Source organism: Elaeis guineensis, chromosome 13, assembly GCF_000442705.2.
Source record: "Elaeis guineensis isolate ETL-2024a chromosome 13, EG11, whole genome shotgun sequence".
Classification (NCBI taxonomy): Eukaryota; Viridiplantae; Streptophyta; class Magnoliopsida; order Arecales; family Arecaceae; genus Elaeis; species Elaeis guineensis.
Window position 1 is genome coordinate 2429892 of NC_026005.2, and position 72089 is coordinate 2501980.

Sequence of the window (72089 nt, forward strand, 5' to 3'; positions counted from 1 at the left end):
AATATAATATTATTTTGTATGTTATAATATATAACATGATATCATATATATTCATAAATGTAGTTAATATATGCTATATATAGTATAATAAATTATATTATATAATAAAATAAAGTATATATTATAATATAATATATAATGTTTATATATATATAAAATAATGCATTATTACATTATATTATATTATATTATAATAACATAAGATATTAATATTATATTATAATAATAAAATAAGATATTATACTATAATATTATATTATTATAATATATTATTATATTAAAACAATAAATTATTGTTGCCTGGTAATAATATTATAGTATATATAAGATGGTATTATATTATATTATTATTATTATAGGGTTAGGGTATATTAAGAATGAAATAAAAAGGTTATTCATGGAAAAATAATTTACCCATCTAGAGAAGCATGAGAACATGGGTAAGTTGGTTAATGGGAAAGTTAACTAACTTCACTATGATGTTTACCCACCAAAGAATGGGCCCTTGAGGATGGCAAAGACAAAGGAAAAACCATGAGAAAAGAAACATATGAAAAATCTACAAAAACAAAGGTAAGACCTTTTTTGACATATGTTGATCAATTTTTTTTCTTTGTGCTTCATTTTCTTTTCATGTCATTCTCTTTTCTGGAGATCTGGGGAAGGAGAGCACTTGAGGGAGATCGGAGGGGTTTCTTAGGTTCCAGTTGGGTTTGTTTCTCGAGCATATGGGATTCTGTGCGAGTTGTGGTGGTGTGAGTTGGTCCCTTGAGGTTTTGAGAGCTTAATCTTCTCTCACCCTTGATATGTATTCATGTCTTCCTCTGCGATCGTGAGCATGGAGAACTCTGGATGATCTGCTGTAAGGCAGAGTTCAAGCTTTTGTTCCATGTTTTTTTTCTTTTCCCTCTCCGTCCTATTTCTGTCTCTTCTGGAATAATGCTTTTCATACAGAGGATCAGCAGCAGTGATCTATTTATAAAGAGGCTATGATGATTGCCAGTGTCAGATGCACCTAAAGAGGCTTTTTCGTTTACTCTCTGTGTGTGTGAGGGGGGGAGAGAGAGAGAGAGCATTTCTGTTCTTGTTGTAGTGGCAAGGCAAGCTTGGACGGTCTGCTGCACTGCAGGCAACCGCTTGCGGCCACCTTATGGTTAAGGTGCAGAGGAACTTGCAATGCCTTATTTTCCAATGGCAGATCTGAGCTTCTTCTTTTCCTTTTTCCCTTGTTTACTTTGTTTGGTCTCTGATTTAATACTGTTTTTAAGTTTTTAGTTAGTTTTCTAAACTTTTCTACATATAGAGATCGTTGAAAGATTTGATTTCTTCCTGAAGTCCCTCCTTAACCAAAATGATATGGTGATGAATGTGGGATTGGAGAAATATTGACTTATGAGCAGCTAGGTTTCTGGAATCCCTAATACATACTTTCAGATCCACCAAGCTGACAGACCTTATCAACTGAAGCATGAAGCTATGGTGTCCATTAAGCATTGGCTTAGCATCAGCTGAAGGACCATCCAGAATTAAAGGCAAAAGAACTTGAATGATAGCATCAGAAGGTATTTCACATTCTGAGAGTCAGGTATGGGAATTGGGCCTTACCTTTGTCCTCAATGTATCTATTGCAGATGATGATTTCTTGCTTTCCTTCCGCTTCACTCAGTCTTGTCATTTATGAACACATGGGTGGGTCTGGAAAAAATACATGCATGAGCTGTGGTTCATCCTTTTTCTCCCCCCCTCCATTCCCCACCAAATAATGGAATTTGCAAAACATAGTGGCTGTCTTCTTAAATGGAAGTTTCCTTTTGGACAGCAGCATTACTTGTGGGAAGGTTTTTGGTTGGAAATATATGATAAAGATTGGTTAATTATATTTGCCATTTAAAGTTGCGCCCTTATTATTCAATAGGTTGGAGCTTTCTCTAAACAAAAGTCTACAACAAAGAGGTACGAAAACAACTGTCTTTTAAAAATCTGCACTTTTCTACTTTGTATCCTTTTGAGAACCAACTTTAAATATGAAAAATGGTCTGGATGCCTATTAGCTGCATGTGAATAGTTTTATATCTATGAAGTGGCTGTGATGACTGCTATAGTTACGGTATTCTCCGTATTATTGAAAAATTCTTGTATATTTTTTCTTTGAATTGTTCTTCAAAAACAAATTAATTCCAGAACTTTTCATTTATTTTTGTATTACACACAAATTTTGTGATTTATTTGCGAGATATTCATGATTAATTTAATATTTTTTTGTCTTGCAAATTAATGATACCATTTGTTATTGCTAATGATGTTTGCTCGCTATTATTTGTTATTGTTGCCACTCTTATGCCTATTTTTGAGTAAATAAGTTCACAAGTATATTAGAAATTATTTTTTTAGTTTTACTATTTGTTTTTGTTTTTTGGTTATCTGAAATCATTCCAAACTTTTGACAAATTTGCCAGATGTTTTGAAAGTTTTGAAATGTATAAGTTTCGAAAACTACCTTTTAAAAATGTCCCTCTCTCTCTCTCTCTCTCTCTTCTTTTTGTTCTAGTTGTTCTTATGGTGGTAGTGGTGGTGCTTTAGCCAAAGAGTAATGCTCACGCACCGATGATGGTACAATAGCAGTTCTATTCCATATGAAAAATTGATATCTATAGCAGGACAATGGGCTGATTTTGCAAGAGATTATGTTAAATGATTGATAATACTTAAGGGATTTGTTCTCAGATTTGTTGCTCCGTTATGGGGGGCATTTCATAATGTAAATTCAAAGAGAACAATTTTAAGAATACGACATGCCTGCTGAGTGATTTCTTGAGTTACATTTTTGGGTTACTGAAGTATTTTTATTTTGGTATTTATGGTTCTGGTGAGCTTTTGGGGTGCACATAACTGGAACCCCTAAGCATTTCCCTTTGCCAAATCCCCTGTTTGGCTAGGGTCCAAATCATGGATCCATGCCAGTTTATGTGACATTGGAAAGGAGTCTGTGATGACTTGTGCGAGATGTGCCTAAAAAGCACTTTTCTTTGAGAGAGAGAGAGAGAGAGAGATGGACTTGAAGCATTTCTATTCTTCTTCTTGTTGTAACAGCAATACTCATTTAGCCGACCCCAACTAGTTTGGGATCAAGGCTTTGTTGAGTTGAGTTGAGCTCTTGTTTTCATGGCAAGGCAAACTTGAATGGTCTGCTACTCTGCAGGCAACTACTTGCAGCCGCCTTGTGGTTAAGACACACAGAAGCTTGCAATTCCTTATTTTAAAACAGATCTGAGCCTTTGTTTCCTCCCCTTGTTTACCATGTTGAATGTCTGAATTAAGTACTGCTTTTCAGTTCTGAAATTATGTTTTCATTTTTGTCACTTTATTGTATGTGAAAGACTTGGTTTGTTCCTGAAGTCCCTTGATAACCAAAATGATATGGTGATGGATGAAGGATTGGGGAAATATATTTTGCATTATGAGCAACTAAGGTTCTGGATTCTCTAATACTTGATATCTGGTCCACAAAGCTGAGAGACTCTATCAATCTAAAACTCCTGAGGCTACATGTTCGTTTAACTCTTGGCTTAGCATCAAATGGAGTACCATTGAGAATTGAATGAATAAAAGCTTGAATAATGTCAGAAGGCATTTCACAGTGCCAGATTCAGGTATGTGACTTGGGCCATGCTTCTCTTCCAACATATATCTGTTGCACAGGTTGCTTTCTTGCTCTCGCTGGGCTTCACTCAGCCTTGTCGTTTATGAATGTGCAATGCTATGGTAACTCAGAAAAATCACTCAAGAATGTCTAACTAAATTATCTTGCATCATCATATTGCTTCATTATGTGGCACAATTCACAATGCAAATTCAAAGTGAACAAAAATAATAGAACAGACCAGCTGAGTGACCTTTTATGTTATATTTTGAGTTAATAAAGCATTTTTATTTGTTTCATTTTTCCCTTCTTGTTCTTGTGATGGTGGTGGTGGCCGCGGCGGCGGCGGTGGCGGTGGTGATGGCGGCGTTACTGGGGATGATGATAATGCAACAACCTTTTGGTGTCACTCGTTGGCCTTCATATTTGTTTAGCACATGATTGATGCTATGAAATAGGACTAAAAGTGGATTGGATATGGATCATATATCAGTATTATCCATGTTCTTATTTGTTTATATTTGGAAGATATGGAGTCGGATGCAAAAATTCATATCTGTATTTGTTTTAAAACAGATGCAAATACTTATTGGATGTAAATTAGTTTAACCTTGTGACTGTAAAATCAAATATATCACTCAATATATGGTAAATTAATTCAATAACATGTTAATAGGGTCATTTATTTCTCTTAAAAGTCCATGAGATTTATATAAGATTAAATATGATTACAAATAGGATTGGATATTCTTATACATATCAGATAGTTATTTATTCACATCCATATCTCTATCCATTTGCTTTTTCTTTCGATGGACATTGATATAGATATGGATATTAGTGGATGTTCAAATTTATATCCATATCCGGATAGATTTGGATACAAAAATAGATTTGGATGGATATTATCTGATCCACTTTTATCTCTATTATGGAATTCTACCACAGTACCCAAAAAACTCCTTGCCATGCGAAACAAAACGGGTTGTTTTGGTAGCAATATTCTGTTTGTAAAGAGGCTGTGATGACTGCCAGTGCAAGATGCATCTGAAAGGCACTTTTCTTTGACATGTTGGGAGAGAGGACTTCTGTGATGTTAAACATTTCTATTCTTATTGTTGTAGCAACAGGACAAGTCTGGATGGTCTGCCACTCCAAAGGCAACCGCTTGTGGCCGCCTGGTGGATGAGGCACAGTTGACCTTACAATGCCTCATTATAAATTGGCAGATCCGAGCCTCTTCTTCCTCTCTTTCTTGACTTTGTTAAAGCTTTACTTTAAATGCCATTTTTCCGTTCTTAAAATTATTTTGTTCTATTTATTTTTCATTTTGTTGCCTGTGAAAGACTTGGTTTGCTCCTGAAGTCACATAGGAATCCAAGTGATATGGTGACGGGTGAAAGGTTGGTTCGGAAAATATTTTGCATTATAAGAAACTACGGTTCTGAAAGCCCTACTTGAAGAAAAAATAGTGCTAAAGGTTACTGGTATTGTCACCGCTCAGTTCTTGCACTCCTTTGTGGTGGTCAGGACTGTTGCGATGCCCAGTGTTACGTGTTGCCAGGAAGGGTAGGAATGCAATTTCAGTATTCAGGATCGTTGCCCATGAAAGACTTGGTTTCTTCGCTAGGACCCTCATGGTCTCATATGATGTAGTGGTGGATAAACAATTAGCATATATATGTTGTATCATAAGCAGCTAATTATCTGGAAACCATACTAATTTGTCCCATTTGGATTGACAGGCATTTGGGGATTTGCATTCTTGATGGTGGGGATATATGGCATTCTTGTTTGCAGTATTAAAATAGTTTTCATTTAGAGTTGTTTATGTAGCTTTAAGACCTTTGTGCAATTATGATTGCAAGTCATTTCAAAGAGGTGCGCCGAGGCTTGAACAAGGCTGGTGAATGGGCGTGTGAAACTATCATGTTGGTACTTAGTATTGTTGCTTGCTAACTTCTATTCTGCGAATGATACGAATGCACACGGTAGTTGTATCCTCTCTCTCTCTTTTTTTTGTTTTTCATCGGATTCTATTTCTTTCATAGTAACATGTTCTACAAATTTCCGGAGGAATACTGAATTAAGAATTGTCTTCGTTTTCATTGGCCTACAGATCGTCTGAAGAAGAATATGCACAGAAGTTACCCTCAGCGTTCAGTTTTCTGCCTTAGGGCTAGTCTTTTATTTCTTTTTGCGGGAAAAGATCAAGGGACAAATTTATGATCGTAACCATAACCATCCAGCCTTTTGCCAAGTAACTGAGATCTGTTTTATGGATCCACGTTTGACAAGTATCCCTATTTTGGACCCTTGATGTTAGTCCAAGCTTCTCCATGCTTTTCCTTGCAAGCTCCATCTATGTTTCTTGTAGTGGTGCCGCCATCACAAAGGAAGGTACTTCTTACTGGAGCCTCTCAAATCAGGTCCAGGGATAAACCAATTGACCATGTCACCTCTGCATATGTGTCACCTCCATGGTCCGCAAATTTGCATGAAAGAGGTTTAATATTTTTATTTTTTTAATTATTGTGTGAGTAGTTCAAATTGGACTATACTATAACTTCATGCCCTAACTCTTCAATGAACAAAAAAAAAAAAAAAGGGTGAACTTGACGAACTGCTACAAAATGAAAATAAAGTATATTTTCATGCAAAACAAGTTCTCTTGCATGAGTTGTTCTAATGATCAGAAGCGATGATGGCTCAGCTCCTCATCTTTCTTTACATGTCTTCTCTAATGTTTTGTTGGGGACTTTGGATGGTCTGCAAGCCGGCTTCACCTGTGTTAACTCTAAGGGCCTGCCAAATTCCCAACCTTTGGGCTGCAGGAAGTCCTTTTTTCCCTCCTACAGAACTTGCAGGATTGGCTGATAGACCTATGCTCAAATGGTTGGCCTAATTGACAAATCTTGTAGGATTTTCAGCCTAATTCTATAGGGATATCCAAAGAGGCCCCAATACTTATCTAACCCACTAAGGTGGTAGATCTTTGAGGACATGTTACCTCCTTATTTCTGGTCATATCAATGTTTTCTTTTATGGTTGGTTATAAAACATTTTTTTTCTTCTTCAAAGATTTTGACATTTAGGAGGTTCATGGTTGCAGCTCATTTTGAAGGGGTGCAGGGAGCCTTCACTGGGTCCGGTGGATGAGTGTAAGAATTGTTGCCTCTGCCTTTTACCCTTCCTGGTTTGCAAGGCCAACTTTACACTTTCATGCCATCATTCCTTTTCTTCTGCTGTCATTCGGTGTGTTTCTATTTTCTTCATGGTAACAGTATTGTCTTAATATTTTTTACTTATATGATTTTTTCATTTGCCAAGTGATTATATATATATATATATATGTGTGTGTGTGTACACACGTATATATATGTGTCTACACACACATATGTATGTATGTATGTATGTATGTATGTATGTATGTATGTATGAATGAATGAATGAATGAATGAATGAATGAACTCAGGGATGGGTACCCATATGAAGAAGTTTGTGGTCTTGGTTCTGATGAGTGTTTCCTTCTCCTTTTTACCCTCCCAAGTTGGTGATGCCTGCACTTTCTTTTCTCTGCTATCATTTTGTCCATTTTTATTTGTGGTCACAAGTTTAGCATTTATGAACAAGGTATTTGGAACCATGAAAAAATCTGGTAATTTTGTCAAAAAGTTTAGAAATAGTTCAAATAACCAAAAATCAGGATTTTTTTTTTTTGACGAAAAAAAATCAGGAATATTATAACAAAACTAAAAATATAAGTTTGTTGTCTCTGTGTTTGTTCCTTTTGTCAATAAATTAGTGAAATACCAGATGGAGGTTTTATTTGAAGATAGAATTTTTAATGACAGGCACCTTTCTTTGGTTCAGTGATCGCCATCTTCTCTTCTCTGCATGTCCTTTCTAATGATAGGCACAGTGACTCCAGATGGTCTGCTGTTCTTCAGGCAACTGCGTTGCAACTATTGTTAGATGGAAAATGCTGTGCAACCCCAATTTGGTCTATAAACTGAGGGGGACCCATACGTTCCTCAAATCTTTGACCAGATGATAAGGCATTTCTTTTGCATTTGTTTGTTGATGGCACCAATCCTCTCTTGCGGGAGAAAGATTCTAAAATGCCTAACCTTATCTCCAAAACTTTTCTGTTTTAATGTTCCTGTGAGGTCCTGCTTGTCTTACATTGGGTATGCACTGGGAGGTCTTAAAAGCAGGGTCAAGAACCTTCTGTCTAGCCCAATTTTTGTGAGCTCTTGGGTCATTATAAATGATATTAGAGCTAACCTGGGGTTGTGATATTTGTGATTTTGAGGTCTTAAGCAAGGGCAATGACTCCAATTGCCAATGCAAGATGTATCCGAAGATCATTTGTTCCTTTGTTGCAGGGGGTATCTATTTTTTCTTGTTCTAGTGGCAGAGCAAGCTTTGATGGTCTGCTTTTCCATGGGCAACCGCTTGCAGCTGCTGGCTAGTTGAGGCACAAAAGAACTTGCAATGCCTTATTTTGTAGAGGCATATCTGAGCCTCCTCTTCCCTTGTTTACTTTGTTAAATCTGTGCTTTAAGTATTGTTTTTCAGTTTTTAATTTACCTTTGTTTCACTCTTGTTCCTGTAAAACACTTGGTTTGTTCTTGAAGTCCCTCAAGAACCTAAATTTTATCGTGATGGATGAAGGCATGGGGACATATATATTGCATTGCTAGAAGCCAGGTTCTAGAATCCCTAATGTGTACTATTAGCTCCACCAGGCTGGGAGACTATATCAAGAAAACTACACAGTCCATTTAAATGTTACCTTGGCATCAAGTGAAACGCTGGATACTCCCTTGGTTAGACATTTTCTGTGAATCCATCCAAAATTTAATGGCATGCGAACTTGAATGATAACATCAAAAGGTATTTCCCATGGTTAGAGTCAGTTTTTGATCTAGGCTTTACCCCTTTTGAAACTAGGGCTGGCAGACGAGCAAGCCATTGGCAAGGTTAGCTTAAGTTTGGCTTGAAATTTTGTTAAATTTCTCTTGCTTGGTTGAGAAACGAGCCAAGCGGAGGGAAGCTTAGCTCGTTCGAGCTCCGCTTTTATGAGCTGGAAATGCTAGTGTATAAATGATTTATTTTATATTATTTAATTATAATTATATAAAGTAATTGTCTTAGTAATTAATTTAATATAGATTATCTATAATAGAATTTATTCTGACTATAAGATTAAAATATAATTGAAATGATTGTTCTAAGTTATATATATACACACACATACACATATGCATGCACATATGTTGGAAGTTTCAAATAATCTTAAGCTCTCACTAGTCCTTTAAGCAAGCTGTTCATGAAGCGCTTGAGCTTGGTTCGATTATAAAATAAGTGGGGTAGAGCCAGGCTTGGCTTTGCTCATGTCTGGTTCATTTCCGCCCCTACTTACATATATCTGCAGAGTATGCCCTTTTGCTTTCCCATTGGTTCACTCAGCCTTGTTGGTATGAATAGATGTGTGTATTGTGGAAAAATATATGCATGAGCTGTGGTTCTCCAATCCATTCCCTGCCAAACAGATATTTTGCAAAAATATATTGTTTTGTTCATAAATATTTTCTTTTGCACTTCTTCACCAATAGCTGCTAGGTTCAAGAAAATCAAATACTCATTATCCTATTCTGGCTGGTAGAGATTTGGAAATTCTTTTGATTATTATTAAGGAATATGGAAACCACGTCAGTGCTGTAATGCTTTCAGAGCTTATTTTCTGATGCCTTTTTCAAGAATTTTAAGCTACCATGTAGGTAATGGTTGCAAATTCATGTGGATGAGTACCCATACAATAATTTTTTCTGGTGCTGTCTCTGAGCAAGTTTGACTATCACCTTACTCTCCAAATTTGGTGATGCTAATTGTTTTAATGAAAATTCTGCCGCTACTGCATCTATTTGACGCATGGCATCACTCTCAACCCTTTTTTCTAGTAAAACCTTTTTTTTTTTTGTTCAATTTTTTCCTCAACTAGTGAATCTCTTAGCTGTGCTCTGATTGCTGAGATGATTAAAAAGAATGTTCAGATTTTCACAAACTTTATAAATTAATTTAGTTTTTCTGCACTATGCAAGAAGACGGCAGTGCTCGCCTCCAAAATGGGGCAATCCAACATGTTGTCCAAAATCAAGGAGAATAGGGGATTTCATATTCAAAGTAGAGGAAAAGAAGTATGTTGCTTTGCCTGAAAGTGGGAGATGAGGCAGGGAATCACTATATCTAACTTTTTCTTTCTTTGATGTGCATTTGTCTCATTATTTTCTGCAGGATTAATCACTTACTAATTTTTCCTGATTTGTTGTAACCCAAATCTCCTATGTTAATAGGACAGTCATATTCTGGCAATGTAGCATTAGGTACTTCATGTCTCTGGCAATTTGTTATGTCATTATTTTTTTGGGTAAAAAATGTTTGTCATAAACTGGCTCTCAAGTTTTAGTTGAGGTGGTTGTTGCTTTCCTCTATGGTATATGGCATCTATGGATCTTTCTTTTAAGCCTTACTATTCTGGCATTATATACAGATTTGTTGGAATGTTTGAACAAATTTCATGGAATTTGCAAGATCTGGCACATGAAAAATGAAACCGGTCCATACTCTAGTATTTTCTTTTACCCTAATTTCTATGAATTCAAATTTTTATACTAATGAATGTGATGTGAAGCTAAAACTAGAAGACTAGATGGTCGGAAATGCCATCTCCAAAAGCATTCATTGGTTAAAAACAGGTAATTGAGTTTGTATTGTCTTTTTCTTGGAGGTTTAAATGGTGTGCAATATATACTATATACAGAGACATTTATACAGTTGAGCTGAACAGGACATGGTCATAGGAATCATGAGGCTGGATTGTTCCCTACGTTATATAGGAGCTTCACTTGAACAAAGTCTTGGACTACATATTTTGATGGAGTATATGATGTAGACAAATGAGATATGGCTTGAAGACAAAAAGAATGCAATGGGAGATGAGGTTGAAAAAGCATCTTGGGGTAAGGATATTGCAGGACTAGCGCGAGATGATTGGAAGAGACAGATGTCTGTACATCAAGATGTCCTCACAGCAGTCATGCTATTTCTATCTTATTCAAGCACAATATTATGATTTTTAGAGTAAAGATTGTTAACAAATAAATTTATTTCATGTGAAATGTATTTAAAGTGATTTTTTTTTTGCTCCTTTCTATGAAATTCCAAGCACTGGAAGTTATGATATTATCCATTGACCGGAAATTGCAGCAAACATGCTTGATTGCTTGTTGATGTATCAAATTACGATATAAAAACATGTCTTGGAGGAGTCAAATAATGGACGATCATTTAAACTTAGTACGTAAGCTAATATCACAACTTGCAAATGTTTGGAATTTAACACTCCATCCTAGGATTTTTGGGGTGCATCTTTTTTTTTTTCAGAGCTCTCAAGACACTGCTTTTGTTGTTGTTCTCTTTGTATTGTATCATTAATGAAGTATTTCCGATCTTCTCTACCCATGGATGTCGGCTGTGATCCCTGCGCGCGCGCGTGCACAGAGAGATCTCTCCGATATGTTCAGGTTTTATATGTTAGAAAATTTGACTCCTAATTCTTTCTTCTGAATGTGTTGATAGATGTTCATTCTTGTCATTCAAATTGATGTTAAGAATGGTTCTCAGGGTTCTAGTTGCCCCTGTATGCTAATTTCTAACATCAAAGAATTTTTTTGAAATGGCTCGCTAGTCAGCGGGTGTATATTTTTGTGTGACTCAATCCTTGTTGGCTGGATGAGAAGTGATCAATTAAGCCATTTTTCCCAGATTGCATGAATGACAGCAAATCAAAGTGGTTACCCAAATGTTTCGGGATTGAGAATATTTCATTTGCTGCAATGAAGCATCACTTGTATGGGATGCCTTCCGGATTCATCGTCAAGCTTGTCATCCTTCTTGCAACATGAGCTCTGCAACGCAAAATATCTTATGGGTGAAGGGATTCATTTAAAGGTTTCCCTATGATATGTAAATGTAATAGGCTATTTTTTGTGCATCTTGGGTGGTATAAAAAATCTGGCATAGAGAATACTTTTTTATGTGATTGATTTATGTAATTATCGCTTTTCAACGCACAATTAATGCTTGCATTTTTATTTTTTTCATTTGAAAATTTTGAATAGTAAAAATATTTTTATTTATTTAAAAAAAAATTATGATATTTTATGTCTATATTATAACGTCCTTCATGTATGAAGTCATAATTTTGACGTAGGATGTCATAATATATCACATGACGTCATAATTATTTTTAAAGGGCAGACGCATTTTCATTATTCAAAGTTTTTAAATGAAAAAAAGTGGAACAAGAGGTATTAAATACGCATTAAAAAGTGGTTAGACAAAAATGTGTTTTGTATATAATGACATCTTGGTTCATATTATAATATCCTGGCTCATATTATGATATTTATATGCAGAAAGCTATAATTTGATGTAGGATGTCATAATATGCCACAGAATGTCATAATTTTCTATGTCATATTATGACATTCTGCATAGGAAGTCATAATATATCACAGGATATCATAATTTTTTTTAAAAAAAATAGATATATTTTTATTATATAAAATTTTTAAATGAAAAAATGAAACTGTAGGCATTAAATGCGCATTGGAAAGCGATGGTTACATTGGCCAATCATACAACGTGGTGTGTTCCACAAAGAATTTCTCAAATGTAATATAGGTAACCCATCCTAACCATTGCTTCTGAAATTTTAGAGGCCTTAAAGTACAAGAAGCTGTAGCGTTAAGTTGGTTCCAGCTGGGAGTTTTCGGTCTAAATTGTCTGCAATCCCGTTGTATGAATTTTGTGCTGCTGGAGTACATGTTGTTCCTGTCGTGTTTTCTCTGTTTCTGCTCAGGCCAATACTGCATGTAATGGCTTTTATGACAGACTTAGAGGGCTCCTGTTATATTTTGTGCATCTTATTAATTAAAATTGAAAATGTCTAGTTTTTTTTTTTTACGTTGAATAATATATTATTATACTATAGAATAATAGGAATTTGAAAGGCAAATTTTGTTCAATTTTATAAACAACTATTTTTATCATTTTCTTTTCCCCGGGTAAAACCCAAGCAGCATTTCGTATCTCCTATAGACATCTAAATGTACAAATTGGATAATTGCAAACATTGCTTTGTATAATATCATATTTTTCCAAACAAAAATTAAAATTTATGTATACGTAATCTTTCTCTAGGATGGAATGGTCATCGTGCTAGATAAGAAGGATACGGTTCCTGGACATTTATTTCCATGGAGACCGACTATGGATAAAGGTTAGTTGTGAGAAGTGAGAACTATCAAAAAGAGCCTGTAGATCATGTCCTGATGTCCTATTATATCCGGTAAACAAGAAAACTTTCTTGTAGAACTACTCGTAAACCAACAAAATTCCTTTCTTCAACCATAATCAATTTCAGGAGTGACTCTATCTCAAATGTGGTGCCCATGTTGTGTTCCTTTCTTTTACACATCTGCTTCATTTTAATGCCCTTTTTTTGCTTCACACAACCATACATCTAGTATTTAGCACGGTTAAATTTAAAATTTTAAATTCTATAAAATAAATATAATTAATATCTTCATGAAATAAGATACCTTGATATCCCATGCTATCACGGTGACAGTCGTAATTGCGCCTTCTAACAGATGACCATCATCTTTTTTCTATTTTTTTATTTCTTTCTTTATTTATTTTTTCTTCTTTCTTTTTTTTTTCCTTCCTTTCCTTTATCTCTTTCCCCATCTCTATATATTTTTTTTCTTCTTCTTTCTTTCACTTTTCCGCCTTTCTTCCTTCCTTCCTTTTTTTTTTTTTTTTTTCATTTTCATCCGCTTTCATTTTACATAGATGACTTTCTAAGTCCTGTTCTCCTTTCTCACGACGTGCCAGACACTCCACCTCACCGGGATTTAAAGTATTGGTTAAATCTACCCACATTTAATCATGCTGAACCCAAACCTTGCTCATATCATCCCATTAAACCAAGCCTACTGTCTGCACACATATAGTATATCTTTAGGACAAATAATTATAAAAATCGCACAGGAGATTACCAATGGAAACCTGGACGAACGCCGTGATTTGGTCCTTGGAAACTTGGTGAACAACAACATTAAATGTGACAAAAATGATGTCAAATGACTTTAAATATGGGATACAATCACCATTCTTGTTTTAATTTTGCCTTTTGTACGCACAAAGGTGAAGGTGATTGACAATCTTATAATATTTTGAGGATCTTACCAAACGTGCTCTCGGCACCTGCAAGGACTTTTATGGACGGTCCTCTTTTTTTTTTTTCAATGAGTAAGTCCAGGTATACGTCACACCTTACGTAGTCATAACAGTTTGCTTCAAATCTGATTTGATTGTAAATATATTCTTTTGCTGAACGCCCAGCAAGCAGTTTAGCCGGCCGTAGCGCTATGCAAGGTTCTGATTTCCTTTGTTATTTGTGATTTAGTGAAGACAAACAGCCGACGCCTGGGATGTAACGAGCGAAGAGCTGGTATCTACCGGGGGAGTTTTTGGTTCACGCGCATAGTTGGAATCAAAATTCGGATAAATTGAAAGGAAAAACAAAATAAGATATTTTCTGATGCATTTGATTTATTACTTAAACTAAAATTTTATTGAAAAAAATTAGGATTAGATTTTTGCAAATTGAGGTATTCTCATTTCTCTTAAAATAAAATAAAAATTAGTTACTCTAACCAAATAGTTGAACGTGAGTTACTATTTTATTTTATTTTAAAATCTAAATTTTTTAATTAAATATATTTTAAAATAAACCACCTTCTTTTTAACATCAAATAGCTATTTAGAATATCTAACATACCATATTAGATTTTATACTGGATTCATTAATTGATGGGCCAAATATTATTATAAGGGTTGGTTTGGTTAGAGTATATGGATTATGGGATAATTTAATATTTCTTATGAATCATTCATCTAAAAAAATAATTATGAAGAAATTTTTTTTTATTATATTTGGTTGGTGAAAAATTATAATAAAAAATGATATTAGAAAAAAAAATATATTTGGTTGGAGGTAATCATTCATGGGAATGTTATAAATTTTTTAGTAATGCTCTTGAATATTAAACAATCTAAGTAATATTTTTTTAGTCCATTTATTGACTATTTATGATCCACTTATATGAACGCTATCTATACTATCTATTTTGGATATTAAAATATATTAACATAAATTAATAAATATTTTTAAATTATATATATAATTGCTATTATAAATAAATCTAAATAAATATGTTAATTATTAAATAGTTATTGATTATTTATTAATTATTGATATTTACTAATAAACATATTATTATATTAAATATATTATTATTTATAAATATTATTTATCTGTATGTTAATATTCATAATATATTAATACAATATATAGTAATATTATTAATTATGTGATTAATATAATATAATATAAGTCAAGATATTTTCATCAAAAAAATAATAATTTTATATTATCTTTATTTTGTAATTCAATATTAAAAAAAATATCATCCTTTTAATGATATTTATCTTATTTTTTTAATAAAATAGATATAAAATCTACCGTTTATTTTATCTTCTATCTCATTTTTTTTTTTTAATATCAAATATAATAATATGATATAGTATTAATTTTTTCATGCTTGATTACTCCAACCAATTGGACCGAAAGAATAATCAAACAGCCTTTCCCAATTCCTAAACCGATCGTTTTCTTTTGTTTCGCAATCTGCCGTCCCTGGAAAACCATGGAAATGGAAACAAATTCCACCGGACTACACCATTTGCGACGTTTCTTTCCTGTTTCCGTGTTTGTCCTTTCCTTCTGTCGCCCGTCACTCTTGACTGCATCCATTGTATCTATTTTTATTTTCTTTCGATAAATATGAGGCCACGGAGCCACGGCCAAACCAATCTCCCAGTTTCTCTCACCACTATCCATCCTCTTTCTCTCCATCTTCCCCTCCCATGGATCCCGACAACGAAGTCCAACTCGACCTCTTCCCCTTCATCCGCATCTACAAGAGCGGCCGCATCGAGCGCCTCCTCGGCACCGACGTCGTCCCCGCCTCCGTTGACCCCGCTACCGGCGTCACCTCCAAAGACGTCACCATCGACCCATCCACCGGCGTCTCCGCCCGCCTCTACCTTCCCACCACCACCGACAACAAAAACAAGCTTCCCATCCTCATCTACATCCACGGCGGCGGCTTCGTCATCGAGACCGCCTTCTCCCCAACCTACCACAACTACCTCAACTCCCTCGTCTCCCAAGCCCAGATCCTCGCCGTCTCCGTCGAGTACCGCCGGGTCCCGGAGCACCCGCTCCCCGCCGCGTACGACGACGCCTGGGCCACCGCCAAGTGGGTCGCCTCCCACGCCGGTGCAAGCGGCGGCCCCGAGCCTTGGCTTCCGAGCACGGCGACTTCAACCGCGTCTTCTTGGCCGGCGACAGCGCCGGCGCCAACATCGCCCACAACGTGGTGCAGCGCGCCGGGACGACAGATCTCGGATCTGGGGTGCGGATCAAAGGGTTGCTTTTGGTCCATCCGTTCTTCTGGGGGTCGAAGCCCGTGGGGTCGGAGAGCAGGGACCCGGAGCCGAGGAGGAAGACGGAGGAGTTGTGGAGGTTCGCGTGCCCGGGTACGACCGGGGTGGACGACCCTTGGATTAATCCGCTGGCCGAGGGGGCGCCGGGGTTGGAGGGGTTGCCGTGCGAGCGGGTGCTGGTGACGGTGGCGGAGAAAGATTTTATCAAGGAGAGGGGGAGGGCGTACTACGAGGCGTTGAAGGGGAGTGGGTGGGGAGGGCAGGCGGAGCTGCTGGAGTCGGAAGGGGAGAACCATGTGTTTCATCTCCAGAATCCCACTTGCGACAGTGCCGTGGCCAAGATGGAGCGCGTGATTGCTTTCCTGAATCGCGAGTGAGTTGCTGCGCTGTGGTCCTGAGACTCACGTGGCCTGCAGAATTCTGGAATATATTGTTGGCTGGACTTATGCTCTTGTTGTTTTTCAGAGTAGGCAGGTTTGGTTAGGTTGAAAATTCAGCCATGGAAATGGATGGGTCCATTTGTATCTGCAGGGTGGTCCTGGCTCGCTCCATATATGTTGGAAAATGAAATAACGTGCAAATATTTCCAATAATTTCAAATAATTAAAATCTAAGTAAATATTTAGAAGGAAATAATCAAGGTAGGCCTGGAATCTTAGGAATGTAGGATCATTTCCTTGAAAAAAATTTTGCCCTCTAATGACAACTATCTTGTAATAATGTTCTCTAGGTACGATGACCCGTAGCTTGTACGAGCATGATCAATGAAGGTGCGAGGCAAAATCTTCGATCAGTTGCTTAGAGGGAAAGTGGAGGGAGGAAGAAAAGAAATAGAGGAAAAATAGAGAGAGAGAGAAAGGAAGCAAAGAGAGAATTTTGAAAGGAAATTTGCATTCTTGCATAGATTATTTTCTGTTTAGTGATTGAGATCTTTAACCCAAAGTTTTTATATAAGCTTGTTTCTTGTTATCCTTCACGGTGGTCCATGAAGATCTCAGTGGCTATCTCATGAAGTCAAATTTGAAATAAAATCAGGATGATTGACATCTCAATTCGAATTTTAAAATTTGAACTAAATGGAAGTTTGGTTACAGATAGGCCCAGCGAGCAAGCATGCACGTGTACTAATCAGCTCCAAACACATAACCAACTAGGCCTTGAAATATTGGACTCCATTAATGATTTCAAAATTATAGGTCAAGTATGGTGTCACTTTAGCATGATCATAAAATTTAAAATAAGATGATTTTTTTGTTTTAATGTTGCATGACTTTAGAAATAAAATTTTATATGTTTATTCTTGTAAGAATTTTGAACAAAAAATTATTCTCTTGTTTGTGAAAATGTGATATGAAAAATTTGATTTGTATTATATAAAAATAAATATGATTATTATAAAAAATTAGTTATTATAAAATTATTAGAAAATTTTTTAGTTAAATTATGATTTGACTCTAGTCAGTGGGATTGATTGTTGATCATACGATTAGAAACTAGTTTTTCCTGGATTTAGCAACTGAGGTTGATCGCTGGCAAAGTTAGTTCTTCTGGACCTAGTAGTTGGGGCTGATGATGGTATATGCTTGTTGGGGGTAACTCCTCGTCACTACAAAATAATAGAAGTCGGTGCTGCCTTTGGCTTTGTCTAATATGACGTACCCTGAGTACTGTTTGGATTATGTTGGGGGGTAACTCCAGCCACTACAAAATAATAAAAGTAGGTGCCTTTGGCTTTATCTAATGTGACGTACCCTGAGTACTGTTTGGATTCATTGATGGCTGGCTGGAAGCTTGCTGGCTAGGTATTCTAAAGGATTTTCTAAAAAAGAAGAGACTGAAATAATACTAAGACTGTTGGGGTAATGCCCAGCTGTACAGAAGATGGATATAGCAGAGGCCGAAGTCGGACCGTCGAACCTCAGGCATCGACCTAAGAGGTGCCATGATTCAGACTTCTTCTCGAGGATCGTTGGCCAATCTTTACTTTAATTATATGTTAGTCAAGACTATATCAAAATATTTTGAGGTGCCCGCTCCTCTCCACATGTCCCGTACTCCTCGTGTTCATTCCATTTTTGTTCGATTTACAAGCCCCATGATGGTTTGGCCTCTGCATCGGCTGTCGATCCACTTCAGTCTCAGCTCTATCCATGAACCGGACCCAAGCGGATGGCTTAGGAAATATTCCATCGATCGATCCTCCATTGATTGATTATTGGGTTTTAAAATAAAAAGAGATTAGAGGCTCAGTGTGCAACGGATGGCCAGCCCACTGACAGTGCAAAAAATTTCATCGGCTATGCTGTTTAGTGCACCTCAGTAATTCTCGATTGTACTTCACTGTGCATATGCATAAGGGAGCCCTTAGTCATTTGAACCTAAAGGAGGTATTAAATGCCTCTTCCACTCACATCCCATCCTCTCATAGGCCATGGGCAACACAACAAGACAAGAAGATAAGAGAGGAAGCAATGGAGAGAGAAAATATAGCAGCCCAAGGGAAAAAGAAGAATGTGCTCCCTCATGCACTTTTTAGGGCCGAAGCTTCTCCTCTACATGCACATGGCCTCGAAGATGCCGGGCTTTGCCAGATTTATAAGTCCAAAGTCCCTTTTTTTGAGCACTTCGGGTGACCCAAGAGCCACCCATGATGGCTCCATGGTCCCGCTTATATTGACTTCAGCCAAACTGAAGTTGCTAACGGATAGCCCGAAGCTCTTTTCTTATTAAATGGTCTATATTTGCTGATCCATCTCTGGTGGTGCCAAAGTGTCTACTGACATTGTGGCCTGTCATGATGGTTGTAGAAGGCTTTTTATAGCCCATCACATCCCCCATTAATAAATAGAGATAATCATAAGTAGGGTGAGCTCTCCATGCCCTCCACCATCGTTATCAGCGTATCTTAAATATGGGTGGCTACCCATATGCAAGAGGCAATATTGCTAGGCACGACTTTAAGACATTCAATGGGATAAAACATCTTGATTATTCATGCTCTTCCACAGCTCCAGTCTCTCTGTATAAATAAAAGAAATGCGAGGATCCAAAAGTAGGCCTCCTCGTCCTCTCAAAAAGACTCCTTTTTTTCTTCTATTGCGAGAAATCTGACTTGAGCGTCGGAGGTCCCGCCTGAGCCACCTCCGATAAAATTTTTCTTGCAAATCCGACCGCGTCGACTCGTCAGGCTTCATCATGCTCTAGCACCTTCATTTGGAACGAATTTCATCCCAACAATGTGGATGCATTGCATATTTATTTTTAGGACTAATCTCTTTATACTATTATAGGACTAATCATAGCCATTTGTTAGGATTTGACGTCTCGAGATTCAGCCATATTGAGCCCACAGCGAGGTCCGTGGTGAAAAACGGAGTCCAACGAGACCAAGATCACCCAAACGAACTCAGATGGAGGAGATACGAGCTTTTGAAGTCGGCACGAGATCCGAGGCGGCGGAGGACCGCTAGCGGTCGGCGGTGGGGCCGGCGGAGGCGCGGCCTAGGCGGGACCAACGCGCGGGATGCGGACCCAGCGGGCGGCGGCCAACCCACGCGCCGGTGGGCCCGGCCGAGCCCACGCTGCCCGCACGTGCGGGCTGGCCCAGGCCAGGCACCGAGCCTGGCCCTTTACCCCGATCCATCGTGGACCAGAGGTCTACGGTTGGACCTGTGACCACGTGGGGTTTTCCATGTTTCACGCAATCTACTGCACTATTTTAGACTGATCGCTATCAAAAGCGTGGGTTGATCCTGCTTTCGATCCACGGCTGGAGGAGATTATTTAAGGTCTATTTGAGCCAGATTAGGATTTCTAATCCTAATCTAACTCTTGTTTAAGGCCTATAAAGGCTTGGGAACGGGAACAAGTGGCCTGTGTGAGTGGTGGCTTATTTTCACGGGAGAGACCTGTGATCTCCTGTGATCGCGGGAACCCCAAAGAGAAAGAGAGAGGCATGAGGCCTTGAGAAAGAAGGAGCAGGGCTCCTGGAAATGGACGCGGGCACTTCAAGGTTCAGGGGGTCATCAAGAGAGAGAGCTTTTATGAGGAGAACTTTCTGTGAGAGAGAACTGGATGTACAAGGTTGAGGGTGAGTCTCCTCTTGTAAAATTTTTTTTATAGTGAAGTTTGCATGCCCCGTGGAGACAAGCCCTTTTGTGGTGATCCACTATTTTGACTATTTTTGTTTTGTTTCTTCTTTCTTCCTGCTGCATCGCGTGGTACTGAAAAGTCCCAGAAGGTGATGTCCTGGCCAGACATCCATCCAACAAGTGGTATCAAAGCGAGGCGGTACAAAAACGTAGATTGTAGCGGTGGTGAGCAAGACTGAAGATGGAGAAGACAGATTAATCAAGATGGAGATCAACAAATTTGATGGTAAGAGTAATTTCTCCTTGTGGCAGGCAAGGGTGAAGGACGTGCTCATCCAACAGGGGTTGATCGATGCTCTCTTATGCGATGAGAAGCCGATACCATGGAGATACGGGATTGGAAACAGCTACAGATGCAGGTGGTGAGTACCATCTGTATGTACCTACGGATGAGGTGGTGATCCATGTGCTGAGCGAGATTTCCCCATGGTGCTGTGATCGAAGCTCAAGGAGTTGTACATGGCGAAGTCTCTCATCAATACTCTTTTCCTCTGGAGACAGTTTTACCAACTGTGGATGACTGAGGGACAGAGCATGCAGGAGCATCTAGCCACTTCCAGAAGATCCTCACCGACCTCTTCAGTGTTGGTGAGAATGTTGAGGAGAAGACCAGGATGCTGGTTTTGCTAGCGTCGCTTCTCCCTTCGTATGAGTCCTTGGTGATTGCTCTTCTAGTGGGGAAGAGCACTATCAAGATGGACGAAGTCAGTGTGGCGATACTCCAGAACGAGGTTCTCAGGAGGAGAATCCGGCTTCGAGCTCAGGTGGCGGTAGTTCAGCTTTGGTGGCTTCTGGAGGAGCAGGAGGTAGTAGGCGGAGCGACAGGAGATCGCAACGAGGGTGGTCTAAGTTCAGGAGGGACTTGAGCAAAATCAGGTGTTACTGGTGTGAGGAGTTGGGGCATCTAGCCAGAGATTGCTCTCAACTCAAAAATCAGACGGTGGCTGCTGTAGCGACGGTCGGCATTGATTCAGATGGAGATGTCCTGGAGATATCTGATGAGATATCTACTTCTTTCCGACAGTGGATATTAGATTCTGCATGCCCCTATCATGTATGTTGCAGATAGGAGCAGTTTGACTCCCTAAGAATAATGAGAGCACTGTAATCTGTCGGATGGATCGAGCTGTGCGATCAGAGGCATTGGGACGGTCAGCTGGAGGACACATGATGGTGAGTGAAGAGATTGGGGAGGTTCGATACATACCCAATTTCAGACAGAATCTTATCTCACTTAGCAGACTGGATTCGAGAGACTACAGGATGGTAGCTGGTGGAGGATCCTGAGGATGCTATGGCGATAGGATTGTACTGGAGGGGAAGAAGAGAGCAGAGGATATTACTACCTGACAGGAGCCCAGTGCGAGATGGAGCTTCGGGAGTCAGATGGAGCTCAGAGCGAGGTGGAGCTCCAGGTGGAGGTGGATCGGGCACGAGATAGGAGACCGGGAGGACGAGAGGCGACGTCGCAAGGTGAGATTTCTATTGCCGCAGGATGATGCCCCGAGTAGGTCTCAGTTAGGAGGAGCATAGCATACGATGGAGATGGGATCGAGCGGCTGGCTCGACTCCCTATTTGTCCATCCATGATCAGTAGGCGATTGCCCCAGGGCATGGGGGCGAGGAGATTCAGAAGCTCTCAGAGTTAGGAGGAGGTCAATATCGAGTCGAGTGGAGATTGTTAGGATTTGATGCCTCAAGATTCAGCCCACATTGAGCCCACAGTGAGGTTCGTGGTGAAAAATGGAGTCCAACGAGACAAGATTACCCCAAATGGAGCTCGGATGGAGGAGATACGAGTTTTGAAGTCGGCAAGACCGAGGCGGCGGAGGACGCTGGGGCTGGCGGAGCGGCGGCGGTGGCCGCAGGCGCGGAGGCGGCCCAGGCGGGACCAATGCGTGGGACGCACGACCCAGGTGTGTGGCCCAGGCGGGCGCGCGGCCCAGCCTGCGCGCGCACGGGGCCCTGCCCGGCCCAGTCCCGTGCGTGCGGGTCGGCCCAGGCCCGAGCCTGGCCTTTACCCCAGTCCACCATAGATCGGGCGGTCCACGACTGGACCTGTGGACCGTGGGCGTTTCCACGCATTTCACGCGGTTCATGATACTATTCCGTGGACCGATCGCTATCAAAATGGGTGGGTTGATCCTGCTTTCGATCCGACGGCCGGAGGAAGTTATTTAAGGTCTATTTGAGCCAGATTAGGATTTCTAATCTTAATCTAACTTTGTTTAAGGCCTATAAAGGCTTGGGAACGGGAACAAGTGGCCTGTGTGAGCGGTGGCTTGTTTTCACGGGAGAGACCTGTGATCTCCTGTGATCGCGCGGAATCCAGAAGGAAAGAGAGAGACATGAGGCCGCTGAGAGAGGAGCAGGGCTCCTGGACAGCGGACGCGGGTACTTCAGGAGTTCAGGAGGGGTCTTCCAAGAGAGAGAGCTTTTGTGAGGAGAATTTTCTGTGAGAGAGAACTGGGTGTACAAGGTTAAGGGTGAGGTCTCATCTTGTAAAATTTTTTTTTTATAGTGAAGTTTACATGTCCCGTGGAGGCGAGTCTTTTATGGCTGATCCACGTATTTTGACTGTTTTTGTTTTATTTTTTTTTTCTTCTGCTGCATCGCGTGGTATGAAAAGTCCTGGAGGTGGTGTCCTGGCCAGACATCCACCCAACACGTGTAAATCATAGCTAGTTTCTTTTAGGTCTAACTAATGGATTGATCATTGATACATACTGATGGATCGTATATTCTATATTCCAAGGCTAATCTTTTTAGATTTTGTCATAAGGCTGATCATGATCATAGCCATCGAAACTGAGAGAAGATTTTAAATTTTATTGTTATATGTAGATGTTTTAAAATTAAAATTATATTAATTTATATATTTATTATTATAAATTATTATTTAAAAAAATTAATTATGCTTAATTCTTAGAATATTGATAATTTACTGGGTCTATAAAGTTCATTTTTTTTTTTTTCATATCAGAAAAAATACGGAGATTGCGACCGAATTGTAAAAGTTTAGAATGTTAGAAGATATTTATATTTTGAATAAATATTGATCTTGATTTATGTTAAAATTTTTTTTGAATTATTAATAAATTATTTTTATTTGAATCAATAAAATTAAAATTTAATTTTAATATTATTATCTGTGTATGATTGATATGATATATTGGATGCGAAGGCAAGCCTTGCAGGTGGTAAATTCTAAGGATGTAAGGCTGCCTGTCACATCGCTTGACCATCAGTCGGGCTTGACCATTGGGTCAGGGCGTGACAACACTTCTTACCAAACTTAATAGGCTCCGACTATTACTTGCACATGCTCATAGCTACCAAGCTAGGTTGTTAAAATAGGGTACTCATAATGACATACTTTTGGTATTTCATTTTGTATTCAACATCTTTGGTATTTCAAAATTCCTTGGCAGTTTTAATAGGAAAGTATGCATTGTAAGGGGAGTAGGATAAAATAGAAACAATTCAATGGCAATAAAGAATGTCAACTTCGTGAGGGGTTCTAAATTAAGAACTAGAGGCAATGGTTTGACTAGCGTAATATCAAGTTTTATTACTAGCTGGAATATTAGACTTGCTGGATTAATAGAGACATTCATCAGTGTATTAGCAAAACGAACTTTCTGCAATGGTTTGACTAGACTGCTGGCAAAAATATATAAACCAGTGTATTAGGCCAGCGCTTTTATATAAATGCTGCGTAGAGTATCCTTTAGCAACCCGGTGAAAATATGTTGCTAATTCTCTCATTTGTTGGAGTGATTTGATTCATTCTCATAGTCATTAATTAGTTTGACTCCTTAGGATGGTTCAAAAAGAACTCACAAAGCTAAAACTAGTTTATGTACCCCTAGTGAAGTCTGGGCACTTGTTTTGATTGCCATGCTGGTTATTGTTTTTTTTTTTTTTTTTGGTAAATTCGCTGATTATTGTTTTAAACCTTGTTTATTAGATGTTCTCCCAGTTTTGAGTGGATAGGCGAAACTGATATTTTATCATCATTTTGAACTTGGTTAAAATATATACAATTAAAACATGATATATATATATATATATATATATATATATATATATATATATATATATATATATATATATATATATATATATATCATAAAGGGAAATATTCAAAGCTAAAATCTAGTAGCAAGAAAAGCTTCAAGACTATGTGTCATAAAAAAATTGACTTACATTAGGAACTCTTTTATATTGTTTAATATCATGAAAGCCTATTTGAAATCCTGGGTTCAAAATCCCATCAAAATCCTAGTTCAAACCAATATAACCACCTAAATGAGATTAAGCTAGGCTATTTTTAATACCAGAGCACTATTGCAGTGGGCCGGCCCAAATCCATAGGGAGAGAAAAGGCCTATTAAAGTATTTTTTTCTTTCTCTAGCCAACCCACCACCATGATTCTCTAGGTATTTATAAAGATAGACTAGACTAGACCTCATGTAGATGGTTGTATTAGCTCAAACCCATAGTTCCTATTAGATTTTGGACCGTGATGGGCGAATGGCTCTATTATAAAGAGGTCTTTTTACATAGAAAGGTTAGGTCTCGCTGCATTACTCCACTATAATTTTTTCTATTTTTGGTAAAATAAAAATTTTTTATTATAAAAAAATCTTACCCTTGTAAATTAACATATTGACACCCACGATGCTTGTATAATTGCATTAAAATCACTGCATAAATTGAAAAGTTCCATTAAACAAAGTTGAAAAAGAAAATGAAACCTAAATTTGGAGTAAGTAGTTTTACAAGAAAACTGATAAAAAATTTATGCATTATTTGCATAATTTTTTAAATAAAATCGTGTAAAATTTTTGATCTCCCACCATAGCTTGAGTAAACCCTCTAGCTTCACAGTTCTCTAAAAACAAAAAGTACGCTAGTTTTAAAGGCATTTTTATCCGCGAGGCTTCCATTGCATGAAGCTTGTTATGTCACAGGCACTATTCCATGGACCAGTCCAAGTGGACCTGGGCTAATCTCAGACCATTTGCACGGTGGATAACGCACAATCGGAACTGGTGAAATATAAGCGGGTAATGTGGCTTGTTATCCACCGTGGGATTTGACGTGGTCCATCGGATTTGTTCAAATAATAATTAAACCATTGAACAACCATGGTAAGAGAGGATTGCAGCAACTCCAGAATATGTTGTTCACCAATTTTTGATTGCGCGCTATCCATCATTCGCACCAGATGCAAGTGAATCGGGCAAATTTCAAGCATATGCACGGTGGACAGCGCGCAATCGGCAAACAGTGAAATACAAGGGATCGCATGGCATGTTATCCACCGTGGAATTTGCGCGGTCCAATTGCACCTGGTGCATGCAATACCCATCTTTTTTCTTTTTCGGTAGCTGATTGGTATTTCCTCCGAGTACAACCACATTTTCCACCTTGACGGAAATAACATGTGACGGTGTAAGTCTCCCTTTCTAGAATTTCTGTTTGCTTTCCACTTGCCACTTTCCTACCCCTGTAGCTAATAACCTATCAATTATATATCTTGCCGAAAAAAACCTTTCAATTATATAAACCAGCCGGTAGATGCGAAATCCCGTCCACCTCTCTCTTCCCCAATGGATCCCGACACCGAAATCGAATTCGACTTCACTCCGTTCCTCCGCCTCTACAAGAGCGGCCGCATCGAGCGCCTCCTTGGCACCGACGTCGTCCCCGCCTCCGTCGATCCCACCACCGGCGCCGTCTCCAAAGACGTCACCATCGACCCCTCCATCGGCGTCTCCGCCCGCCTCTACCTCCCCAACAACACGACCGGCAACAAGAAGCTCCCCATCCTCATCTACATCCACGGCGGCGGCTTCGTCATCGAATCCGCCTTCTCCCCCACCTACCACCACTACCTCAACGCCCTCGTCGCCCGGGCCCACGTCCTCGCCGTCTCCGTCGAGTACCGCCGCGCGCCGGAGCACCCGCTCCCCGCCGCCTACGACGATGCGTGGGCCGCAGCCAGGTGGGTCGCCTCCCACGCCGGCGGCGGTGGAGGGCCCGAGCCCTGGCTCTCCGAGCACGGCGACTTCGACCGCGTGTTCTTGGCTGGCGACAGCGCCGGGGGCAACATCGCCCACAACGTGGCGGTGCGGGCCGGGTCGGAGGATCTGGGCGGTGGGATGAGGATCAGAGGGCTGGTGTTGATCCATCCATACTTCTCGGGGAAGGAGCCGGTGGGGATGGAGAGCAGAGATCCGTGCGTGAGGGAGAGGATGGAGAGCACGTGGAGGTTCGTGTGCGGGTGGAAGAAGGGGTTGGAGGATCCGCTGGTGGATCCGCTGAGGGGGGAGGTGTTGAAGGGGTTGGGGTGCGAGCGGGTGCTGGTGAGCGTGGCGGAAAGGGATTTCTTGAGGGAAGGGGGAGGGCGTACTACGAGGGGTTGAAGAGGAGCGGGTGGGGAGGGAAGGTGGAGCTGGTAGAGTCGGAGGGGGAGGAACATGTGTTCCATCTCCAGAATCCTACAGGGGAGAAGGCTTTGGCGGAGATGGAACGCTTGATTTCTTTCCTTCATGAAGATTGATTTTTCTTTTGCGGTATTATTATTATTGGAAAGAGGATTGGTACATGTGATGAAAGCCAATGTATGTTATTCGAGCTGGGAGCTTCTCGTTCGCCATAGAATTTATTTTGTCTTGCTCTTTCAAGTTTCGGAACTGAATCTGTTATGATGGGCTCTTTCTTCCCGCAGAAATGGTTATCTTATAAGAATTTGTACAGTGTCTTAGGTTGAGAAGTTCCCCTTCCCCTTCCCCTTAATCTAGTCAGTGAGAGGATTTTGCATAAAAAATACACACTCCTTTTCATTTTGCACATCCAACATCATTTTCAATTTTTGGCACATTCGATATGAGTTTAGAATCTTGGCCCCATCGACGATAGCGGTGGCCTCTCCCGCTTGACATCTCCACGCTAGAGGTGGCGTCTTCCACTTTCCTATACCTATATACACCAAATAATTATTTAAGAGGAAAAAAATAAAGAACACACAATAGCGTGACATCTCCTCCATCTGTTACTAATACTCCAAAGGTCCTTCAAATCCCTATGCAAGGATAAAATTTTTACGGTTAGATGGAATAGCGATAGGAAAATTTTATAATTGGATAAATAGTATGCTGACTCAACTATGATCGATAAAAGATATGCCGATTTGATATGATTGAATGAAAAATATATTGATCCGATTTTAGTCGTTGAAAGATATTCGATTGCTATTGATAAATTAGCAACATCATCAACGATCAATAATAATCATATTAGGAAAAAAATATTTAAAATTTTTTTTCATTATAATTGAAACGATCGCAGAATCGAAGCTCGAAGTTATTACAGAAGATACACTAACTTCCATGTCCAACGTATCAGATTATTTTGATTGGGAGTGAGGAATAACTGTTGGGTTAATCGAATCTGCTTCCTCCGATTTGAGATCGGCCATTTGTCCACATCTATACAAGAAAAGTCAAGAGATCCAAAAAAGAAGGCTCTGAAGGCAAAAAATTCACGATTCACTTTCATGAGCAGCATCTTCATGACGACTGACTATCATGATCGAAGCAACATCTTCATCGTGATTGACCATCATGACTGACTGACCATCACGATTGAAGCAGCATCTTCATGGCCGACTGACTATCATGATCAAATAGCATCTTTATGGCCGACTGCTTAATGATCGACAGACCATTATGATCGAAGCAAAGTTATTATGATCGAAGCAGTCATCATGACGGCTGACCATCATGACTGAAGCACATTTTCATGACCGACTAACTATCATGATCGAAGCAAAGTCACCATGATCAAAGTAGAGTCATTATGACCGACTGACCATCATGACGAAGCAACATCTTCATGACTGACTGCTTAATGACGATTGATCATTATATCGAAGCAACATCTTCATGACTGAACCAACATCATAATGACCGATTGTCTTTGACCGACTGACCATCATGGCAATTGTCACGACGACTGCTAATCTATAATCATGATATCACAATCGTAGGTAATAACTACATGCACGATCATTAGTGTGCATAAACTGATGACTAACTCCATGATTATAGTCTAATACTAGAGATTAACTATCCTTTAGTGTCATAAAAAATAAACTCTACGTATTCATAGTTATACTAGAATTTTATAAAAAAAAAGTAAAAAAATAAAATGATAAGAGAATCTGGACTAAAATTTTACTGAATTCTATATTAAATATTTGTTCACCATTTCTCATTAATTTAGACATCGAAAAATCTCCATCGAATATAATTTCGATATAAATTTATTTTATAATTATTTTTACCTCGATCCATTTAAAGCTTAATCGGTATTAATTATATTGCAGCTAGGGCCTAACATTTTTTTTTTTTTTTGGTAAGACTATTATTTTTTTGGTAAAAGAAATGTTATTACGTTAACAAAATCATATGTCATAACATGGGTTCACCTTCTTCGCAGAGTGAAATGTTTGACGAGATACATCATCTTGCGTCATACACACCTCATCCACCACATGGGCCGGTGGATGTTGAGCCCACGGCTGCGTGCGCTGTATTCAATGCAGCATCACGACAATCGCTGCCTTCTAGAGAGTCCACCGGCCTGCGCTGTATTTAATTCAACATCACGACAAGCGCTGCCTTGTAGAGTTGCGAGAAACTCTCTAATCAAAAAAAGAAAAACCTACCGCACATTCCAGTCCGTCCCTCTGAGAACCCAAATTGCCCGGCATCGGATGGAAAAAAAAAATACAAATTATTTCGCTATCTCGGGAGTCGGGACAACCACTCCCCTCCCAATTGGCTCGCTTTCACTTTAATTATAGTACTCGGGTCATTCTAACCACTCCCTTCAGTTACACCTAACCTTTCTGGTGACCCAACCACTGGTTATTCCCATCTCCTTTCCTTTTGGTTCCCTTCGGGCAGAGTATAATTTCATCCGAGCTGGTTTCATCTCTTCATCCCTGCCTCCCTGCGCCATGGATCCTGACACCGAAATCCAATTCGAGTTCATAATTCGCCAGTACAAGAGCGGCCGCATCGAGCGTCTCTTCTCCCTGACAAAATCCCCCTGCCATCGACCCTGAAACAGGCGTCACATCCAAAGACGTCGTCATCGACCAGGAAACTGGCGCTTCCGTCCGCCTCTTCCTCCCCAAACTCGATGACACTACTCCGAAGAAGCTCCCGATCTACGTCTACTTCCACGGCGGAGGCTTCGTCATCGGCTCCGCCTTCGATTTCCTCACCCACAACTACCTCACTCCCCTGGTGGCCAAAGCCAATGTCATCGCCGTCTCGGTGGACTACCGCCTGGCCCCCGAGCACCCACTGCCTATAGCCTACGAGGACACCTGGGCGGCTTTCAAGTGGGTGGTGTCCCACGCTGCGGGCGGTGGCGCTGAGTCGTGGCTGGCCGAGCATGGAGATTTTGGGCGCATTTTTTTGGACGGCTGCAGCGCGGGGGGGAACATAGCCCATCACATGGCGATGCGCGCTGGCGCAGCGGATTTCGGACCTGGGGTGAGGATACGAGGGATGGTATTGGTCCACCCCTACTTCGCGAGGGGAGAACCATATCCTTCGGAGTTGGTGGATAAGGGGTTGAAGGAGAAGATGGATGGGCTGTGGTTCTTGGCTTGTCCGGGGACGGTTGGGATGGACGACCCGCTGGTGAACCCGCTGGCGGAGGCGGCGCCGAGCCTGAAGGGATTGGGGTGCGAGAAGGTACTGGTGTGCGTGGCGGAGAAGGATGTTTTGAAGGACAGCGGGAGGGCGTACTACGAAGGGGTGAAGAAGAGTGGATGGGGAGGGGATGTGGAGTGGTTGGAGTCCGAGGGGGAGGGGCATGGGTTCCATGTGGTGAAGTTGAACTCTGAGAAAGCTTTGGAGCTGATGGAACGTACGGTGAAGTTCATCAATGGCAGCTGAAGACATTTGGATGCTGGAAAAGGGCTGGTGGTGGAAATGGAGAGGGGGAGGGATATGGTGACTCCATTGATGGGAACTGTTAGATGGTTAAATAGCTTCCAGCGTCAAAAGGGAAGCTCTTAATTTCTATCGCGCTTCTGGAATTGGGGAAATGATTCCCATGACAGAGAGTTGCCTATTCTTAGATGGGAAAATAAGACTGAACAGTGCTGTTGATCATCTCTTCCGTTCAATTCAGTCAGTGGACTAGATTTCCTATTTTCAATTTGCCTGAAGATGGCGTGTTCTATGTTTTATCTTCTTGTCTGTGAGTTTTCTTCTGAATAAAAAAAATATGCGATGACTTTTTATATCAATGGTGTTTTTTCCATGAAGCTTATCTCACAATAAAATAATAATTTTCTAAATATTTTATAAGCAAAATCATTCTACTGGCCTAGATAATTCTGTGCTCCCTTCTGAATCCGATTTATTTTAATTGTAATCTAAATCTTCTTTTAAAATTAAAATTATTTTATAATATTTATATTATAAGTGCTTTTACAATCAGATTTTTTTTTTATCTATCCGATGCAGTCTAATCTATTATGGCCTTACTTCGATGGGTAGTCGATAGTCGATTAGAAATCGATTAGGATTTTATCTGTCAATTGACGGTGGGATTGTCGATGAATGAGATATCGTCATCGAAGGAAGTGCACAAAGTCAAGATCAAAATGAAGGATGATAATAGAATTTGAAGAAAAAAAGATGCTGAGCTTCGTTTAACACCAAAAAAGGGGATCTGCAAAATAAATCCTACCGGAGGTGGCTCCGACGAAGATTCTCTGATATTCAAATTAGTAAATGGTCCGAAAAGAAAGAGTGACAGAGTCTCTGGATTTTGAGATAGTGTATCTACGCATATTTGGAGAGGTTTTCACTTATCTCTATTTATAAAGGGAGCAAAATGAATGATAAGAGGAATGACGATTATGTCGATCATATCATGTCGTACGACATCGCATGATATTATATGGGTGTCTTTAAATTCTGACAGCGAGCGTGCTTTTTATTCGACGCGCACATGATGGCAGACGTTACCGGATGTGGGATTAATAAATACCTCCGAGGGTGTATTTAATGAGATCGTAGTATCCCATCAAGGTGCGCAGCTAGCCGATTAGGACATGGTGTATGAATAACATGATCTTGATGTAGCCTCTCAGAGTAATATGATGGTCATATTCGATGCTCAATTAATCGATGGAGGTTCATTTTGTTGGAGTCGGTAGGATGGAATTATCAAGGTATCTTATCTTTGATTGGCATAGTCGGTCTTTAATCGATCATTAATTTTAGTAAGAATGGTGTCGACGAGGGACGACCAACCTTCAGTCGGTTGGATGTCAGTGACGGCGTTCGATATCTATCTAGTTGGGGGAGAACTTTGTATATTCGAGTTGGATTGATTATCGGTTAGTTGGTGCAGTTTCTTTGGTCGGTCCAGAGATGAGAAGCCAGGATAGTCGGCTAAGTGATGGGAATCTATCCCAACACTTGCCCCCCAACTTTCAAATCCGATTTAGTAGTTAGTCGGGCGAGAGGAGTTCGTCTTCATGCCATCATGAGTTGCTTTAGCCGACTGCTACTCGGCCGATGCTTCGTGGGGCGGACCGTCGCTTTATCTTTTCATGCGACGGCATCGTCCTTTCACAAATCGTGCGGTAATAAATGCTGTGGAGCTCGAGATGATTTTTTGTATAAATAAAGGAGATCGACTGGCAGGATAATAATGAGCACGTGAATCTGAGTCATTCGTGTGTCAGCCATCCATTGGTCCTATTTGTGATCACGTAGATTGAGCCTACTTAGCAAGATCTGAACGGTGGTGCACTGAACGGACGTTGGGAAGACTGTCCGAGATTGCCGCCACATGTCATGATCTTCGGATTAAGCATGGTATTCAACGTCGATCCTGACCATTGAGAAAATCTATATATAGGGGTTGATCTTCTTCCATTTTTGACTTTACTATTTCCGCTCCACCTCGAGTCCACACTGCCCTCTTTCTCTGTCAAGAGTCTAGTTGCTGACGAGTCACCACCTCCAGTGCCGGTCTTCCATCACCGTCAGCCTTTGTCATCGGTTCACTTCCCCTCCTTAGGGGTTTTCTTCTTGGTCCTTCTTCCTTTTTGTCTTTTCCGTGACTTCTTCTGGTAGAGAATCTGGAGATGAGAATCTGATCAATGATCGGAGTTCTCGGGCTCCAACAACCCAGAGGGTGACCGAGGGGATTACTCGGAATGAGTCCGATGGGGTGTCTTCTCGACAGGATCAGTTAGATCCGAATGAGTCGGATGAAAGCTGATTGTCGAGAACACCCATGGATCTCTTGCAGAGAGATCGAGCTGACTGAGTCAACAGTTGACAGACTAGGGGGACATTATCATTTTCGTAGTTGGTATCGATTGGTGGCACCCGATGAAGGAGGTCTGGTTGTTCATCCTCCTGATGGTAATATTGCCATCTATGAGGAGTTCCTTCGATCAGGACTCCAATTCCTTCTTCATCTTTTCTTTGCCAACATTTTCGACCTATATGAGGTCGTTCCTGCTCAACTTGCCTCCAATTTTATTCATATTCTTTCTTGTTTCGTTGTTCTTTGTCATTTTGTTTGGGTTAAACTCCAAGTCTCTTTGTTTCAGACCATTTTTTTCTTGAAGAAACATCCCCGAGAGTGGGGTGGTGGTTCTTCTATCCTTAGCCCCGACAACAGCTTTTCAAGAAGCTCCTTTCTTCTATTCATGGGTGGAAGAGTAAATTCTTCTACATTGCCGCTGACCACCTGTGGGACTTTAATTGGATTTGGATGACTCCAAACTTTTTTTGAATAGGAACGACACAGTCCTGAACGAGGATCGGGAGGTATATGAGAAGCTTTCTGAGATCCAGGTCCCTGAGCATCAGGAACTGCTCAAGGAGCAGTCCCTTTACAATGTCAAGATTAGCCCGACTAGGTATCTCGGTAGTTTTCTTTTTTGTAGATATTTTTTGTGGTTTCTGCTTGATTCATAGACTAACTTTTTTTTTTTTTTGCATTCATATAGGCATACAGGTCACAGCGGGATTTTTAAAGGGGGCGGTTTGAAAGAAGAAGAGCAAGGCAACATCCGGACTCGGAGGCCCATCTCGGCCACCAAAGAAGTTGAGAGAGGAGTCTCAGGTTTGAGAGTCGAGAAGTATGCAGCCACCATCGCCACCCTGAGCTCCGATGGTGTATTTATCTCTGCCACCTTCCATCGAGGTCATGACAGTCACGACCTCTCCCTGGGGCTGACGATGATGTGGTGGTCGTCGAAGCACCGACGAGGTTGGCGGAAGCGCTGCAAGCCCTTTCAATCCAAGCCGAATCTAAAGGAAGTCGGGCAGCAAGTTGAGAAGTTGCCGATAAGGGTGCCGACAAGGGTAAGGCACCAATGCTTCCCCGTTTCACCACAGACTACAGTCTGGATATGCCTTCCGGAGAGCCGATGATTGCGATCGGGATGCTTTTCAAAGCCATCGATCGGGTGCTCCAGGACTGCCAACTCGTCAGGGAGTTGGCGAGAATGATCATGCTTCCACAGATTGGGAAGTTAAGAAAGCACATTCAGTCTCGAGATCCAGTCGGGTGCCTATATGTAGTTGATCGGGGTAAGTATTCGAACTTTCTTTATTCGGCCTTTTTCTTTCTTAGCCAAGTAGGAGACTTAGCCTTCTTTTGTATTGCAGATGATTCATGACATTACAATATTATCGGAGGGGCTGATCAAATCCATCCAAATCAACCATGACTTGGAGGACCAGGCCCAGACCGCTCATGCGCGGGCCGAGGTTTTCAACAAGCTCCTCCAAGCCGTGAGGAGCGGGAAAGAAGAGCAGAGAGAAGATCTCTCTGCTAGAGGCTGAGTTGGGAAGGAGGAGTTTGAGAAGCTAATTGCCGATTATCAAAAAGAGATGGAGTCGGTCGAGGATGCCCTCATCAAGGAGAAGGAGAGGGTACTGAAGGTGGAGAAGACTGTCGAGGAGGCCAAGAACGCCGCCAAGGAAGTCGAGAAAATTATCGAGAAAGCCGAGAAGACCGCCGCCGAACTTCAAGAGAAATCGACAGTGGCAAAAACTTGAGCCCAGGAAGCTGCTTCTTCGCATTGATCGAGTTTCGTGAGTCAAAAGAGTATGAGGATGAGCTCATCGATGCTGGTGCGGACACATTCCAGATCAGGTTTATGGAGTACAAGAAGCAGATTCACCACCTTGTGCCCAAGGTGGACCTGAGCTCCATTCTGCTCGATGAGAAATTAGATGAGTCAGGCGATGAGGATGCAGAGGCCGAAGCGGACCGTCCCCAATCGAGCTCTTGAGCATCTCTTGTACTCTCTTTTTTTGTATTTGTAATAAATTTTTGAAAATAAAATAAAATCTTTCTTTATGAATTGTCTGACCTCTTTTGTGTGTGTATTTCTTTTTGTATTTTCTTGACAAACTTCTCAAAAATTGACAAGTAATGAAGTCGGTAGATAGTAAAATAGTCTGTAGGAGGTAGCTAACTAGTAGGTTGTAGCCGAATTAATTGAACTTGAGAAAATTCTCCAAGTCACATAATCGACTTTTGCAGGCAACTCGATCAGAGTGAAGTCGTAATCATAAATCATTCACTGTAGGTTATCTCATTAAGTAGGAACTTGTAGGCGTTTTTAGGATCGATAGATCTTTGGCTGATCGATGTAAAGTTGACTTAGAACAATTTATTTTGATTGGGTCGTATGACGAACTGCAACTCTCATGCTTGTAACCCTTGGGTTGTTACGAGTATGGTGGCAGTTATCAGATTGCACAGCTCTGATAATTGAATTTTAGCCGATTAATGCAATAATTTTGCCTAAGTCATGCATTCAATCCGACGCTACAGCTTTTGGCGGGTGTGCTTATGATTGAGGGACCCATCCATTGTTTAGAAGGGCCCACTCCCGACTTTATTAGTAGGGTATGAGCCGACTAGCTCTTCATCGGGTATAAACGATGAGGGAATGGTTGTATTGTAGTTTGCCGAGAACTTAAGTTGTAAGTGCATAACTTGTAAGAAAAAAAATCTTTTTTTGTTCGAAGAAGGTATTCTTATTGATAATATATTCATAGGTTTTTGACGTTCCAAGTTCGAGGGATGTCAATGCCATCCAAGTTCTCAATTTTGTATGTCTCTGATCGTAGAACTGTCGATATTCTGCAGGGATCTTTCCAATTCGAAGATAATTTCTCTTGCTCTATGGGCTTGGAAACTTATGCTCTTCTTAAGATTAAGTCTCCTACTCAAAAAATTTTGGACTTAACTCGGGAGTTATAATATCACACTATCTTTTGTTGGCAGGAGGTTATTCTTAGTTGAGTTTTTTTTCGAGCTTCTTCGAGTAAATCCAAGTCTGCTCATCTTTCATCCGAGTTGGTTGATTTGTCATAGTATTCTACTCGAGTTAAAGGTAGGCCGATTTCAACTGGAATCATGGCTTCGATTCCAAATGCAACTGGAATGGAGTTTCTCCGATCGAAATCTGAGGAGTTGTTTGGTAAGACCATAGGGCATGTGAAGTTCGTCAGTCCAGCTTCCTTTAGCTTGATCGATTCTGATCTTTAGATCTTGAAGAATTATCCTGTTGGTCATCTCAGCTTCTCCATTGGATTGAGGATGCTCGATCGAAGTGAGCTTGTAGATAATATGATATTTCGTATAGAATTCTTCAAATCTTGCATTGTTGAATTATCAATCATTATCGGTGATGATTGTCTGGACAGACTGAATCGACAGATGATAGATTTTCACAAAAATTGGTAGTCTTCTATTCCATTATCTGTGCCAATAGTTTGGCTTCGATCCACTTAGTAAAATAGTCGATGACCACTATGAGAAATTTTTTTTTATCTACTGGCAGACGGGAATGGATCGAGTAGGTCCACACCCCATTGATCGAATGGTCAGGATGCCTAGATGGCGTGAGATGGCTGGATGGGAGCCTCTGAATGTTAGCGAACCTTTGACATTGGTCACACTTCTGCACCAAATCTATGCATCTTTCTACATGGTTGGCCAGTAATATATCTACTGGAGGATTTTGTAGGATAGTGACTTGTCCCAAGTGATTGCCGCAAATGCCTTCGTGCACCTCCCGGAGGGTGTAGTCGGCCTCGGAAGGTCGGAGACACTTGAGCGGGGTAGAGATGCTAACCTTTTGTAAAGTTGATTATTAATGATTATGTACTGAGTTGCCAACCTATTTACTTGGTGTGCCTCGACAGGATCGGTTGGCAAGGTTCATTCATCATGAAATCGATGAACAGGTCAATCCAACTCGACTCTTATCCGACTTCAATTTGATGAATTTCTTTCTCTTGAGTCAATGCTCGAGCTCTCGAGATGCTCGATGAAGATTTTTTTAAGGTCTCTGCAATCAAAGGTGGCGAGATGGGATAGATAGTCAGCTCGGGCATTCTCAGAGCAAGAGATATGAAAAATTTTAAAGTAATCAAAATATGACTGTAGAGACTTAAGCCTTTGTAGATATCTAGAGAGAATAAGGTTTCGGACCGCATACTCTCCGTTGGATTGTTTAGCGATGAGCTGCAATCGGTGAATATCCATAGCGCTTGACATCGAGATCCTTAGCAATCTTGAGTCCGACTATTAGGGCCTCATACTTCACTTGGTTGTTTGAAGCCTTAAAGTGAATCGAAGTGCATATTTGGTTACCATCCCATCAATATTAATCAAAATCAGGCCCATGCTGCATTCTTGAGCATTTGAAGCTCCAACAACATGCAAAATCTAGGCTAGGCCTGAGATCATTGACCATTATCCATTGGGGTACATTCAATGATGAAGTCAATGAAAATCTAGGATTTTATTAATATTCTTAGGACAAAAGAAAGGTTGAACTCAGTGAGGTGGTTCTCAACCACCTGCTTTGCCATTCTCCCCGAGGTGTTGGATCTGTGAAGCATAGACCTTAGTGGGAGGTCGGTGAGAACTTTTATTGAATGGGCCTGGAAGTAGGGCCGTAACTATGAATAGTAGTCACGATTGCAAAGATGACTTTCTCAATTTTGGAATATCTTAATTCGATGTCATGCAGTGCCTGACTTATATAGTAGACGGGCCTTTGTGCTTTATCTTCTTTTCGGACTAGCACCGTGCTGATGGCTTCAGAAGTGGTTGTTACATACATAAGTAATTCATTGTCGGTGCTGGGTTTCGTTAAAAGTGGAGGAGAGTTGAGGTATTGCTTCAACTTGTCGAAGGACTTTTGACACTCTTCCATCTAGGTGAAGTCTTTTATTTGCTTGAGGGTTTTAAAGAAAGGAAGACACTGTAGGATCGCACAGGAGTTTCATGCATGCATTTCAAAATTTTCAACGAAAGAATGTTAGATTAAACTATTTAATCTACAAATACATACATAAGATCTGATCTTAAAACTTCTATAAATAGATTTATAACATAAATTTATATGTATAAAAATCTGAATTTAATATTACAAGAATAGCAATTAGTGATAGATCTAATCCACCACTTCTAGGGTTCCAAATCCAATACCTGAACATGGGTAGTCGATCTCCACAATTAAAATATAGATCTAAAATCCTCTCTAGTCGCTCGCAACCGCATAAGTGTCCGATCTCTATGGATGGTCCACACAAAGTCTTCGGACCGATTAGTCCTCCACGGGAGTACTAGCTCGCGCAGTCGGCTTCTGATGGCAGATCTGATTTGATCTTTTCTTTTGATCATCTCGGATCTTTTCGATGTCGAAGATAGATTAGAAGAGATACTGGATGGTGAAGAAAAATCTGATGAAGACTCTCTTTCTTTAGTTTTTCTCTCACATAAAATTTTAGAATAGTTCTAGGTCGCTCATCCGAGAGGAGATCGGTTTCCTCTTTTGTTCACGTCAAGGAAGAAGAAAACCCACCCAAACTCACACCCCAAAGAAATATTTTGACCCTCTTTCTCTCTGGTATCTCACAGTGAAACTCTCTTAGCTTGATGCATAAAATTATGACCTTTTTATGGTTGTCGCACAAACCATATAAGACAAGATAAGGGCTGGAGTTTGTTGTAATTCAAATCATTTTGAATTTCAATTTGACTCAATTTTTTTCACCCTTATCTGACTTAAAGAGAGACTTATCAAAAAAATTAGATATAAAAAACTATCAGAAAGACTTTCTTTTCTCACGCACAATGAGCCCCTTCAAAAACTGTCAACATGTGAAAGAATATGGATAAATTTTAAGTTAAATTTCAAATCATTTTGAATTCAAATCAAAACCAACCAATTTCTATCCTTAATGACGACAAAAGAAGAATTATTTTCTGATTTTTCATATACAAACTGATTTTGTGTGGTGAAAAAAGGTGTGAGATAATTTGGGTGGCGCAAGAGAGAGAGTCTCACTCATTTGGACTCTAGAGTTTAACCAATTGGATTTCTTTCAAACTCAATCTAATTAGACCCAAATAAAATATGATGAATCTAATCTAATTAAGCTCTTACAACTTCAATTAAATTTGATCAAATCAACAAATTAATTGAGTCATAGATCCGATCAAATCAAGATCATTTCTCTCTTACCGATTAGATCATCTCATAACCTAATCTGATCTGACCTGATTGAATCAAATTCAATCAGATTTGATTCAAACTTTAATGCTCAATCAAATTGAGCTAATTAGTGATCTAATCATTAATTAATCTTCTATTAATGATAGAATCCAAGTCTAATGAGACTCTTCTCTAGAGTCTCCATCTACTAAGACTCTTTACTAGAGTCTCCATCCATTGGGACTCTTTAGATTAGTCATGTGATCGGAGAGAAACTTCTAATGTGTGTGACCCTATAGGTTTGAACCTAAGTCGGTAGTACAGAAACTGATTTCTATACCAATCAGAGTGACCATCTAGCAATGGTGTCCTACGTTGGATAGACCGAATGTATGCAAAGCAACGCTCAAGAACCTATTTGGATATAGTTACTATATAATTCATTCCTTTGACTAGGATGACTTAGAGTTTAAATTATCAACTCTTAACAGTACATCCATTATATGTCTCAAGCTAATAAATTCTGTGACTCCTCACAAGGATTGCCCTGACCAAGGTCTTACTAAATTGAAACACAAAGCATTCTCTCCAATCTCTTAGAGTGGTCAATTCCGTCCTGACTCATGCACCGACTTCACAAGTACTTGACTATGTCCAAAAATTTTTGATCCTAAATTAAAAATTCAGACAGTCCAGCATCAAAGCACAATGAGTTGCTTGCAAGTCACCGTGGTGATCTCAGATCGGAGGAACATTTATATCCATATCCTTTCGGAGTGACTTTTGACAGCAGAGTGCTCCGGAGTTGGTCACGTTTAATCAAATATACTCCTAATTTTATCTGTATGCCACACCAGTGTCTCCATGTTCCTTGGTTAAGCGGATGACCAATGATATATGGTACACAATGACCTACACTTGATATATCTATCGTCCTAGTAATAGCATATCATTTGGTCGCAAACTCATTTAAGGACTAAACGATAAATTCTTCTTTATCGATTTAAAATAGTTCTAAGACTTTCATCATAACACAAACATTCGATATAAAAGATGTGCAAGCTTATGATGACAATTATCAAATAAATATTTTATTAATTAATTCATATACAATTACATCAAATAGTACAATCATTTACAGATTGACGATTGACTTTTGATATATTTTTCAATAACTCCTACTTATACTAAAGTCAATCGGTACAGTATCATATACCCATCTTCATTTTATGATCTTCGAGCTCCTTTACTGCAAAAACTTGAGTTAATGGGTCGGTTAGGTTCTTCTTTTTATCGATCTTCTGAAGGTCGATGTCATCTCGATCCACGATTTCTCGGATCAGGTGGTAGCGATGCAGAATGTGCTTGGTCCGCTGATGGACTTTGATTCTTTCGCTAGAGCAATGGCACCAGTGTTGTCACAGTACAACAAGACGGGGCCATTAAGGGAGGGTGCCACTCCGAGCTCGTTGATAAATTTTCGTAACCACACAGCTTTCTTCGTAGCATTGGATGCCGCGATATATTCCACTTCGCAAGTAGAGTCGCCATAGTGTGCTGCTTAGAACTCTTCCAGCAGATTATTCTATTATTTAGGGTATAATTGTATCCCGACACACTCTTGTTGTCGTCATGATCCGACTGAAAACTGAAATAAGTAAACCCCACAAGTTTTAAGTCAGATTCTCTATAGATAAGCCACTGATCCTTAATATTTTTCAAATACTTAAGGATAGTCTTTACGACCTTCCAGTGGTTCTCACCTGGATCGGATTGGTATTTACTCACTACCCTAGTGAGTATGCCACGTTGGTCGTGTACATATCATGGTGTACATAATAGATCCCACTACCGAAGTATATGAAATTCTACTCATACGCTCTCTCTCTCTTGAGGAGTTGTCAGACAATCACTTTCAAGAGAAAATTTTTTGGCCTATCAGAAGATAGTCTTTCTTGAAATTCTCCATGCTGAACCTTTTCAGCACAGTATCAATGTATGTCGACTGAGATAATCCAAGTAATCTTTTAGATCTATCTCTATAGATCTTCATCCTAAGATGAAGGATGCTTCTCCCAAGTCCTTCATGGAGAACTGAGATGACAACCAAACTTTTATTCTTTGTAATGTAGGGATGTCATTTTTGATTAAGAGAATATCATTCACATACAAAATAAAAAATACTATTATCGAATTATTAACCCACTTGTATATGCAGGGTTTCTTTTCATTCTTAATGAAGCATACATTCTGATCACTTTATCAAAATACATGTTCCAATTTCGAGATACCTGCTTAAGTCCATAAATGAACCTTTAAAGTTTGCACACCTTTGACTCATCTGTGGATATGAAACTTTCAGGTTGTATCATATATACTTTTTTTTCCAGCTCTCCATTTAAGAAGATTATTTTCACATCCATTTGTCAGATTTCATAGTCCAGATGTGCTGCTATCGCATGCATGATCCGAATGGACTTGAACATTTTCACAGGAGAAAATATCTCGTCATAGTCAATACCATAATACTGACGGTAATCCTTGACAATCTGACAGACTTTATAGGTCTCTACCTTTTCATCTGCGCCCCTCTTCTTTTTGAAGACCCACTTACACCTTATTGATTTTACCTCTTCAGGTGGGTCAACCAATGTCCATACATTATTGACTTTCATAGCTTCTAGCTACTTATCAGAGTCAGACCTCTGTATCACATCCATATAGATGATCGGATCCTTATTGTTCTCATCGAGTTCAACTGGATCACTTTTGCAGATCAAGAAACCATAATATCTATCCAATTGATGCGGTACTCTACTAGATCTCCTTAAATATGTTTCTACAACAAGTTTCGGATTTGATCTAATCAAGTCTAACTCAATTAATTTATTAGATTGTGTCGGTTCTTCTATCGATCGAACTTCATCAAGTTCAATCTTTGACGTATTAGTTCCTTCTCCAAGGAACTCCTTTTCTAGAAAGACTTTCCTATTGCTGACAAACACCTTCTGTTCATCAGCAAGATAGAAGTAATATCTTTTGGTCTCTTTTGGGTACCCTACAAATGGATACTTGGCAGACCTAGATCCAAGCTTTTCAGTTTTCAGACGTTTGACATAAGCCGGACATCCTCAAATCCTAAGGTAACAGAGTGTTGGCTTTCGTCCTTTCCACATCTCATGTGATGTTTTACTTACAGACTTACTCAAAATTTTATTTAAAATATAATATACCGACTTGAGTGCATATCTTCAAAAAGAGATCGACAGACTTGCAAAGCCCATCATGGATCGAACTATGTCTAACAGGGTTCGATTCATCCATTCCGATACATCATTATGCTGTGGTATTTCAGGAGGAGTTCATTACGAGAGAATTTCATTCTCTTCTAAGTATGTCAGAAGCTCACTGGAGAGGTATTCTCTTCTTCGATCAGATTGAAGAGTTTTAATATTTTTTTTAATTTATTTTTCTACTTCATTTTGAAATCGTTTGAACATTTCAAACGATTCTATCTTATGCGTCATTAAGTAGACGTCCCCATATCTCGATAGGTCATTTGTAAAAGTAATGAAATAATTATATCCACCTCTGACACTAGTGTTCATCAGTCCACATACATCAGTATGTATGAGATTTAGAACTTCACTAGCTCACTCACCTTTTTCAGTAAAAGATGACTTGATCATTTTTTCAAGAAAATAAGACTCACAGATTGGAAGTGACTCACAATCACTGACTTCGAAGATTTTCTCTTATGTCAATCTATTTATTCTGTTCTTATTAACATGATCTAACTTACAGTGCCAAAAATAGATATCGACGACATCACTAATTCTAGGGCATTTGCTAGACGTGTACATTACACTAATAGATCATGACAATATGCAAATATCATTGTTCAACTGTCCATTCATCACATTAACATCATTCATAATGATATTAAAATTATTTTTTTTATTAAAATTTCATAATCGTTCATGGCCAAGAGGCCTACAGAAATAATGTTCAATAAAAAAGAAGGACAAAAGTGACATTTACTAAGAACAATTATATTCGACTTGAATACAAGCTTAATAATTTCTAACGTTAGAACTGGAACTGATCTTCCATCTTCAATATTGAGAAATTTTTTGCCTTCTTCAAATCTCCTACTGACCTGCAGACCCTACAACGAATTGCAAATATTAAAAGAACTTTTGGTATCTAATATCCAGATTGTAGAATCACAAATTAAGAAATTACAAAGTGTTATCATATAATTATCTTGTGCAGTAATAACTTGCTTCTTTCTCGATCTATTTTGATCCAAGAAGGCAATGTACTGAGGATAATTTTTCTTCCAGTGCCCCTTCTTCTTGCAATAGAAGCATTCCGTCTGACTCTGATTGGATTTAGCTTTCTTGGTCAGACTAAGTTTGGGTGCCCCAGCACTTTGCATCCTTTTCTTGTTCTTTTTATTCTTCTACTCTTTCTTAAAGGGTCAACATCTAGAAGAAGATCCTCCCACTATATTCACCGAATCCTTTTAGAGCTGGTGATCCTTCTCAAATTCTGCAGTAATCCCAGTAAATCATGGTAATTGACCGCAAGCTTTGTCATTTGAAAATGAGTAAGGAATGGAGATAGGACTTAGGCAAAGAGTTCAGAATGGCATCTTTCCCCAACTGCTCATGCAGGAAAAAGCCAAGCTTGCTTAAATGCTTAATCATTTTAATCATATACCGTACATGATCGGTGACTGATGTTCTTTCTCTCATTCAAATATTGAAGATGGCACAACTAGTCTTGTGCCTCTCAACATCGTCGGGTGTACCAAAAGATCGTTCAATATTTGTAATATGTCTTATGGCTGAGCATTCTCGAAATGATGACTGTACTTATCATTCATTGTCACCAGCATAATGCAATGAATCGTAGTTCGATCGTTGAGCCACTTCTGATAAGTATCTCTGACCGTGCTACGTGCATTCGGAGCTGGCTCCTCGGGTGCCGGATCTGTCAATACATATAAGATCCGTTCATACTCTAGGACTATTTTGAGCCAAAATTTGATCCCATCAATTTATCACTATCTAATAGTGATCGGAGCAACAAGATGGTGGCCAAAACTGCAAAAGAAAAATCAAAATCTAATTAGTATATGAATTGATTAAGCCTAAAGATATGATTTTTAGTCTAAAGATTCTTTCACTATTTTATTCGAATTGATAGCCTTTATCTTCAATTCGAGAAATTATACTAATTTCTTAGTAGGTACTAGAATCCACAGGATTGCACATGGGCCTGAGTGTGGCTTGACCAACCCTTGTGCACCCATGGGTAGGTTCTTAATCAATTATTTCATCAAATAATTTTTAGCATTCAATTTTGTCCCAGACACCTCTTCAGCAAGTGTGTGGTGCCTCCACTGAAAGTTCTGATTAGGTCCAACCATTAACATGTCAGAATTTAGTGCATCTGACAAATGAGTAATCAGGCCCGAGTGTAGCTCGGCCAACCTGACCATCATCAGAAAGATAACTAAATCCACATATTGTGAATGATAATTCGGACAGCCAGATGAGCACCAGGCGTGTGGCGAGTCCAATGATCATTTAAACTGTTGGACTTATTATCATCTAACTTAATGAGAGGCTATGATCTAGTTATCACCATAACTATTTTATTTTAAAGACCTAATAATTTTAAAAAATTTAATTGGTTGAATTGAGAGATGAGAAGAAACTTGATCAGTTAATCTTAATCCTCCCACTGACTTTACTAAGTCAGATTAAAGAAGATCAGACATAAGCTGGTCCAGCCAACTAGTCATGAATCCTTCCACTGACTTCATCAAGTTATAAAGAAGATTCAAGACAAGTTGAACTAAGGATACCTAAATCAATCATACTGATTTTCTAGTTAGTATGGGTCAACCCCAATCATTAAATGATCTAATTAAAATATGATTCATCATATTGGTCAGATAAGTGAGATCGATGGAAGAGATATGCCATTAACTTGGCATAGATTTAATCTATACGAATAGCTCTCAATTAATGACCACCGATCAAAGTTGCCATACTTACCTGAGACACCAACGAGTTAGTTATTTTCAATTTGATCAACTTATAGACTTGGATTCGATCATGGAGCCACGATCAAAGTCTATATTGGTCTAATCAAAGACATGGACTTGACCAACTATAACTATTGAAATTGATCAAGAGAAGAAATTGACCTAATTAGAATTAACTTGTAATTAGATTTGATCAATTACTAACATGATCCATTATCAATGATTTCTAACCCTAGGTCTAACCCAGTTAAATGGACTTGACTCGAGCTAACCCATTAACCCATGAATTATGAAATTAATACCTTAGATCTTTGATTCTCAAATCTAGATCGCTAAATTCTTAATTAAATTTTGGACTGACATGGATTCAGATTCGATGTTTGAAAATAATTTTTAATTTTATAAAATATTTTCACAATCAATCATCTAATGATCAAAATACTAATTTTAGATCTAATATATATTATTTTAGTTTAAAATAAAATTTTAATTTTTTTTATTATTCATCATCATAGAAAAGATCGCGCAGCATCCCTACACGTCATAGGAGATCCCATCGAATGGGCAAATAGAGTTGTGACACCCTGATTTCTCCTATGACCAAATGGCTATGAGGATCTATCCAATTAGATTACTACATTACTCAGATGCTAGACTAATTATTTAGATCTAATCTAAATAATTAAAATCGATTATATGCAAGAATAAATTCATGTTATAAGCAACCTGACTCTGATACCACTATAGGATCGTGTAGAGATTTCATACATGCATTTTAAAATTTTCAACGAAAGAATATTAGATTAAACTATTTAATCTATAAATATAAGTATAAGATCTAATTTTAAAACTTCTACAAATAGAGTTATAACATAAATTTATATGCATAAAAATCTAAATCTAATATTACAAGTGTTTGAGCAAGAATAGCAAATAGTGATAGATCTAATCCATCACTTTTAGGATTCTAAACCCAATACCTAAGCATGAGTAGTCAATCTCCATAATTGAGAATATAGATCTGAAAGTCTTCTCTAGTCACTCATAGCCGCACAAGCATCCGACCTCTACGAATGGTCCACATGAAGTCCTCGGACCGATCAGCCCTCTGTGCGAGTGCTAGCTCGCGCAGTCAGCTTCTGATAACAGATCTAATTTGATCTTTTTCTTTGATCATCTCGGACCTTTTCGATGTCGAAGATGGATCAAAAGGTATGCTGGATGGTGGAGAAAAAATCTAATGAAGACTCTCTTTTTTTGATTTTTCTCTCACCCAAAATCCTAGAATAGTTTTAGGTCGCTCACCCGAGAGGAGATCGATCTCTTCTTTTGTTCACGCTAAGGAAGAAGGAAACCCACCCAAACCTTATGCCCCAAAGAAGTATTTTCAACCCTCTTTCTCTCTGATATCTCATGGTGAAAAGCTCTCTTTGTTTGGCATACAAAATTATGGCCTTTTTATGGTTGTCATATAAACCAGATAAGATAGGATAAGGGCTGGTGTTTGTTGCAATTCAAATCATTTTGAATTTTAATTTGACTATAACTTTTTCTCACCCTTATGACTTAAAGAGAGACTTATCAGAGAAAATTGGATATGAAAAACTATCAGAAAGACTTCCTTTTCTCGCACACAATGAGCTCCTTCAAAAACAACCAACGTTTGGAAGGATATGGATAATTTTTTAAGTTGAAATTCAAATCATTTTGAATTCAAATCAAAACCAACTAATTCTTATCCTTAATGAGCAATATAAGAAATATTATTTTCTATTTTCTCATACACCAACTAATTTTGTGTGGTGAAAAAATGTGTGAAACAATTAAAGTGGCGTAAGGAAGAGAGTCCCACTCATTTGGGACTCTAGAGTTTAACCAATTAGATTTCTTTCAAATCCAATCCAATTAGATCCAAATAAAATATGATGAACCTAATCTAATTAGACTCCTATAATCTCAATTAAATTTGATTAAATTAATATATTAATTATGCCATAGATCCGATCAAATCAGGATCATTTCTCCCTTACCGATAAAGTCATCTCATAACCTAATCTGTTCTGACCTGATTGAATCAAATTCAATCAGATTTGATCTAAACTTTAATGCTCAATCAAATTTAGCTAATTAGTGATCTAATCACTAATTATTCCTCCATTAATGATAGAGTCCAAGTCTAGTGGGACTCTTCTCTAGAGTTTCCATCCATTGGAACTCTTCTACAGAGTCTCCGTCCACTGAAACTCTTCAGATTAGTCATGTGATCGGAGAAAAATTTTAATGTGTGTGATCCCATAAGTTCGAATCTACATCGATAGCATAAGAACTGATTTTTGTACCCATCAAAGTAACCATCTAGCAATGATGTCCGATGTCCGGATAGATCGAATGTATGCAAATCAACACTCAAGAACTTATTTGGATATAGTTACCATATAATTCATCCGTTTGACCTATGATGCTAGGATGACTTAGAGTTTAAATTGTTAACTCTTAATAGTACATATATTATGTGTCTCAACCTAATAAATCCTGTGACTCTTCACAAGGATTGCCCTGGCCAAGGTCTTATAAAATTGAAATACAAAGCATTCTTTCTAATCTCTTGGAATGGTCAATTCTATCTTAACTCACTCATCAATTTCACAAGTACTTGACTATGTCCAGAAATCTTCTGATCCTGAATTAAAAATTTAGATAGTCTGGCACTAAAGCACAGTGAGTTGCTTGTAAGTCATCGTGGTGATCTCAGGTCAGAGAGATACTTATACCATATCCCTTCGGAGTGACTCTTGACAGCAAAATACTTCGGAGTTGGTCATGTTCAGTGAAATGTACTCCTACATTTCACTTGTATGCCATACCAGTATCTCCATGCTCTTTGGTTAAAAGGACAACCAACGATATATGGCACACAATGACCTACACTTGATATGTCTATCGTCCTAATAATAGCATATCATTTGATCACGAACTCATTTAAAGACTAAACGATAAATCTTTCTTTATTAATTTAAAATTATCCTAAGGACTTTCATCATAATACAAACGTTCGATATAGAAGATGTACAAGTTATGATAAAAATTATCAAATAAATATTTTTTAATTAATTCATATATAATTACATCAAATAGCATAACCATCAACAGACCGATGATTGATTTTGGATATATTTTCAACAACTCTCACTTGTACTAAAATCAATTGGTACAGTATCATATACCCATATTTGTTTTATGATTTTTGAACTCCTTTACCATAAGGGCTTTAGTTAATGGGTCGGCCAGATTTTTCTTTCCATCAATCTTCTAAAGGTCAATATTATCTCGATTCATAATTTTTTGGACTAGATGGTAGCGACGCAGAATGTACTTGATCCGCTGATGTGACTTCGATTCTTTCATTTGAGCAATGGCATCAGTGCTGTATAGTACAACAAGACAGGGCCACCAAGGGAGGGTGCCACTTTGAGCTCATTGATAAATTTTTATTACCACACAACTTCCTTCGCAGCATCAGATATCGCGATATATTCTGCCTTGCAAGTAGAGTCAACCATAGTATGCTGTTTAAAACTCTTCTAGTAGATTGCTCCACCGTTCAGGATATAAATATATCCCGACATGCTCTTACTGTCGTCGTGATCCGACTGAAAATTAGATTCTGTAAACTTCATAAATTTTAAGTCAGATTCTCTATAAACAAGTCACTAATCCTTAGTATTTCTCAAATACTTAAGGATAATTTTTACAACCTTCCTGTGATTCTCACTTGGATCGGACTGGTATCTACTCACTACCCTAGTGAGTATGCCACGTCCGATCGCGTACATATCATGACGTACATAATAGATCCCACTATCGAAGCATATAAAATTATACTCATACGTTCTCTCTCTTAAGGAGTTGTCGAACAATCACTCTTCGAGAGAAAAATTTTTGGCCTATCGAAAGATAGCCTTTATTAAAATGCTCCATGCTGAACTTTTTCAGTACAGTATCAATGTATGTCGACTGGGATAATCCAAACAATCTTTTAGATCTATCTCTATAGATTTTCATCCCAAAGATGAAGGATACTTCTCTCAAGTCCTTCATGGAGAACTGAGATGATAACAAAACTTTTATTCCTTGTAATGCAGGGATGTCATTTCTGATTAAGAGAATATCATTCACATATAAAATAAAAAATACTATTATTGAGTTATTAATCTACTTATATATGCAGGGTTCCTCTTCATTCTTAATGAAGCCATACGTTCTGATCACTTTATCAAAATACATGTTTCAACTTTGAGATGCCTGCTTAAGTTCATAAATGGACCTCTGAAGTTTGCACAACTTTGACTCATCTGTGGATATGAAACTTTTTGGTTGTATCATATACACTTTTTCTTTCATCTCTCCATTTAGGAAGGCTATTTTCACATGCATTTGTTAGATTTTATTGTCCAGATGTGCTGCTATTGCAAGCATGATCCGAATGGACTTGGGCATTACCACAGATTTTCTCATCATAGTCAATGCCATAATGCTGATGATATCTCTTGACAATCAAACAAACTTTATAGGTCTCCACCTTTTCGTCTGTGCTCCTCTTCCTTTTGAAGACCCACTTACACCCTATGAATTTTACCCCTTCAAGTGGATTTACCAATATCCATACATTATTGACTTTCATGGAGTTATTTTAGATTTCATGACTTTCAACTACTTATTGGAGTCAATCTCTATATCGCATCCATATAAGTGATCGGATCCTCATTGTTCTCATCGAGTTCAACTGGATTACTGTTTTGGACCAAAAAATCGTAGTATCTATCCGATTGACGTGATACTCTATCGGATCTTCTTAAATATATTTCTACAACTAGTTCTAGATTTGATCTAATCAAGTCTAACTCAATGGGTTTATTAGATTATGTCGGTTCTTCTATCGATCGAATTTTATCAAGTTTAATCTTTGAGGCATTAGTTCCTTCTTCAAGGAACTTCTTTTCTAGAAAGGCTGCCTATTGCTGATGAATACCTTCTGTTTGTCAGCAAAGTAGAAGTAATACTTTTTGATCTCTTTTAGGTACCCTATAAATAGACACTTGTCAGATCTAGGTCCAAGCTTGTCAGTTTTTAGATGTTTGACATAAGTCGGACATCCTCAAACCCTAAGGTGAGAGAGTGTTGGCTTACATCCTGTCCACATCTCATGTGGTATTTTACTTACAAACTTACTCAAAATTTTATTAAAAATATAACAAGCCGACTCGAGTGCATATCTTCAAAAAGAGATCGACAGACTTGCAAAGCCATCATGGATCGAACCATATCTAACAGAGTTTGATTCTTCCTTTTCGATACACCATTATGCTATGGTGTTCCAAAAGGAATCCATTGCGAGAGAATCTCATTCTCTTCTAACTATGTCAGAAATTACTGGAGAGATATTCTCTTACGGATGAAGTCGGTTGTCAATAACTTGTCAACCTTTTCATTAATGGCCTTCTGTCATATTGGAGCAAAGCTTCTCTTCTTTTGTCTTACTGGCTTGTGATTGGGATCAATGTTTAGTCGATGGATAATAACTTTTGGAGGGATGTTCGACATGTCAGAGGTAGACCATGCAAAGATGTCAGTATTTCTTTTTAGAAAGCCGATCAGCTCCTCTTCCAATTTCTTGCTCAGTGAGGATCTAATTTGAATGATTTTATTCGGATCTCCATCGAATAAGGGAATTGAGATGAGCTATTTTGTGAGTTCTCCTTGACTTTCAATTTCTCTCTGATCTAGTCCGTTGTCGATGAGAAGAGTTTCAGCTGATTTTTTTTCATTGATAGTGGTTAATAACATTGTCGAGCCAACTGTTGGTCTCCTCACATCTCATCGAATCCATTCTTTATCGAAAAGCATACGAGTAGGTGATGAGTTGAGACGATCGCTAGGAATGCATTCAATTCGGGCCACCCCAAAATGATGTTGAAGGTGGGCGAAACTCAGACTATGAGAAAGTTGTGGTGAACGATTGATTGCTGAGGTGGTTGCCCAACTATGATGGAGAGTTCGATCTCGTCCTTCACTTTGATCAAGTCACCTATAAACTCAACTAGAGGAACATTAATGGATTTGAAAAATTTAGTAGAAAGCCATCGCATCCGAAAGAAACAATTATAAAAAATCATATCAGTAGAACTTTCATTATCGACAAGATATCTTTTTATAGCATAATTGATAATTGTCATTGATACGACTATAGCATCATTATGAGGAGTCTGGACTCCTCATAGATTTGCTGCAGTAAAAATGATATCGTTGTCGGTATACTGGTGCTTGGAAGTGTTTCTGCAGTTGTCTGCCCCCCGGAGTTATGGTTCCATCGAGATCTTGTTGATCATGTCTGTCGTTGGTTAGACGTGAGTCTGCTCTTTGGATTCTGGATGAGATAGATCGGAAGGTAGCTGTGCGGGGTGCTCCTACATGTACTTCTCAAGATATCTCCATCTTATCAGGGTCTCGATCTCGTTCTTCAGTTGGTGGCACTCCTCTGTGTCATTCCATGATCGTGATGGAAGTGGCAGTAGTGCTTCTGATCACGAGATTTTATCCTTATTGATGGGGGTCGACGAAAGAAGCTTTCTCCTTCTATCTCCATCAGAATCTGCGATCGAGAAGCAGTTAATGGGGTGTAGGAGTCATACCTGCCCATAAAGTTTTTGGGCTTTTGGCTTCTTTGGGGAGGTGGAGCCTCATTTTCGGCATGGATCTGACTGGGCTCTCTGGAGACTCCTCTCTTCCTTGCCTTCTTCTTCTGGCTCTTTTTCTTGAGCTTGTGTCGATCAGTCGTGGCTTCCTCGATGCGGATGTACTTTTGTACACGTTCGAGGAGTTCGACGTAGGATCGAGGAAGCATTTTGCCCAAAGAGTAGACGAACTTGGAGTTCTGGAGTCTCCACTTCATCGCTGCAATGGTCGCCATCTCATCGAGGTCCTTGACCTCCAGGGTGGTGGTATTGAAATGCACCACAAACTCTCGTAAAGATTTTCCATCCTACTGGCGGACAGAAAAAAGACTGTCAATAGTTCTGGGTACTCTTCGGTTTGTACCAAAATATGCCACGAATAGTTGCTCAAACTGTTCAAAAAAATTGATACTTCCCGACTGTACCCTCAAGTACCATGATCGTGCAATTTTTTGAAGCGTAATCGGGAAAGCAATGCAAAAGAGGGCGTTAGATGCCCCTTGTAGAAGCATGAGGGCTTTATAGCTTTCAAGATGATTGAGTGGGTCTGTAGAGCCGTCATATTGCTCGATTTATGATATTTTGTACTGACTAAGAGCTGGCTCATTGAGGATCCATTTTGAGAAAGACAGATTCATACTGATGTCGAATTCATTGATTGGGTCGCGATGGTTGGTTTGGAGCCATTCTAGATGGCGATCTATCTTTTTCAATTTTCGATCATACTTATCTAGCCATTGTTGTGATATATTAGGATACCACGAGTAGCCTGGAGTAGAGTCTTCTGCAGAAGAAGAAGATCTCAAAGAGGATCGCGGCCTCTTCCCCTTGTACTGAGTTCATCGAGGGGAACATGGGGATCGATGATCACCAAAATTCGTATGTGAAGCATGTCGAGACTTCGAACGTAATGGCTGTCAGGCAAGCGAAGAACTCACTCAATGAAAATGCTGCGTGGAGTGGTGTGTTAGAGATCACGGTTGGTGGCTGCGTCTAGAAGGCACGTCACATGCTGCGAACTCTTCTGGCCATTGTTGTTGTTGTTGTTGTTGGAGACCTTGAACAGCCTGCGTCAGACTTTTTACCTGCTGCATGAGGGCAGCAAATGCAGGATCCATCGTCACCAACGATCGTGAAGGACTTGGCTCTCCATGGTTGTCGGAGGTGCATCACACCGTGATGAGCGTTGAACTGAATCAGCAAAGTTATTCTGGGCCCTTGTCTTGGGCATGGAGGTCCTTGAGAGAGAAAAATTTTCTCTGCTCGATCGTCTGGTACCCCCTACCTGACGTGCTAAACTATTGCGGCCTTACTCCAGTGGGTAATCGATAGTCGGTCAGAAGCCGACTAAGAGTTACGCCTGTCAATTAACGATGGAATTGCCGATGAATGTGATATCGTCATCGGAGAAGGTGCACACAGTCAAGGTCAAAATAAAGGATGATAATAAAGTTTAGAGGAAAAGGGTGCTGGGCTCCGCTTGATGCCAAAAAAGGAGGATCTGCAAAATAAATCCTGCCAGAGGTGGCTCCGGTGGAGATCCTCCGACGCTTAAGTCGGTAAATGGTCCCAAAAGAAAGAGTGACAGAGTCTCTAGATTTTGAGATAGTGCATCTATGCATATTTGGAGAGGTCTCCACTTATCTTTATTTATAGAGAGAATAAAATGAATGATGAGAGGATTGACGATCATGTCGATCATGTCCTGTCGTACGGTGTCGCATGGTGCCGCATGGACATCTTTAAATTCCAACGACGAGCGTGCCTTTTATTCGATGTGCATACGACGACAGACGCTATCGGGTGTGGGGCGTAATAAATACTCCTGAGAGTGTATTTAATGAGATTGTAATACCCCATCACAGCGTGCAGCTAGTCGGTCAGGGCATGGTGCCTAACTGATATGACCTTGATGTGGCCTGTCAGGGTCATATGATGGTTATATTCGGTGCTCAGTTAATCGATAGAGGTCCATTTTGTCAGAGTCGGCAGGACAGAATTATTAAGGTGCCTTATCTTTGATTGGCATAGTCGGTCTTTAACCGGCCATTAATTTTAGTCGGGATGGTGCCGATTAGGGGCAACCAACCTTCAGCCCACTGGATGTCAGCGACTACACCCGACGTCTATCCAGCTGGGGGGAAACTTTATATGTTCGAGCCGGATTGATTGTCGGTTAGTCCGTGTAGTTTTCTTAGTCGGCCCGGAGATGGGAAGCTAGGATAGTCGGCTAAGTGATGGGAACCTATCCCAACACAACCTAATCTGCATCTCTACCCAATCCAATCTAATACGAAGTGGATATATGGCGGATAAGGATATAAAATTTTTAATTATAAAATAAGTACGAATATTGATCGGTTCGATCCATACCCAATCAATTGCCATCCTTAGTTGCTTGTGGCCTAGAAGCTACGGTAAGTTTGGAGCAGGATGGTTAAAAAATCATAGTTGTTGGCAACCATAAGTTGCAGTTCTTCGTCAAGTTTGTCATTTAGGAATGCCTGACCTAATCCTAAGCTTTTCAATATGTCCATTAAATGTGTTGCCACTCTAAATCCGATCTGATAGAATGGACGAGTGAGTTGCTGTGCTTGATGAAAAAAGAAGAGCATAGTATGATGCTAGAGTGGAGTTGCAACCACAAAAATAATTAGAGATGCGGCGAGAGTTCTTTGATACTTAAGTCGGACAGAGTTTTGAAAGACCCTCTTATAATTAAGTCAGACATAATTTTGAGAGGAAATAGGAGATATAAAAGAGAGAAGTATTATCTCCAAGGTTTTTCCCCTTCATTCTTAAGGGTTCCTTATGCTTAGTATTTGTAGAAGTTAGTAAGAAAATTTTCATGTTTGAGACATGAGATTAGCGAATAAGCAGTTGAGCTTTTTGTTTATTTGCTGATTGAGATGGTAAAGATATACCTTATCAAGTGCACTATGATTTGAGCACTTATTTTATCTGCCAGTCGATTACAATAATTTTTTTTGAAGAGATTAAGGTAATGTTGGGCGCAGCTATTTGCTTATTATTTCAAAGATTTGATTGGCCGTTGATTTCGTAGGATATATACCGTCATCTAATATGAGGAGTTGAGCTGTCAGACCTTAATTTTGGGGTAACGAGTCTAGGCCATATCAAGATGCAAGGCCACTCTTCTGCATTCGGTTGTGTATTGTCCCATCTTTTCCCTAACAAGAAGCACCGAGCTTGTTAGCTTAGGGCATCTTCTAATACTTTGATATTAGCAATTATGTTGTGTTGGTGCACCAACTTCTAAGTAGATAGCGGAAACATGCCGAAGTCATTGTGGCAATAATCTATTGATTACCTTTTGATAAATGAATCTAGAGAAATTTACAACATATGTCCACTATGATGTACATGTTGACTGGATTGGGTTTGTTACACCTGTAGCCTTCTATTTAGCCTTGTAGATCCAGTGGCCAGAACTATACCCGCTCGCCAAGGAGACGATCATAGAGTTCGACGAAAGCTCTTGCCTCGCCGACATTTAGCGGGCCCAAAGGATGGTATTACTTATTAGATTATATTATATATTAAATAATTTTTATTTTTTAATATTTTAATATGAATCCATTGAATTGGCAATTTGAATACTGAATAAGATCGGTCTTTATTATTATTATTGTGGTGTAGAAGGAAGGACATCATTAATCCCACATTGATTGGAGTCGAGAAAAAAATTAGCTTATATAGGAAGGGACCATCTTTTTCACGTGAGACGCTTTTTAAAAGACAAAATAGTAAAGCTCTAAATGACTAAAGCCTATTGAAGTTTAAAGATGATCATGAGCCAAAGCGAACAATACCTCATGTGCCAAGCCATGAGCCGTTGAATGCAATATTGACTCTAAAAAGAGGGCATCACCCTCGATAGACCGTGGGGCTCCTGTCTAAACACCACTCTGTGAGAGTACACAGATACATGGAGTACACAGATTTTTTCTTGACTATAGAAGGAAGGGCATCACTAGTCCTACATTGGTTAGAGTCAAGAAAAATCTAGCTTATATAAGAAGAGATCATCCTTCTCATATGAGGTGCCTTTTAAAGGATAAAATCGTGAGGCTTTACATGACCAAGGCCTACTGAAGCCTAAAGATGGTCATGAGCCAAAGTGGACAATACCTCACGTGCCAAGCCATGAGCCTTTGACTGCCATATTTAAGTGTTATATAAGAAGGGATCATCCTTTCCATGTGAGGTACCTTTTAAACGGCAAAATCGTGAAGCTCTACATGACCAAGGCCCACTGAAGCCTAAAGTTGGTCATGAGCCAAAACGGACAATACCTCACGTGCCAAGCCATGAGCCTTTGACTGCCATATTTAAGTGTTGTAGGGGTTATCCCACCTCACCTCATTGTAGAGCCGACCTCAACTTAAGATCAAGGTCACTACAAATCCGACCTCAACTTGAGGTCGAAGTCACTATAAAACCGACCTCAATCGAAAGATGAGACCATCATGAGCTGAGTTCAACCCAAAATTGATTTCAACGAGCTGAGCTCATTACAAAGCTGATCTGCATCAGAGACTGAGCTCATAAGAAAGCTGACCTGAATTGGAGGCTACGTTCATATAAAGCTGACCTGAACCAGAAGCTGAGTTCATATAAGACTGACCTGAATTAAAGACTGAATGTCGACCTGAATTGGAGGTTGAATGCTAATCTGGCTCAACCCAACTCGTCTAAACACCGACCTAAGCTACCTGGATTAACTTCTGGTGTAGTATCATGATCAACACATATAAATATTGATCTGACTCATTTTAGCTTATATAAATATCGATCTCAAGCAAAGTATTCCATATATCCGAGACGTCCGATCTCGTATGATACTTGATCTCATCTCGATCTTGTATCAAGGTGAGCCATCATATTAGCGGCAACAATCATTCTATGAGAGCCCGCCACAATCTCTACAGCTAAACCACAACTGACCACGATCTCACATACAGTCATGCTACAACTCATCTTCAGTTGGCACATACAATTAAGTATGGCCTCATTTCTAGCTAATACATACAACTATGCTTTAGCTCATTTACAACTGACCTCTAATGGTCTAACAAACTCCTCCAACAGCCTAACAAACTCTCTAACGGTCTCATCAATCTTTCTATAAATAGAATGCTAGAGGATCCTTCAGATAAATTCTGACTCGCAAATCTCAAGCTCAAACTAGAGGAAGACTCTACCACTGGGACTCTAGCTCCCACAAAACACAAACATTCTAGTTCCACACAAATCCTCCTCTTCTCTATTCTACTTTTTCACCTCTTATTCTCGAGGCTTCAACTGATTTAAGCATCGGAGGGTCAAAGATTGGAGGATCCCCACCGATTTTTGACTTATTTTGCAGATTTTTTTGAAGAAAACTTGGATCAGATCGCTACAGCCACTCCAGTATGGCTTCGTCCGATCTCTCCACCTGAGATTTTTAGTCTCACAGCAATAGATTGGCGCTAGAAGGAGAGCTCATCCAAAAACTTTATGAAAAAATGATGAATTGGAGAGCACAAAATAATTTTTTGCCTTCACCATTTTTTTCTGAACTTTGTATGCAAGAAGTAGCTTCACTTTCACTTTAATGTGTTGCAGAGTAGCAACTAGAGACGTGGGACGGAAGACTTTTGAATTATGCCAATCACCATGCACATGTTCTGGACCACTTGGATTTGATGGGAGGCATTAATGCCTCCCCTCTCTTCTCGTCCTATGCCCCACGAGTGTTATGATGACTCTGAAGAAGCCTCCTTGTGATCTGGTCACTTTATACCCTTTTGAACATGGAGATAGCCATGAACAAAGTGACACCATGCCAACTTTCTCTGATTATTAATTAATGATATTAATGGAGATGGCCCCCATATACTGTAAGGTGATAACATCCCCAATTCAAAAAATTAAAGGATCAGGCATGGTGCTCGAGAACATTATGAGGGGCAAAAATATCCTTTCCAGCTTTCTCTTTTTCCAAGGCCCTCAAATAGAATTCATGACCTCTAGGTAATAAACTCTCAAACCCCATCTATTATTCTATTCTTTTCTTTCAGATCAACAAGTTCTTGAGCACGAAAGTCAAAAAAAAAAGAGGAGAAAAAAAAAGAACCAAAAAGAAAAGATGAAAGGCTGAAGGGCAGAGGAGAGCCAGTCCCCTCCGCCCAATGCCTCCTGGCATCTATGGGCCTCCCGATGTCAAAGCACCACCCAATTGGCGGCCTCCTGGCATCCATAGGCCTCCCGACATCAAGACATCATCCGATTGGCAAGATCCTGGCATCCTTGAGCTTTTCCATGTCAAAGTGGTGTCCGATTGGCGAGATCCCAGCATCTCTGAGCTTTTCAATGTCAAAGCGCCATCCAATCGGCAGGTTCTTTGACATTTCCATGTGCCTCTCGGAGTCAAGGCCGATGGATCGACAGTCACTCGGGTCTGCCGCACATATGCGTGCCTGGCTCCAAACACCCCAAGAGCCAAGATTGGCCTTCACCGGCATCTATGGTATTTTTGCGTACCCTGAGGAGCCAAGACCGATGTTCACCAGCATCTATGGCATTTTTGCACACCTCTCAGAGCCAAGATCGGCCTTCACTGGCATCAATGGCATTTCTGCGCACCTCTTGGAGCCAAGACCGGCCTTCATCGGTGTTTATGGCATTTTGGTGCGCCTCTCAGAGACAAGATCGACTAATCGGCCATCATCAGAACCTCCAATGCGCTTGCATCCCAGGTCGGTATTTTACTGGCCTCAAAACCCCCTCAAAGCAATAGTAGCCAGATTTGCTGTGTGCCTGTGCCTCTTGACGAAAAAAATCCAGGTCGATAATTTACCGATGTCAACTCCCTCCGCCTGTCGCCGGATTTGCTATGTTCCCGTATGCTTTCCCACATTAAAAAACTCCTGGTCAGTAATTTTTCGATGCCAACACTCTCCATATCGACCATCACCAATCCCATGAGCCTCTCGGCACCAAGCTTCGTTGAGTTGGTAATTTTCTGCCACCAAAATCCATTCGACGCCCCCTTCCACCTCCCGAGCCCAAGACCAACAGGACGGTCCTCTCTGAAATCTCTGGTGCTTCCACGTGCCTCCCGGAGCCAAGACCGACAAATCAGGGTTCATTGAGGCCACCCGCATGTTCGTGTCCATTTTCGATGCCAACCCAGCTAGACCAAGGTCTATGGTGCTCTCATGCACTCCTATGCATCTCTCCCTGCCAGCGCGATCGATCAATGGCTTCTTGACACCAATACAGCCCTCTTAGTGTCTGTGCACCTCTCGATGTCGAACATTGCTGGATTGCTCTGGTTCTTGAAGTGTAACAGGCTGATCTTGTTGAATTCATGGGGCATATTGAACCAAAGACCAGGCAAAAGTTATAATACAGTCAAATGCATACAACCTTGGACAACACCAAGGAGACCTGTGGTTGTCTTCAAAGCCCAGATCAAAAATTGGTCCAAAAAGAAGGAGGAGGAGGAGGAGGGGGAGGAGAAAGCCTGATCTCCAGCTAAAATTAAAGTGACCCAAAGTATAGATCAAGCCCGAGCCGAACAATAAGGAGTTAAGTAGAACTCGCAAGTTTTTCAACAAAAACTTTAGATAAAAAACTGTTAAGCTTCCATCTACTATTCTTTCTCTTTTTCTTCTTGCAGAATCAAAGGAGGAAAATAAGGTCAAGTTGAAACTAAAATCATGACTGAATCGGAGTCAAAATCAAGCCAACAAAAAGCAAAAGCAAGCCCAAATTAAGGCAAAGCTTAAGCCCTAGCTGAGGTAAAGAATAAAGAGTCAACAGAATCCAAAAGCTCTCAAACAGAATGTATAACCTCCATGGTAATAGGCTCTCAAGTCCTATTTGTTATTTACTCCTTTCTTATAGGACTACGGGTTTTTGGGCATATCAACTGAAACAAAAGTGTATCAAGTCCAAAGATGAGGAGAATGTTAAATAGAGGTTCATCAGGAAGTCTAGCTAATCACAAAACTGACCTCATTAGAAGGATAAAGGCTGAGCCCATGAAAATACTAACCTCAATAGAAAGATCAACAATGGCTCATCAAAGGCCTAGCTCATAAAAAAACTAACCTCAATAGAAAGGCTCAATAGAGGCTCCTCAGAAGGTGAGACACCCAATTTTCAGATAAGATCTCCTTAATAAAAATCTAATCTCCGGATTAGTAGAGCCCCGAGGGGCATAGAGATAAGATCTCCTTAAAATCCAATCCTCAGGATTGGTCGAGCTCCGAGAAGCATGAAGACAAGATCTCCTCAAAATTTAATCATCAGGATTGATCGAGCCCCGAGGGATATGAAGATAAGATCTCTTCAAAATTCAATTCTCATGATTGGTCGAGTCCCGAGGGGCACAGAGATAAGATCTCCTCAAAATCCAATCCTCAGAATTGATAAAGCCTCAAGAGGTATAAAGATAAAATTTTTTCAAAATTCAATCCTCAGATTGGTAGAGCTCCGAGAGGCATAGAGATAAAATCTCTTCAAAATCTATTTTTTTAGATTGGTAGAGCCTCAAGAGGCATAAATGAAGATAAGATCTCTCAAAAACTGACCTCAGGGTCAAAGTTATCTTAATATTCTATCAAATATCGATCTGAAGGTTGAGGTTATCTTTCAATTCTACAAAATATCGATATGAAGGTCAAGATTATTTTTTAGTTCTATAAAATATTGATTTGAAGGTTAAGGTTATCTTTCAGTTCTATGAAATACTGACTTGAAGGTCAAGGTTATCTTTCAGTTTCATCAAATACTGACCTGAAGGTCAAGGTTATCTTTTAGTTCTATAAACTATCAATCTAAAGATCGAGGTTATCTTTCAATTCTATAAAATACCAATCTGAAAGTAGAGGTTATCTTTCAGTTCCATAAAATACTGATCTGAAGATTGAGGTTATTTTTCAGTTCTATAAAATATCGATCTGAAGGTCGAGATTATTTTCAGTTCTATCAAATATCAATCTAGAGGTCGAGATTATCTTTCAGTTCTATAAAATACTGATATGAAAGTCGAGATTATCTCTTAGTTCTATCAAATACTAGCCTATAGATGGAGGTTATCTTTGATTTCTATCAGATACCGACCTCAAGATCAAGGTTATATTTTAGCTCATATAAATATCAACCTCACGTTGGAGATTATCTTTTCAGCTCTACAAAATAACGACCTCTAGGTTGAGGTTATACCGACCACAGGATTGAGGTTATCTTGTAAAATACTGATCTCTCCATACTAAGAATTCTAAAAATCTTGAAAAGAATTATCTATAAAAAATATTCTGATGAGCTTATTCTTACACATTATCTTTCGATCTATGAAAAATCCAATCTTCAGATTGGTAGAGCTTCGAAGGGCACAAATAAAAATAAGATCTCTCTGAAGCAAAAATTCAGTGCAAGGGCAAAATGATAATTTTAATTTTTTTTTAAAATTACTATTTTATAGCAGAATTATTAATTAATCTCATTAATTAATACTAATTAACCCTGCATTAAGATCTAAATATGATACAACAGCATGCATTTAAATTTAAAATTCAAATTTAAAATAATAAACTTTTTACTGTACTGTGTTCAGAACCCATCACCTTTTGCGGGTAGTCGATCATCGCAATCTGATCATCGTCGGGGGACTGTGATCATCATGTCGCAGCCACACTAGTATCTGACCTCTGTGGATCATCCACACGAAGCTTCCGTCTGATCGGCTCCTCACGAATGCTAGTTCACAATTTCACCCTTTTGATGGCTGATGTTGATCGAACTCCTTCGATCGATGTGTGCCGACTCCTCGGATGCTCCGGATCATCTGCACGATTGGTTGAGAGGCTGATAGATCTCTCCCTAAAATTTGGTGGACTCACGACACTCGTGGCACACAAATCTCACTTTCCGAACTCTAAGTAGAAACCCTAAGGTACACACCAAAAACCCTGCATCCAATTTTCTTTCTTTTCTTTCTTTTTCTCTCAGAAGGTTTTGGATGTTCACCTCATGCACAAGGCTTCCTCATGCCCCTACTTTCTTTCTCAATCGCAATATTCACCCGACCATATTCACCCGACAAGTCAAGTACTTGACTACACCCAGCAGCCTTCCATCACTGAATTAGAAATTCAGGTAGTCCAGTGCCTAAGTGCAGTGAGTTGCTTGCAAGTCATCGTGGCAGTCTCAGATCAGAGGGACATTTATATCTATATCCTATCGGAGCAAATTTTGACAGCAGAAATAGCTCCGGAGTCGGTCACGTTCAGTATAGATGTACCATTACATCTCACCTGTATACCATACCAGTGTCTCCACACTCCTTGGTTATGAGGACAACCAATCCATATGGCACACAATGACCTATGCTCGATAAATATTATCGTCCTTGGTAACAACGTATCATTTGGTCGCGAACAGGTTTAAGGACTAAGTGACAAATCCTCCTTTGTCGAGTCTAAATAGTCCTAAGGATTTCACCACAACACAGGAGTTCATTAGAAGATGAAACATTTGTGATGAAAAAATACCAAAATAATTTTTATTTATTTATAATTCATGTACTAATACAAAAGGAGCACAACCGTCAACAGGCTGACGATTGGCTTTGGGATACTATTCCCAACAATCTCTCACTTGACCTAAAGTCAATCGGTGCAGTATCTAATACCCATCTTCGACTTATAGTCGTTGAACTCCTTCACCGCAATGGCTTTAGTTAATGGGTCGGTCAGGTTCTCCTTCCCATCGATCTTCTGAAGGTCGACGTCACCTCGATCCATGATCTCCCGGATGAGATGGTAGCGACGCAGAATATGTTTCGTCCGCTGGTGTGCCTTCGGTTCCTTCACCTGAGCAATGGCTCTAGAGCTGTCACAGTGTGCTGATGAATTTTCTCAGCCATACCGCTTCTTTGGCAGCATCTGATACAGCAATATACTCCACCTCGCATACTGAATCAGCCACAGTGTGCTGCTTGAAACTCTTCCAGCAGATAGCCCCACCATTAAGGGTAAAAATAAATTCTGACACACTCTTGCTGTCATTGCGATCAGACTGGAAACTAGAGTCTGTAAACCCTATAAGTCTCAAGTCTGATTCACCATAAACAAGCCACTGGTCCTTAGTATTTCTTAAATACTTCAGGATGGTTTTAACAACCTTCCAGTGATTCTCCCCTGGATCAGATTGGTATCTACTCACTACCCCTAGTGAGTATGCCACATCTGGTCGTGTACATGTCATGGCGTACATGATAGATCCCACTGTCGAAGTATATAAAATCCTACCCATATGCTCTCTCTCTTGAGGTGCTGTCGGGCAATCCCTTTTCGAGAGAGAAATTCCATGGCCTATCGGTAGATAGCCTTTCTTGAAATTTTTCATGCTGAACCTTTTCAGTATAGTATCAATGTACGTGGATTGGGATAAGCCAAGCAATCTTTTGGATCTATCTCTATAGATCCTCATCCCTAGGATGTAGGAAGCTTCTCCCAGATCCTTCATGGAGAACTGTGACGATAGCAAAATCTTTATTCCCTGTAATGCAGGGACATCATTCTCGATAAAGAGAATGTCATCCACATACAATACAAGAAATACAACTACCGGACCATTAGCCCACTTATAAATGCAGGGCTCTTCTCCGTTGTTAACGAAGCCATACGTTTTAATTGTCCTATCAAAACGTATGTTCCAACTCCGAGATGCCTGCTTAAGTCCATAAATGGACCTTTGTAGCTTGCATATCTTAGACTCATCTGTGGATGTGAACCCTTCAGGTTGTATCATATACACCTCTTCGTCCAGCTCTCCGTTTAGGAATGCTGTCTTCACATCCATCTGTCAGATTTCATAGTTTATATGGGCAGCTATTGCAAGCATAATCCGAATGGATTTGAGCATTGCCATAGGAGAAAATATCTCGTCATAGTCTATACCATAATGTTGACGATATCCCTTGGCAACCAGACGGGCTTTATAGGTCTCCACCTTTCCGTCTGCGCCCTTCTTCCTCTTGAAGACCCACTTACACCTTATGGGTTTCACTCCTTCGGGTGAGTCAACCAATATCCACACATCGTTGACCTTCATGGACTCCATTTTGGATTTGATGGCCTCTAGCCATTTCTCAGAGTCAGGTCTCTGCATTGCATCCATGTAGGTGATCGGATCCTCATCGTTTTCATCAAGTTCGACAGGATCGCCATCCCGGACCAAGAAACCATAGTATCTGTCCGGTTGATGTGGTACTCTACCAGACCGCCTTAAGGGTGCATAATCAATGGGCTCCGGATCTGATCTAATCAAATCCGGTTCAGGTTCAGTAACATGTGTCGGATTTTTCACCTGTCGAACTTCGTCAAGTTCGACCTTAGAGGCAACAGTTCCTTCACTAAGGAACTCTTTTTCTAAAAAGATTGCCTTAAGGCTGACAAACACCATTTGCTCATCAGCAAGGTAGAAATAATACCCTTTGGTCTCTTTTGGGTACCCTATAAAATTATACTTGTCAGACCTAGGTCCAAGCTTGTCTGTAATTAAACGTTTAACATAAATCGGACACCCCCAAATCCTAAGGTGCGAGGGTACTGGCTTACGTCTTATCCATATCTCATATGGTATTTTGGCTACACACTTACTCGGAACTCTATTTAGAAGGTAACAAGCCGATTCGAGCGCATATCCCCAGAGGGAGATCGGCAGACCAGCAAACCCCATCATGGATCGAACCATGTCCAATAAGGTCCGATTCCTCCTTTCAGACATGCCATTATGCTGTGGTGTTCCAGGAGGAGTCCACTGAGAGAGAATCTCATTCTCTCCTAGATATGTCGAAACTCATTGGAAAGGTATTCACCTCCTCGATCAGATCGAAGAATTTTAATACACTTCTCAGTTTATTTTTCTACCTCATTTTGAAATAGTTTAAACATTTCAAACGACTCCGACTTATGCTTCATTAAGTAGACATACCCATACCTCGATAGATCGTCTGTGAAGGTTATGAAGTAGAAATATCCACCTCTTGCACTTGAGCTCATAGGTCCACATACATCAGAATGTACCAGATCCAAGAGTTCACTGGCTCGCTCACCTTTTCCAGTAAAAGGTGACTTGGTCATCTTTCCAAGAAGACAAGACTCACAGGTTGGAAGTGATTCACAATCACCAAGTTCAAGAATTCCTTCTTGAGCCAACCTGTTTATCCTGTTCTTATTGATATGACCTAGCCTACAGTACCAAAGGTAGACTTCTGACACATTATCCTTTTTAGGACGTTTACCGAAGTTTTGAACCACATTAACAGGCTGTGATAGTAAGTAAATTTCATTATTTAATTATCCAACAAACATTGTAACATCATTCAAAATGATATTGCAAATATTTTCTTTTATTAAAAAATCATAACCGTACATGGCCAAAAGGCCTACAGAAGTAATATTTAATAAAAAGCTTGGACAATAGTGACATTCACTCAGAATTATATTACGAGAATTGATTACAAGACTCATGATTCCTAAAGCTAGAACTGAAACTTTGCTTCCATCTCCAACATTCAGGAACCTCTCGCCTTCATCAAATCTCCTAATGACCTGCAGACCCTGCATCGAATTACAAATATGATAAGGGCTTCCGGTATCCAATACCCAGGCAGTAGTATCACATATGAAAAAGTTGTAAGGAGTTATCATATAATTACCTTGCTTTTTCTTCGGCCTGTTCGGGTCCAGGGAGGCAATGTATTGAGGACAGTTCCTCTTCCAATGCCCCTGCTTCTTGCAAAAGAAATACTCCACCTGGCTCTGGTCGGGCTTGCGCTTCTTGGTTTGACCCTGTGCAACCATCCCAACATGAGGCTGCACCTTCTTGTTCTTCTTCTTCTTGTTCTTCTTCCCCTTCCCAAAGGGTCGACGACGAGAAAAAGACCCTCCCACTACATTCACCGACTCCTTATGGAGTTGGTGATCCTTCTCAAAGTTCTGCAGCAACCCCGACAACCCATGGTAGTTTACTGCAGGCTTTATCATTCAAAAATGAGTAAGGAATGGGAGGAAGGACTTGGGCAAGGAATTAAGGATCGCATCCTTACCGAGCTGCTCGTGCAGAGAAAAATCCAATTTGCTTAGGCGCTCAATCATCTCGATCTTGTACAGTACATGATCATTGACTGAGGTCCCATCCCTCATCTGAGCATTGAAAATGGCATAACTAGTTTTATGCCTTTCAACGTCGTCCGGCGTGCCAAAGGAGTCGTTCAACATTTGAAGCATCTCCTGTGGCTGGGCGTTCTCAAACCTACGGCTGAACTCGTCATTCATTGCTGCCAGCATAATACATCGGATGGTGGTGCAGTCATTGAGCCACTTCTGGTAAGTGTCTCGGATCGTCTTACTAGCTTTCGGAGCTGGCTCCTCAGGTGCTGGATCCGTTACTACATAAAGGATCCGCTCATGCTCAAGGACGATTTTCAATTTTCGATACCAGCTATCGAAATTAGGTCCCATGAGCTTGTCATTATTTAATAATGACCGGAGCGACAGGATAGTGGCCATAGCTGTATAAAAAAAAATCAGACCTCTATTAGTACATAAATTAATACTAAAGACTTGGACTTTAGTCTAAAGTTTTTCCCAATATGTTTACGAACTGGTAGCCTCAACCTCCAATTCGAGGAATTACTTTAATTTCTTAATGGGTACTAGAATCCACACAGACTACACACGAGCCCAACTTTAGTTGGTCAACCCATGTGCATCTATGGGTAGGTTCTTAACCAGTTGTTTCTCTAAACAACTTCTAGTAATTGATTTTGCCCCAGAACCTACTCAGTAGGCTTTGGCCTCCACTAAAAAGATCTGGTTAGGTCCAACCATTAACATGACTTAATTTGATGAATCAGACCAATAAATGATCAGACCCGACTTTGGCCGACCAACCTAACCACCATCAGAAAGACTCAACCAAATTATCATATTATGAATGATAATTTCATTAGCCAATGAGCACCAGGCCTTTGGGCCTCCAATGATCATTGAACTAATGGACTCATTATCATTCACTTAATGGAAGGCATTGACTTAGTTATCATTATAACTTAATCATTTTAGGGGCCTAATAATTTTTGAGAATTTTATTAAAGGATAGTAGAGAAGAAATCATCCAGTCAATTTCAATCCTCCCACTGACTTCACCAAGTCAGATTAAAAAGGATTTAAGTAAAGCTGGCATTAGGAGCACCTAAATCAGTCACACTGATTTACCTAATGACATGGGTGAGCTCTAATTATCAAGTGATCTAATCAAAATCTAACTTACCAGATTGGCCAGGTAAGTGAGATCAGTGGTGGGGATTTGCCATTAACTCGTCAATGATCGAATCAATGCGAGTAGCTCTCGCTTAAGAACCACTGGTCAAAACTGCCGAACTTACTTTAGACACCAACTGGTTCATTAGTTTTAATTTTGATCAACTTCGTAAATAGGGCTCCACCGCGTAGCCATGAATTTAGTCCATCTTGGTCTAGTTAAAGACATGGACCCATTCAACTACAACTATTGAAGTTGAGTCTAGAGTATCCTTGACCTAATCTAATTCAACTTTTGATTAGATTTGACCAATTACTCCATTTAGTCCATTTTTAAAGCTAACCTTAGGTCTAACCCAATTATGGACCTAATTCATTTAACCCATTGACCCACAAGTTTATGCAATTGTCTTATGTCTTAATCACAATTCTAGACCTACTAGACAACATTTAATTCTTTTAATTAAGTACTTGGGCTGATGGGTCAGGGTTTGGTATTTCAAAAATAATTTTTAAATTTTGAAAGATTTTATTTTTTGTTCACCAAATATGTTGACTCATTTCACAAACGGGTCAGCACAATTCATAAACAGCAATCCTATTGCTCATTTCATAACAGAAAATAACTCAAAATAAATTATGAATTTTTTTTAGATCTAATCTAACACATTCATGATAAATTTTATAATTAATTCTTTTCGCTGCTTCATCGACATGGGATGTAATTACATCAGCACCCCTACCGCCATAGGAGACCCCATCGAATGGGAAGAGAAGGCCTTTAAACCCTACTTTTCTCCTATGACCGGACGGCCATGGCAACCAACCCAATTAGATTACTTGCTACTTGGATCAAGTATATCTAAATATACCAATTTCAAAATTTAAATTTTAAATTTTAAATTTTAAATTTCAAATTTCAAATTTCAAATTTCAAATTTTAAATTTGAGATTTCAACCAAATTTCGAATTTCCAATCTTTGAATTTTGAATTTCAAATTTTAAATTTCGAATTTCAAATTTCAAATTTGAAATTTCAAACAAATTTCAAATTTCAAATTTCAAAATTCAAATTTCAAATTTTGAATTTCAAATTTGAAACTTCTAACAAATTTTAAATTTTAAATTTTAAATTTAAACTTATAGATTACACCTTAATCTATGCATGCATATGTATATCATATTTCTAGAACCATGCTCTGATACCATTTGAAGCGAAAATTCAGTGCAAGGGCAAAATGGTAATTTTAAAATTTTTTAAAATTACTATTTTATAGCAAAATTATTAATTAATCTCATTAATTAATATTAATTAATCCTATACTAGGATCTAAATATGATACAATAGTATGCATTTAAATTTGAAATTCAAATTTGAAACAGTAAACTTTTTATTGTACTGTGTTCAGAACCCATCACCTTTTGCGGGTAGTCGATCACCGCAATCTGATCATCGTCGGGGGGCTCTGATCGTCACATTACAGCCACACTAGTGTCTGGCCTCTGTGGATCATCCACACGAAGCTCCTGTCTGATCGGCTCCTCACGAATGCTAGTTCGTGATTTCACCCTTTTGATGGCTGATGTTGATCGAACTTCTTCGATCGATGTGTGCAAACTCCTCGGATGCTCTGGATCGTCTGCATGATTGGCACGATTGGTTGAGAGGCTGATAGATCTCTCTTTAAAATTTGGTGGACTCACGACACTCGTGGCACAAAAATCTCACTTCCCGAACCCTAAGTAGAAATCCTAGGGTACACACCAAAAACCCTGCGCTCAATTTTTTTACTTTTCTTTCTTTTTCTCTCGGAAGGTTTTGGACCTTCACCTCACGCACAAGGCTTCCTCATGCCCCACTATCTTTCTCAGAATTTTTCTACGCACTCCCCAGCTCCCTATCTCTTTTAAAACAGTTCAAAACGTGTCTTATCTGCGTGAGAGGATAAAGACAAGTGGTTACACATTTGAATTCAAATCAAATTTGAATTCAAACTAAAACCAACTCATCCCTATCCACTTGGGTGTGAGAAGAGAAGGTGCGAGTCTACTTTGTGCGTGGAAAGGTTTCACGAGAAACTCTTTCTCGTGTGAGATATGGGGCGCTAAAGTGGATAATGTCATGTATGCGCAAGAGATAAGTTATCCATTCAAATTCAAACACGCTTTGAATTTGAATGGCTAACTAATCATCTTTATCCAAATATTGGCGCACAAGAGTGGGTGTGAGAAGGGCTATGCATGAAAAAAAATTCACGAGAAGTTTCTTCTCGTGAATTCAAATGGGCGTAGAGATTTAAGGTGGTGCAGGGATTCAAATTCAAATGGTGGTTTGATCTTAATTGAACCAACCTAATCAAAATAGGTTAAGCACAATTAGACTACATTAAACCTAACTTAATTAGGCTTAATTAGGCTTAATAAAATCTTAATCAAATTAAAAATTGACTAAGCCCAACCCCTGATCAAATCAGGGACCAAACCATCTCGACGATTAGGTCAACTCTTAACCTAATCGGGTCAAACCCACCTGAATCCAATTCAATTGGACTTGATCCAAAAATAATTACTCAATCAAATTGAGTTAATTAGCGATCAAATCACTAATAAAATCTCTCATAGTTATTGAGTCCAAATTCGATGGACAATCGGGTATCAAAGTCCATCAATATGAAACCCTGATCAAAGAGTTCAAATTTCAAATTCAAAATTTGAAATTCAAAATTTTGACCCCGGTATCCAAAATATGTGGAACTCATGATCAGAGAATCCTAATTCTCAATCATAGAGTCTCAGACACATAAGACTCATAATCAGCCATCAGATCAGAAAGGAACCTCTAATGTGTGCGACCCCGCAGGTTCGAACCTAAGCCTGTAGCACAGGAACCAATTCCTGTACTAATCGAAGTGACCATCTAGCAATGGTACCCGACAATCGGATAGGTCGAATAGTCGCAATTGTAATATTCAGAACCTATGTGAATATGGTTACCGTATAATTCATCCCTTTTGATCCCTGTGTTTAGGACGACTCAGGGTTAAACTGTCAACCCTGATGAGATCATCCAAATCATGCTCAACTCAATCAGTCCTGTGATTCCTCACTAGGACTACCCTGGCCAAGGTTTTGCTAAATTGAAACACGACTGTACACAGCTCCTAAACTGGAGTGGTCAATCCCATCTTGACACACGCACCGACAAGTCAAGTACTTGACTACACCCAGCAGCCTTCCGTCACTGAATTAGAAATTAAGGTAGTCCAGTGCCTAAGTGCAGTGAATTGCTCGCAAGTCACCGTGGCGGTCTCAGGTCGGAGGGATATTTATATCCATATCCCATCGGAGCAAATCTTGATAGCAGAAATAGCTCCGGAGTCGGTCACGTTCAGTGCAGATGTACCATTACATCTCACCTGTATGCCATACCAGTGTCTCCATACTCCTTGTTTATGAGGACAACCAACCCATATGGCACACAACAACCTATGCTCGATAAATGTTGTCGTCCTTGGTAACAATGTATCATTTGGTCACGAACAGGTTTAAGGGCTAAGCGACAAATCCTCCTGTGTCGAGTCTAAATAGTCCGAAGGACTTCACCACAACACAGGAGTTCATTAGAAGATGAAACATTTGTGATGAAAAAATATCAAAATAACTTTTATTTATTTATAATTCATGTACTAATACAAAAGGAGCACAACCGTCTACAGGTTGACGATTGGCTTTGGGACATTATTCCCAACACTCTCCAAATCTAATCTCTGGATTGGTAAAGCCTCGAGAGGCATAAATGGAGATGAGATCTCCCAAATATTGATTTATGAATCGATATTATCTCTCAGCTCATATAGATACCAAATACAGATCTCCGGATCAAAGTTATTTTGGAATTCTATTGTTGATCTCCGGATCAAAGTAAATCTTGAAATTCTATTATCAATCTCCGGATCGAGGTTATTTTGAAGTTCTATTAAATACCCATCTTCAGATCAAGGATATCTTCCGTTCTACTCAAGGTTGCGGGTAGTTCATTTGAAAAATCAAATGGTACAAATTCGCAATCTCGAATAAGCTGAGAACTTATTTCTTGGACTACTTCTTTCGTCCAAAGTAACTTCTTTAGACTCAATAGTAGGGGGCAAGTTTTGTAGGGGTTATCCTACCTCTCCTCATCATAGAGCTGACCTCAACTTAAGATCGAGGCCACCTTAAAATCGATCTCAACTTGAGATCGAGGTCACCATAAAACTGACCTCAACGGGAGCCGACCTCAATAAAAAGCTGAGAACATCAGTAAGCTGAGCTCAACCTAAAGCCGACCTCAATAAGTTGTGCCCATCATAAAGTCAATCTGAACCAGAGGCTGAGCTCATAAAAAAGTCGATCTGAATTAGAGACTGAATTCATATAAAGCCGACTTGAACCAGAAGCTACGTTCATATAAAACTGACCTGTATCGGAGGTTGAGTTTATATAAAGTTGACCTAAATTAAAGGTTGAATGCCGGTTTAAATTGGAGGCTGAATGCCGACCTAGCTCAACCCAGCTCATCTAAACACCGACCTATGCTACTTGAATTGACTTCTGGTATCGTATTATGATCAGCTCATATAAATATCGATCTGACTCATTTTAGCTTATATAAATATTGACCTCAAATAAAGTATTCTATATATCCGAGACATCTGATCTCGTATGATACTTGATCTCACCTCGATCTTCTATCGAGATGAGCCATCACATTAGCGACAGCAATTATTCTACGAGAGCCCACCACAATCTCTACAACTAAGCCACAGCTGGCTACGATCTCACATACAGTCATGCCACAACTCATTCCCAGCTGACACATATAGCTAAGTATGACCTCATTTCTATCTAATACATATAGCTATGCTATGGCTCACTTACA

At 39.5% G+C, this 72089-nt stretch overlaps 3 protein-coding genes and 1 long non-coding RNA gene across 6 annotated transcripts; all 4 read left to right on the forward strand.

Moving 5' to 3' along the window:
* Positions 1 to 226: 226 nt before the first annotated feature.
* LOC105060864 (uncharacterized) lies at positions 227 to 10853 on the forward strand. Of its 3 annotated transcripts, none has more exons than XR_012136260.1 (3): positions 292 to 5631; positions 5760 to 10401; positions 10494 to 10853. It is a non-coding gene; the product is annotated as an uncharacterized lncRNA (long non-coding RNA). The 3 variants fall into 3 exon arrangements; XR_012136261.1 differs by having other exon boundaries at positions 293 to 6040; positions 6753 to 10401; XR_834495.4 differs by having other exon boundaries at positions 227 to 10401.
* Positions 10854 to 15631: 4778 nt separating this feature from the next.
* Positions 15632 to 16878, forward strand: LOC105060863 (tuliposide A-converting enzyme 2, chloroplastic). Its single transcript, XM_010944714.4, is given in 2 exon segments — positions 15632 to 16145; positions 16148 to 16878. Coding segments are annotated over 2 exon segments (957 nt in total). The 5' UTR covers positions 15632 to 15703; the 3' UTR covers positions 16663 to 16878.
* A 9136-nt stretch (positions 16879 to 26014) lies between these two features.
* On the forward strand, positions 26015 to 27196 carry LOC140853411 (tuliposide A-converting enzyme 2, chloroplastic-like). Its single transcript, XM_073248032.1, is given in 2 exon segments — positions 26015 to 26842; positions 26845 to 27196. Coding segments are annotated over 2 exon segments (951 nt in total). The 5' UTR covers positions 26015 to 26055; the 3' UTR covers positions 27009 to 27196.
* Positions 27197 to 29344: 2148 nt separating this feature from the next.
* Positions 29345 to 30775, forward strand: LOC105060862 (tuliposide A-converting enzyme 2, chloroplastic). Its single transcript, XM_010944713.3, is given in 2 exon segments — positions 29345 to 29557; positions 29559 to 30775. Coding segments are annotated over 2 exon segments (951 nt in total). The 5' UTR covers positions 29345 to 29471; the 3' UTR covers positions 30424 to 30775.
* Positions 30776 to 72089: the final 41314 nt, after the last annotated feature.